This window comes from Capra hircus, chromosome 16 (genome assembly GCF_001704415.2).
Source record: "Capra hircus breed San Clemente chromosome 16, ASM170441v1, whole genome shotgun sequence".
Classification (NCBI taxonomy): domain Eukaryota; kingdom Metazoa; phylum Chordata; class Mammalia; order Artiodactyla; family Bovidae; genus Capra; species Capra hircus.
This window is the reverse complement of record NC_030823.1, coordinates 11,474,320-11,546,408: the sequence shown is the minus strand read 5'-3', so window position 1 is coordinate 11,546,408 and position 72,089 is coordinate 11,474,320. Positions and strand designations below refer to the sequence as shown.

General features: G+C 37.3%; 1 protein-coding gene across 1 annotated transcript; it reads left to right on the top strand.

Annotated features, from left to right (window-relative positions):
* RGS21 (regulator of G-protein signaling 21) lies at positions 22,618-48,369 on the top strand. The gene is made up of 4 exons (XM_005690463.2): positions 22,618-22,628; positions 27,139-27,215; positions 30,787-30,953; positions 48,166-48,369. Exons 1-4 carry the CDS (start codon positions 22,618-22,620, stop codon positions 48,367-48,369), a joined length of 459 nt encoding a protein of 152 aa, XP_005690520.2.

Here is a 72,089-nt window from a genome sequence, read left to right as displayed (position 1 = left end):
GGACACGACTGAATGACTGAACTGAAGTAAAAGATGACATTCTGCAAAAGACTAAACTATGGAGATAGTGAAAAGATCAGTGGCTACTACCATTTGGGTGGGTGAGCAATGAATAGGCAGAGCACAGAAAGAAAAATCAAGGCATTGAAAATACTGTATGATACCATAATAATGGATAGATGTCATTATACATTTGTCCAAACCTATACAATATGCAGTACTAGTAATGAACCCTAAGGTAAACTCTGTACTTTGGATGCTTATGCTTCACTGATGCAGACTTTTCCATTTTCATTCTGGTGGGGGATGTTGATAACTGGAGATGGTATGTATGTGTAGGGCACAGGGTATATGGGAAATCCCTGTAACTTCCTCCCAGTTTTGCTGTGAACCTAAAACTCCTCTTAAAACAAACAAACAAAAAAATTCTTAAGGGCTTCCCTGGTGGCTCAGTGGTGGAGAATCTGCCTGCCAATGCAGGAGACACGGCGTCAATCCCCGGGCCAGGAAGACCCCACTTGCTGTGGAGCAAACATGCCACAGCCATTCAGCCTGTGCCTTAGAGCCCATGCATCACAACTACTGAGCCCATGTGTCATATCCACAGAAGCCTGCATGCCCAGAGCCTGTTGCTGCTGCTAAGTCGCTTCAGTCGTGGCCGACTGTGTGTGACCCCATAGACGGCAGCCCACCAGGCTCCCCCGTCCCTGGGATTCTCCAGGCAAGAACACTGGAGTGGGTTGCCATTTCCTTCTCCAATACAGGAAAGTTAAAAGTGAAAGTGAAGTCACTCAGTCGTATCCGACTCTTAGCAACCCCATGGACTGCAACCTACCAGGCTCCTCTGTCCATAGGATTTTCCAGGCAAGAGTACTGGAGTGGGGTGCAATTGTTTTCTTGTGCCTGTACTCCACAACAAAAGAGGCCGCCACTAGAGAGTAGCCTCAACCCGCCACAACCAGAGAAAGCCAGTTCAGGAACGAAAACCCAGCACGGCCTAAATACATAAAACTACAATAAATAAAATACAATATTTAAAAAAATTGTGATAATAGGGATGAAATTTGCCCCGTCTGTATTTAAGTTGCACTCTATGTGTGAATGAAGGTGTTCTACCTTGTATATCTTACTATTTTAGTTTTACATTGCCTTGTAATAACAAGAATTTTGCTTTGATTAACTAAAGACAGACCACTGTTGATCCACACCTCCAACAGAGTCTCCCAAACATTCACAGGCAAGTCTGACTCAGTCTCTTATACGGAGTCACTGCTCCTTTTTCCTGGGTCCTGGTGCTCAAAAGGTTTTGTTTGTACCCTGCAAGAGTCTATGTTTCCCCAGTTCTGTGGAAGTTCTGAAATCAAATCCCCCTGACATTCAAAGTCAGATTCCCTGGGGATTCTCAGTCCCTTTGCCAGAGCCCCAGGTTGGAAAGTCTGTTGTGGGGCTTAGAACTTTTGCAACAGTGCAAGAACTTCCAAAAAGATCATGGCATCTGATCCCATCACTTAATGGCAAAAAGATGGGGAAAAAACGGAAATAGTGACAGGTTTATTTTCTTGGGCTCCAAAATCACTGTTGACAGTGACTGTAGCCATGAAATTAAAAGATGCTTGCACCTTGGAAGAAAAGCTATGACAAACTTAAACAGCGTATTAAAAAGCAGAGACATGACTTTGCCAGCAAAGTTCCGTCTAGTCAAAGCTATGGTTCTTCCAGTAGTCATATATGGATATAAGAGTTGTACCATAAAGAATGCTGAGTGCCAAATAATTGATGCTTCAGAACTGTGGTATTGGAGAAGACTCTGGAGAGTTCCTTAAACTGCAAGGAGATCAAACCAGTCAATCCTAAAGGAAATCAACCCTAAATGTTCACTAGAAGGACTGATGTTGAAGCTGAGGCTCCAATACTTGGGCCACCTGATGTGAAGAGCTGACTCATTTGAAAAGACCCTGATGTTGGGAAAGGTTGAAGGCAGGAGGAGAAGGGGATGACAGAAGATGACATGGTTGGATGGCATCCTTGATTCAATGGACATGAGCTTGAGCAAACTCTGGGAGATAGTGAAGGACAGAAAAGCCTGTCGTGCTGCAGTTCGTGGGGTTGCAAAGAGTTGGAAGTCACTGAGTGAGTGAACAAGACAAACAAATAAGGGCAGAGGCTGTAGGGAGAATATGGATCTTTTTAGGTTTTCTTATGAAAAAGTAATATTCTATAAGGAAGATTATAACATAATTATTATAGAAATAAAACATGACTAGTGTATGGTGAATAATTAATACTAAAATGTATATGGGACTCCCCTCGTGGCTCAGTCGGTAAAGAATCTACCTGTAATACAGGAGACTATCTAAAATGCAGGAAACCCAGGTTCAATTCCTGGGTCAAGAATATTCCTCATTAGAGGAAATGGCAACCCACTGCAGTATTCTCGCCTCGGAAATCCCACAGACAGAGGAGCCTGGAAGCTACAGTTCATGGGGTCACAAAGAGTCAGACACACCTTCTGACTAAACTATCAGCAAATGGTATGTATCCCATTACTATTACAACTCTATAGTACAAAGAATAAAGAATCTTTTGTACAGGGACAGACAAACCTGGATAGACTTTGTGAGACCGGTTTAGAAAAATGCTAGGAATTACTTTAAAATGATATTCCTTTTTATCTTGCATCACTTGATGAAACAAAAGTTATTTCAAAATACATAGCAAGAGCTAAACAGTGGTGTTATCGTCAGGATTACTGGCCTGGAGGGAGAAAGGAAGAGGCCAAATTAGACTCCTGTAAAATTTTTGGACAAACTTGGGTTCCAATTTTAATATTCCAGGTAGTCAGCTTTATGAACTAAGTGAATCAATTTTCGCACCTTAAAAATACAGCTTTTATCTCAAATGTTAAGTTTGAGATAACTATTAGAAGTAATTTCATAAGTAAAAATATATATATATATGTATGTGATTATTTTTGTTGTTCAAACAAAATTAACCAAGAAGGTTGTCTTCACTTGTATGAGTAAAATCCAAGTAATTGGCAATGTGACCATATCCTATATGCAAAATAAAATATAATATCCTCAATTTTAAAAAATTAATGATACACAATGATTCATGTCTGTTGAAATTAATACTGTGAAACATATACACAATAATGCAAATCAATTGAAATTAACACTAATTTCACATTGTACACTAAATACATATTATATTATTTCATATTATGAACTCCATTTATAAACCTGGAGGTAAAAGAATTGGAAACAAATTTAAACACAGATGCTTATCAATTACCTGAAAAAAAGTTGGTTTTATTACTTCTAAGGGCTTTGTAAGTTCCATTAGTAATTTGTCTCCATATTTTTTTTCTGAATCAAATGTATTTACAAATTGCACATAAGAGTTTTAACAAAAGAGGCCATTATATGTACTATGGCATTTCATTGCTTTTTTAAATCAGAATGGCAAAGCTTTTGTTAAAAATAATAAAAAGTCATAGATAAATTTTGGGGAAATGCTCTTTGTATAAATACAAATTGGTAAAATGTTTCTAATGGGAAGTTTGACATTAAGTATCAAAATATAAATTGTGCATAGAATTTGATGTAGAAATCTCATTTCTAGGAACTTACACTGATACAATGACATATGTGTAAAACATGTCCACACGAGAAGGTTCATCACAGCATCATCTTAAATAGTGAAAAAGGAGAAAAAACCCAAACTTTAACAGAGGATTAATTAAATAAATCATGAAATAATTTGCAGACACTGGATACTATGCTCAAGAAATCTATTGATATGGGAATATTAAAGTTTGATATTAATAGGATCTCATATTTCACATTATAAATATGATTAAATTTATTTTAAAGCATTATGCAATTTTATATAATTTCAAATAGACCAATTATTGCAATAATCCCATGAGCTATTTTTGTCTCCTTCTAAACAAAAAGATTCAGAGGAGTTCATCCCAATCAGAATTACACAAGTAAAAGTTATATGATACAATAAATCACAAATTTAATATTAACAAATTTTCCATTTTTTAGTGGCTTCATATCTTTAGGTCAAATTGGAAATAAATGATAGCACTTCACTAAATTCAGTGAAAAAAGTAATGGGCAAGTAAAATATACAGGACTGATCCCATTAGTGTGAGCACAAAATCCAATTACCAAGTCTCTTTTTCCCTTTGGATATATGTCAGCTTCATGAAGAAAATAAGCTATATATTACTCCATTGTTAATTTTGCCTCTCAAGGCTATTACCCTGAAATTAACCAGGTCTCCTGCTTATCAAAGCAGCATTTTGACTGTTTTTGACTCTGAGGTGTCTATTTCTGAAAAGAGTGGAAATCACAATATCTTGTAATTTATCTGCTGGCTATTGTTAAGGGGAAAAAAGGTACCTATGCAAACTGCAGCTTTTATATAAGAAAATTTAAACTGTGTTGCCACCTGTTACTCTGCTGTGAAGAAAACATTTCTGAGGAATTAAAATTTTTAGGCAATTCACAGACTCTATAAAGCAGAGGGATGTTTATCAAATGAGGTGTGTCATACAATTAATGTAAAACTGTAGCCAAATCTTTGTGCTATAATCTTGTTGCCTGAGGCTATAATACAAATGAGGAAAGGTGGTCAGTAGAGACAGGAAACAGTTCAAACATTGAATCTTGCCCCAAACTCCAAAAATCTACATATTCAGGATAGATGTTCTTTGCCTTTTCACATTATGAGCAGGGATAGATATAGGAGCTTATTTATTTAAACGGCACTATTCTACTTAATGATGAATTCCATCTTGCAGATACATACATGGCAAATTAAAGCCATGTTACTATGGAAGTCTCCCTAGCTGTTGAGAGAGGAATAAAAATGCTCGTTATTTATTCTATTGAATTATACTTTTATATTTAATTCTATTAATATTACATGGTAAACAATTGTATTGTTATGTATCAAGTAGTATGCTAAGTTCTGGGAAGAAATTTAAAGATGAATAAAAAACAAATTTCACAGGTTAAAAAAAAAGATCTAGAAGGAGAGACATTAAAAGTTCCCAAGTTAGAAGTGATTAGACGTTTTGCAGAGGCTATGAAAGTTCAGAGGAACACCATAGCTTCTAGTTCTGTGGATCAGAAAAAACAATTCAGAAAACAACATGTCATGTTATACAGCAAGAACCATAAGGATGTTTATAATCGCAATCATTTCCAGGAATTTAATTATGAGAAAAAAATTGAACACTAATAAAATAAATACCTACAAACAAGAAGATGCTCAATGCAATGTTATCTATAACACACATCTAATTGCCAAAATAAAACTATCTAAAGGTTGAACAATAGAAGTTAGCAAATTAAGATAGACAATATGAGATATTATTATGCAATCATTTAAAATAGTAACTGTTAATATGATTTTAAAAACTGGAGATTTTAATAGTGAGAGAGAATATTATATTTTAAAAGCATAATATAAAATAGTGTGGTTGAAAATATAAAACACATAGGCCTATGAAAAGAACTATAGAAACTATTATGTAAAAATATATCTTATTAAATAGGGAAATGTGATTATGAATTGTCTTTAAATGTGTGTTTATATTGTTGACGACCTTTATTAAAAATCACAGGGATTTATGAAAAAAAAAAGAAGAATGTGTGCATGCCAAACTTTGACTTATGATCAAAATTTAGAATTTAAAAATTTAAAGATGATGCAGTCTAAGCAATTCCAGAGGGGTGTCAAAATATGAACAAAGGTACACAATGAGTAAATTAAAGTGGGAAAAAGACAGTTTTCCTAATGCCCAATCTACTTGAAATAACACACTCTGGAAGAAAATCTAGCAAATCAGACTGAAACCAGATGTAGAAGATGCTGAAAGTCATCCAAAGAAGTTTACATAAATTTTAGGAGGAAACAGAGACATATAAGGTCCTAGGACAGAAACTAATGAGATTATATCCATTCTCAGTAAGACTCTTCTAAGACATATGAGATGAGTTGGAGAGAAAAAAGAATCTGGAGACAGCATAGTTAGTGAAGACAAATGTGTTAGCTTAGTTGGATACTTGAGTAATGCTGGTTAACTTGTATCATTCTTGTCATTCAGTCACTCAGTCGTGTCTGACTCTTTGTAACCCCATGGACTGCAGCACATCAGGCTTCCTTGTCCTCCACCATCTCCTTGAGCTTGCCCAAAATCATGTCCAGCAGTGATTCCATCCAACCATCTCTTCTTCTGTCATCCCCTTCTCTTCCTGCCTTCTATTTTTCCCAGCATCAGGGTCTTTTCCAATGAGCTGGCTCCTCACATCAGGTGGCCAAAGTATTGAAGTTTCAGCTTCAGCATCAGTTCTTCCAATGAATATTCAGTAAATACTGATTTCCTATAGGATTAACTGGTTTGATCTCCTTGCAGTTCAAGGGACTCTCAAGAGTCTTCTCCAGCACCACAGTTCAAAAGTGTCAGTTCTTCAGGGTTCAGCCTTCTTTATGGTCCAACTCTCACACCCATACATGACTACTGGAAAATGCATAACTTTGACTAGATAGACCTTTGTCAGCAGAGTAATGTCTCTGCTTTTTAATATGCTGTCTAGGTTGGTCATAGATTTTCTTCCAAGGAGCAAATGTCTCTCAGTTTCGTGGCTTCAGTCACCATTTGCAGTGATTTTGGAGCCCAAGGAAATAAAGTATTTCACTGTTTCCATAGTTTCCCATCCATAGGCCAAGAAGTGATGGGACCAGATGCCGTGATGTTTCTTTTCTGAATGTTGAGTTTTAAGCCAGCCTTTTCACTCTCCTCTTTCACTTTCATCAAGAGGCTTTTTAGCTCCTCTTCACTTTCTGCCATAAGGGTGGTGTCATCTGCATATCTGAGGTTATTGATATTTCTCCCAGCAATCTTGATTCCAGCCTGTGATTCATCCAGCTCGTGATTCATCCAGCCCAGCATTTCACATGATATACTCTGTATATAAGTTAAATAAACAGGGTGATAATATACAGCCTTGATGTACTTGTTTCCCAATTTTAAACCAGTCTGTTGTTCCATGCCTGGTTGTAACTGCTGCTTCTTGACCTACATACACATTTCTCAGGAGGCAGGAAGGTGGTCTGGTATTCCAATCTCTTTAAGAATTTTCCACAGTTCACTGTGATACATATACATGACTTGTGAGCTATATACATATGTGAGGGATATCTAAATCTGATAATACATTATCTTCATGCATGTATGCATGCTAATTTGGTTCAGTTGTGTCTGACTCTTTGAACCCAACGGATTGTAAGCCTGCCAGGCTTCTCTGTCCATGGGATACTCCAGGCAAGAATACTGGAGTGGGCTGCCATTCCCTTCTCCACGGAATCTTCCCAACCCAGGGACTGAAACTGCGTCTCTTGAGTCTCCTGCATAGGCAAGTGGGTTCTTTACCACTAGTGCCACCTGAGAAGCCTATATTAATTTACATAAAGAACATTAATAATACCAACTATAATGTTTACATATGAGAGACTGAGGGCATAGTAATGGTCATAAGCAAAAACTGAAGAATCAATGATAGAAGAGCAAATGTGAGAAATTCATTTTTGACACATTGGATCTGATGAGTTTGAGGGATAATCAGCAAGGAGGTATGCAACAATTGGCAATGTGGCAATGAGACTGATTTTGGTAATTAGATGGTTATAACATAGCAGATTGTATTGATTTATATATATATATGAATATATGTATATATATTTACACACACATACATATATATATAGGCTTCCCAGGTGGCCTAGTGGTAAAGAATATACCTGCCAATGCAGGAGATACAGGATCAATCCCAGGGTCAGGAAGCTCCCTTGGAGAAGGACATGTAAACCCAATCCAGTATCCTTGCTTAGGAATTCCCATGGACAGAGAAGTATGGTGGGCTACAGTCCACGAGGTCACAAAGAGTCAGACATGACTGAACATGCAGGCATGGAATATATGAATGGTGGTGGTTTACTCCCTAAATCATGCCCAAATTTTGTGACCCAGTGGACTGTAGCTTATGAGATTTCCCAGGCAAGAATACTGGAGTGGGTTGCCATTTCCTTCTCCAGTGGATCTTCCCAACCCAGGGATCAAACCTGGGTCTCCTGCATTGCAGGCAGATTCTTTACTGACTGAGCTACCAAGGAAGTCCAGGAGATTGTACTGATTCCTATATCGATATACAGTAATAACAAATACAGTTAGCTATAACTGGATATACGCAGTTTAGCCATGCCACCAAGGCCACTTAAAGCAGAGAATATGGAACCCTGGGTAAATAGGAGTTCTGCATTCTTGTTTAATCTGACTGCATGTAGCAGTGTAAACTCTTCACCATTTACTTTCCCCCTTGCTCCTGGATCAAAGAACTATAGGCAATCTGATAAAAATTGTATTATTTTAAGTAAATATAGATGTGTTTAAACTGTTTTCAGCCTTATAGAGTTATAAACAAATGACAACTTTATACAGTTAAAACATATAACTTTGTGTTTTGATATAGGTAGACAATGTGAAATAATCACTTCCTTCACATCCCCATCAACACTTGTTATCTTTTGGGTTTTATAATCGCTATCCTAACAGATGTGAGGTGATAGCTCACTGCGGTTTTGATTTTCATTTCTCTGTTGATTAGTGATGTTGAGCACCCATTACCTGTTGACCATTTATATGTCTTCCTTTAAGAAATGTCAATTCATGTCCTTTGCTCATGTTTTAGATCAGGTTACTTTATCTGTTATTGAGTGGTATGAGTTTTATTTACTTATTTATGTTGACCATGTCACGTGATATGTGGGGCCTTAGTTCTTGGACCAGGGATCAAACCTAAGCCCCCTTCAATGGCAGGTCGGAGTCTTGACCACTGGACTGCCAGGGAAGTCTCCGTATGAGTTTGTAATATATTTTGTATATTAACTTCATTAACCCCTTATTAGATATATGAATTGTAACTACTTTCTCCCATCCTGTAGTTTGCCTTTTAATTCTATTAATTGTTTTCTCTGCTCTCCAGAAGCTTTTTCATTTCATACAGTTCCATTTGTCTATTTTTTCTTTTACTGCCTGTGCTTTCGGTGTCATATCCAAGAAAACATTGCCAATACCAATGTCAAAAAGCTTTTCTTTTTGTTTTCCTGTTAGTTTTATAATTTTAGGATGTGTGTAAGTCTTTAATCCATTGAGTTGATACTTGTACAACTGGTGTAGATAATGGTCCACTTTTTTTTGTATGCTAATACATACTTTTCAGAAAATCAGGCATACCTAAATACCTAATAAGTGGCATAGTGAGAGTAATGGTTAAAAATTAAGCCACAAGTACTTAATTCCTGAAATCATTAAACTGATAGGTTAATCATTGATGCTTAGTTGCTAAATTTTGTCTGACTTTTTTGTGACCCCATAGACTATAGCCCTCCTGGATCCTCCATCCATGGAGTTTCCCAGGCAAGAATATTGGAGGGGGTTGCCATTTTCTTCTCCAGGGGATCTTCCCAACCCAGGGATCAAACCTGTATAGCCTGCATTGGCAGGCGGATTCTTTATCACTGAGCCACCATGGAAGCCCCAGTGTAATCATTAAATTCCATGAAATCATTAGACTCATAGGTTAGAAAATTATAATGCTATAGGAAATAATGAAAATTATGAAATAATGAAAAATAATTTTCATTATGAGATAATGAAAAGTATTTACTAGGGACTTTAAAAATGGATATAAAATTATTTCTACTTTTTGTTAAAAAAGTAACATTGAAAATATATTTACTGCTTCTCTTTCAAGAGAAGGAATACCATTGTGAAGTAATATTAAAAGAATAAATTCTATATATATCCAAAATAAAAAAGATATTTGGAGAAGAATCTTGAGTAAAAAAGATATTTTTAATTTGAAAAAGTTAAATGCTGTAAAAAAGAAAAAAAGATCATGCATCAGGGCAAATGAAGCAGAATCCTAGACTAAAGGTCACAATGGCTGAAAAAGACCAAAAATATAAATATAAACTTCAAGATGTTCACAATCTACTTGGTAAATTGAAGATTCAGAAAAAGAAAACAAACCTTAAGAGAAGAAATTATTGGAAAATAATGAAGGAAAAACTTTCAGATCTAAAGAACATAAAGCTCTATATTGAAATGATCATGTGTCCAGTTTATTAGGTGAATGAAATAGAACCACACTAAGTAATACTATTAAACTATTTTATGAATCCAGCAACAAAAAAATATAAAGAGATGAGAATCATATGGTATCAGTCATCAGCAGTGTTGGATGGGGGAGGATTGGGCAGCAATACTATCAAAATTACAAGGGAAAATGGTTTTAAACCTAAATTCTATCCCACTCAAATTATCAGTAGTATATCCATAGGCAAAAAAAAAAAAAAAAACCCATACAAAAGAAATCTAACATCTAAATTTCCACTTTATATAAACATGAACTCTAAATGGATCATAGAATTAAACATAAAGCATAAAACTCTGAATTGTTTAGAATAGGAGAAAACGTTTAAAACCTAGGACTTGAGGGGGAAAGTCTCAGAAACAGCCTCAAAAGCACATCCATAAAAGAAAAAAACATTAATAAGTTGGACTCCTAAAATCAAAAATGCTGCTCTGTGAAAGACCCTGGTAAGTGGATGACATACATTAGGAAAGACTATCTGGAAGCTACATATCTGATACGTATATATATATTTATCAAACTCTGATATATATAGTTATCAAAATTCAATAGTTTTAAAAAATAAATAGAGGCCCCATTAGGAAATGGACAAAACATATGAAGAGGTACTCTACTGAAAAGGATATACAGACTGTAGATAAGCACATGAAAACATGCACAATATGATTAGCTATTAGAGAATTAAAATTAAGACCACTAATGAGTTATCATTACATGCCTATTAGAAGAGATAAAATTAAAAATAGTGACAAAACTAAAGCAAACAAGGAAAATAAAAGCTATCTTAAAATACTTTGGTTATTTTTAACATATATTTATGTATATACATATATGTAAATGAATACATATGTATATATACATGTATATACACAGCTATCTGAAAATATTTTGGCTATTTTTTTTTTACACACATATATATTTAGATGTATACATATATATGGGCTTCCCAGGTGGCGCTCGTGGTAAAGAACCCTCCTGCCAATGCAGGGGATGTTAGAGATGCATGTTTGATCCCTGGCTTGGGAAGATCCCCTGGAGGAGGAAACAGCATCCCACTCCAGTATTCTTGCCTGGAAAATCCCATGGACAGAGGATCCTGGCGGACTACAGTCCATAGGGTCGCAAAGATTTGGACATGACTGAAGCAACTTAACACATATGCATATATACACACATATATACACATATGCACTTATCCTATGACCCAGCAATTGCAATCCTCAGCATCTATTCCAAATAAATGAAAACTTTGTTGCTGTTGTTTACTGGCTAAGTGGGTTGCCATTTCCTCCTCTAGAGGACTTACATCCACACGAATGTTCATAATAGTTTTATTTATCATAAACCAACCACTCTAAACAATTAATATGTTCCTCAGTAGGTGAATGGTCAAGCAAACAGTGCTACATCCATACTATGGAACGCTATTCATCAATAAAATGGAACAACTTGGGTTACAAAACAACTTGGGTGACAAAACAACTTGCGTGGATCTCAAGGACGTTTTCTAAGTAAAAACAACCAGTCTACAAAGGTCACATGATATTCAGTTTCATACGTGTATGATACTGTAACAAGATCAAAAGACAAAAAGAGAGATGAAAACAGTCTATTAATTCCCAGGGGTTAGAGATGAGGCAGAGGGATGACTGTAAACGAGAAGAATGGGGAGGTCACTGAGGTTCTGTATCTCTATTGCAATGAATCTAGATGTAGCAAATGACAGAAATAAACACACATGTACAAATGTCAGTTTGCTGGTTCTGACAGGGGGCTGTGATTTTGTATTACACAAGCACTGGGGAAGACTGAGTGGAGGGTACACATATGGTTCCCCTCTGTCCTATCTTTATAATTTCCTGAGAATCTATAATTATGTCAAAATAAAAAGCCTGTAAAAAAGTAAAATAAAACATATTGTATGGCTTAAATATAACTCAAAATTATACCATTAGTCTTATGGAAAGAGTGAACTACTTTAACATATGGCTCCTTAAACGTATGCTGGATATAAAAAGACGGACTTCCTGTACACATCTTTGAGTCTGCATGCCCTTTGCTAATCTAGGCTCCATGTTAAAAGAGAACTTCTCATCAGAAGTGTGGTGGAAAACAGATTAAGATGTGGAGAGATGTGAGCTTCAATCTAAGATCCAGCAGTTATTAATTTAAGAAGTTTGCTACTTATGTGTATGTGTTGTGTGTCAGTCACTCGGCTGTGTCTGACTCTGTAACTCCAAGGACTAGAGACCAGCAGGCTCCTCTGTCCATGGGATTCTCCAGGCAAGAATACTGGAGTTCATTGCCTTTTCCTTCTCCAGGGGATCTTCCTGACCCAGAGATCGAATCCGGGTCTCCCACACTGAAGGCAAATTCTTTACTATCTGAGCCAGCAGGGAAACCCCACTACTTACGCAGTCATACATAAAAACCTTACTGTATTTTCTAAGGTTCAGCTTATCATATTTAAAGCACAGATAATAAATAGTGAATATATAGTTTTGTGGTCCAGAAAAAAACACAATTTATGAAGTGATCTCTACCAACTTCCTTCCATTTTAAGAATAGAATTATTGGTCTATGCTGGGAAGAGCTTACATTTCTTCACATAAAAACGAGTATAACCTACTTTTATGATTGCATCATGAAAGGTCACCTAACGTTGGCTTTTCTGTAGTTGAGAAACTTTACAAAATAAAGAGAACAAGTGATGTCTAAGTGATGAAGTGATGTCTAATTTATGCTAGGCTATATGTAGGGACCTTAGGATGGCCACCACCCAAAAAATATCAAAGAAATGCTGAAAAGGGGAGAGATGGTGGAATAAAGAATGAGTTGCAAAATTAGGAAGAGACATGAGGAGATAATACATAGTGCTTATGAGTGTGTGTGTTTAGTTTTAAAAAGCCCATGTAACAAAGGCATTAAGTATGTTAAATCGTATTGCTAAAACTGCAAAAGCAAACATGCCCTATATCTACCCATCTCCTTCTCCTTGTCTCACCAAATTTAGGCTGATACTAGTATAGTGCTTCTTTTAAAATAAATCATAATCCATACACCACTTACGTTACCAAACTTGAAAGCCTACCCAATGAGTTTGCATAAATTCTATTTTCATGTTTTATTTCATATACTCTTCAATTAAATATTTATTAGTATATCTGCATCTACAAATAAGAGTATTCAGATTTGATCCTGAATAAATACATTCATTATGTTATTCCCCCAGACATATCTTCCATAAAATAAAAATTTCATAGGTTGTTAGAAAAATGCTTGATACCTTTGTTCCTTTAAAGCTATTACAAATACATTTACAGCAAAGGATTAATCTAATTAGAGATTTTAAATTATATGCAAGGAAAGAACATAGGTTCTGGGATCTGGGAAGCCCATATTTAATTCCTTACAAAATCACTTAAACCAAATAACTTTTGGAAGGAAAAAACTGACTTTTCTACTTTGTTTTCTCACACATGGAATGAGAACCTTAGAGCTTTTACAAGAATGAACTTGAACACACTGTATAAAGCTATATACACATCTGGCATACAGTAGAGGCTTACTAATGGAAATCACTATCATTAATTATTTTATTTACCCTCCTCATTGTTACTTGTGGGTTCTTTAATATTTCCAATATGTCTCCTAGATTTCTATATGGTTTCCTACCATAGCTGGCTCACTTTATTCTTTTTAAATATTCAGAGGGCATTCTTAGAGGGCAAGGTACTATGCCATGTGCTGTGAGATGAACAAAACTTTATCTCGGCCTCAGAAAAGAAAAGAAAATTGAGACACAGACTGCGACAAGAAGCACACAGAAACTAAGAGCCTTGCAGTATTACCAGCTGAAGGTGAACGACACAGTGGTTCTCCAAAGAACACCGAAGGCTTCTAAGTAAAGGCAACTTGAAGAAAAACTATTGATTTACAACTGACCATGAAGGGTCTTTGTTGCTGTGGGAGGGCTTTCTCTTCTTTCGAGGAGCAGGGGTTACTCTCTAGTTGTGGCGAGCAGGCTTCAGCAGCTGTGGCTTACGGGCTGCGCTGCTCGGTGGCGTGTGTTCTCCTCCTGGACCAGGGATCAAACCTGTGTCCCCTGCAGTGGCAGGTGGATTCTTAACCAGTGGACCAGCCAGGAACTCCCCATAAAGGCAACTTTTAGGCTATGCTTTTAGAGATATTTCTAAAGACAAAAAAAAGAAAATGGATAGAATAGTAAAAAGTCCAAGAATGGAATGGTTAGATTGCAGAGGCACCCTCAGGGAATGCAGGCACTCAGTTTGTCTAAAGGAAAAAAAAAAAAATCTGTGTCTTAGAGAAACAATTTATATGCTGTCATGCTAAGGACTGTGGGCTTACTGGATAAGCAATGGGAAACTAGTGCTCAGGAAAGCACACTCACTGTAATAGTATAGGCTAACAACTCATAACATCCTTCTGTGTAAAGTACACTGTCTAAAAATCAATTGATTGAAAATTAATGTACGTATGACATTTCTGAATTTCCTGTAGCCAGTCCATAAGTCAAGCCTAAGCACCAATGATCAGAAGATTAAAAGGCTCAAGTAGTCAAAGTGATAAATTCAATGGAAGACGTTGCTACTGTCTGATTCCCAGCAGTGCACATATTTGATGACTTCCTGCCTACTTCATAATATTGCAAAGAGAGTTCTTCCAGCAGTAATTTGCAAATTAAGGGAAACCCATTCAGCCTTTCAAAAATTAAATGGTTTAAAATCTTGATGTATCTAGTCAGATATTTTACTAATCCCTGCTACAAAGAGTGAAAAGCTGTTCATTGCCTTTACCCCTTCTCCATTCTAGGAAAAGATATTTCACATTTAAAAGCGGAAATATATATGGATATATATACATACACAGACAGATATACATATATATATATTATACATGACAGCCAATTATTTTCTAAGGGGAAATACATGGCTAAGAAGAAAAGAAGTAATCTTGTCATGTGTTTGAGGAAAAAGTTGGTCGCCTTAGTGAGATTTTTCTTTGCCTTTTTCCTTTTTGATTCTGGGCAATTTATAAGAGGGTGTGTCAAGTTATCCCTAGTGGGAATCTGAATCTAGACGTAACAGCAGAATTAAATAAACTTTAATTTGTATCATGGCTTAAGTATCTGATTTAGTCATATATTGTAAAAGGAATGGAATCACTGGTCTTTAAAATAGTGCAGGGCACTGCTTGCTTTGTCTGCAACGGATTTGGATGTAACAGAGTTTTGATTCAGGCATATATAGCCTGAATTTGTATTTTATTCTTTCTTTTTAGGAATCAGTGCTCTCAAATACAAGGAGCGTGAAAGCATCTTCTTTCTTTTGTGTATTTTAAGATTATATTGTAATCTTAAAAGAAGACTCATTCTTCTCATTCTATCAAAATTCCGCTACTCAGACCGTGCGAGTTCCTACTAACGTATTTTGAATATTCTGTTGGTGCACATAAAGTGAACAAAATATTTTTAGCCAAAGATGTACATTGATTCCAGTGGAAACACTGTTTGAAAAACTATAGAACTGACTTGTATTGCTATCTCCCACGACTGCTACCCTGCCCTACATGCTTTTGTACAGGATTGAATACTGAACTCTATCAGATGGTGAGGAAAGGGAAGGCTAGCTCAGGAGAAAAGTCAGATACGTTCATACAAGATGGCAGCACAGAAATTTGAAACATGAGGGGGAAGAAAGTCAATTCAATGGTCATTTTCCTCTATGTTAAAATGTTCAGCTAAAGTAAAGAAAAATCACAAATAGTCAATTAATAACAGATATTATATAGACTATGAGATTATACTGTGGTGTTAAACAGTCTTTACCAAAGGAAAAAGAGAAGTTGTTCTTTTGATTTGGTTGATACATTTAGCTTTACTCATTTCTATTATACAAACAAGCTTAATATTAATTAATTAAGGTATATAAATACATTAAAATTTAAAATATTTTTTAACTTTTAAAACGTAAAAAACCATTTTACTTGCTTCTGAAGCTTGGTAAACTTTGAAAATTTCACTTTATCAAGGCAAATCAGTGTCCTGGTATCCTACAATAACAAAAAAGTACATTTAAGACGTACAATCGTGAGATGTGACTAGTAAGTAATGTGACTGATTTGTCAACCAGAATACTAAACTAAACATTCAAACGAGCATTATATTTCTAAGCAGCCACTATGGGAGATCAGACACATTTCAATGGTGCTGCCACTGCTCAACGCATTTCCAACTTTTCCTTTAGAAGGCTCTCAGAAATAATTTATGAGCCACACAATACTCAGGCTCACTGCTTTATAAATTACACTTCATGCAGCAGCAACTTGAGGCAAAGCAGAAATGAAATATGCAATTTTCTTTTTTCTTGTTTACAAAAAGAAACAAATGTTAAATTATTAAGCCCCCCAATAAACTGCTTTTATAAGCTAATTATTTAAATCTAAAAAGACAATTGCAAAAATAATAAACATAATCATCATCATTGTTCTTTTCCCCTTTGAATCCGCCTGGGGACATAATATGAACCCATAATCAGTGCAGCTGTGTTGTAAGCTGCCTCACTCTCCTAACTTCATGCTTGATGGTCCTGTTTGTTCTCCCAATGACCACCTTGGCAAATTCCAGTATTTTATTTCTCCTCATTTTTTACAACCTCTTAGTCATCTGACATTCTTGATCATCCTTTTTCCCGTCAAAAATGCTATGAATAGCATTCTTAAAAGGAAATTCCACACCACCACGCTACATCCTTAAGTCTTTCTCTGACTTACTGTGCCATGTCTTCGTCCCCTGTTCATGTAAGTGTTGCTGATCATACAGAGTTACAAAAGCATTTAAATATTTCTTGAATAAATAGTTAAGAACTCTGTTCTTGGCTTTGCTTTTCTGTGCTGTGATGCCAGGAGCCAGCACGAGGAGTCCCGCCCGTGGCAAAGGTCATGAGGTTAAGGGGCCAGACAGGCAAAGGCGAGTCGGGCCTTAAGGGAGCCTCGCTGGATCTGCTCGTGCATCTGCCCCCAAAACCAGAGTCTGCCTGCCTTACTGCACTGCGCTTTTCGCCTACTCTTCTGACATTATACAGGGGGCTGTCCCCCACCACCTTTCTCTGAAAAGGAGTTAACTTAGGACTCCAGTTAATAAATCTCCTGGGCGTGACAAGGGTGTTTCAGTCCAAAAACCTCTCTGCTGGCAGACTAGCTTGTGTGACAGGATTATCCACACTCTTGCTACTACATACATGATTGTTTACAACCTTTCAACCAACTTCCCTGGTGGCTCAGACAGTAAAGCGTCTGTCTACAATGCAGGAGACCCGGGTTCAATCCCTGGGTCGAGAAGATCCCATGGAGAAGGAAATGGCAGTCCACTCCAGTACTCTTGCCTGGAAAATCCCATGGACAGAGGAACCTGGTAGGCTACAGTCCATGGGGTCACAAAGAGTCGGACACGACTGAGCAACTTCACTTCACTTAGTTATCATAGGGTTTTTCTAAAGATAAAAATCATGTTGGTGAAGGGTTTCATTGCTGAGTTAATGATTGCCACCAGGCCTCCATATCTTTAGGCACCTGGGAGTATGTTAATTGATGTAATTGGAATGTAGAAAAAGAAATATAGTAGTTTTGATGTTAGCAATACTAGACTTTTGAGTTAATTTTCTCTTTTGTTATAGATCATTGTACTCCTCTTTCTTTGTTATAAATCATTGTGTCCTTGCTATGTAAACATATAACTTTATCACTATCTTAAGACTAAATAGATCTTAAGGGGAAACAAGTTTTCTGATTGATTAACTTTTATCAACAGAAAGAAAGGTGGGGCCATAAAATGTTAATCGGTCTCCAGACCAGAAGATATTGTAAAACAAATGTAAGACCCTTGTAAGAACAAAGATATGCCAAGAACACTGTCTTTAGATAAGGGTCAGAGCAGCTGACCCTGTGTGAGTCTGTTTCTTACATTTATCTCTATGTATAACTAAAAGTATAAAAGTGGACCTGGAAAATAAAGAAATGGACCAGTTCCTGGAAAGACTGGTTTCCCCCATGTGGTCTTTTCTCGTTCTCTTCTTTCCTGGCTGAATTCCCATCTGGAGCACAGAGTCTCACCAAGCCTTCTAATTTTGTCGGGACTTCTAAGATCTGACCGGGGAGGTCTTTGTGTCTCCTCTCCTTTGGGAGAATGGGAAGACGCCTGTGGTCTACGTAGGTGGTGCAAACTCCTTGTCTTGGAGTTTTATTGGTTTTTCATGTAAACCAAGTTATTCAGCATCTTTTTCTCCACTTATTTTCCTACTACACTATTTCTTTCTAATCTCCCTCCATATCTTTAATTAAACAATTAATTCCTCAGACGTCAACACCGTCCCCACTTCGAACTACCCTGGATCCACCGGGGCTGGACCCTGGCAAGTGGCACCATTGTTAAACTAAATATTACACATTTAACTATCACTGCTACTCAAATATCAGGTGCCACTACTCAGATTCAGTCCATTCATGCCACTTTCTGGTTATGCAACCTTGATCAAGTTCTCTGACCTTCTGAGTCTCACTTTCCTCATGTGTAAAATGAGGGTATAATAACAGTCTATCTCATAGAGTAACGATCAAGGAAATCATGCTTAGGAATTCTTTGTTATATTTTAAGTGTTCAATTATTTCAACTATTGTGATCCACCCCCGCACCAATACTTCATGACATCTTCACTTGGATATCACACAATCCATTCAGCATATTTCTTTATAGATATAAACTTTGTCTAGAAGTTGCACCAAAATAAAATGTTATGCTTTCACAAAACATGGATCTAAGTTTAATAGATTAAATTTTTGTAAGAGAATTAAATTCTTTTAAAATGACTTTTCTCCTACTTAAAGGTACTGAAGGACAGACAGAAATAGCCTTTTTAAATTAACAGAGAGGCTTCGTATAGATGTAAAAGCTCTGTGTTGTCTTGGGGTATGCTGTCAAAAATGCTGTGACCTCAGACTGACAGGAAATTTAATCAAAACTCTGCCAACGTACTGTGTATCCCTAAACTTTCTTTTACCTATTGATTTCCCTAAACTGGCTTTTCTTTTGCCATTCCCATGGTCACTCGGGAACACCATTCTTTTAGGCTATCAGGTTTGAAATCTGGTCCTCTGACCTTCTCTCTTCCGTCCCTTCTACACAGCCACCAGAATACTGATGGCTACTCTTCCATTCTTCTACAATTGTCCTTATCCAAACCCTTGGCATCTCATATGTGGACCACTTTATTATCACATTCTTTCAATTCATTCCACATACAAGTTCATCATGCTAGTTTTCCAGAATCATCAATCTCAGATTGCCTGATTACAGTTTTATATTCCTATCATGCACGTCATTTTGTACACCAATCATAACTCATTATACAAAGTAAACATTCAAAACTTCATAGACTAAACCTCAACTCCTTACACAGAAACCCCCATTGATTGCATGATGATAGTATTGCCCATACAAGCCCCATACTACATCTTAACCACCTTTATTTGACATTTACCACTCTGTGAATGCCAAATAAGGGACAAGAATAAGAAACAAACATACAAATACTATATATAAGGTGTCTTGGCTTAGCATATTTTCATTTGGTTTCACACAATAACCCGTGAAAGAGGCCCTATCTCCATTTCAGTAGCAAAGAGGCTCAGAAATGTCAAGATTACTGTTCGGTAGGAAGGATCCACATTTTATGTGAACTCTGGTCTCAAAATTCATGCCCATTTTATTTCATTCCTGTCTTCTTTTAAGCAGCATTTTTTAAAGATTAGAGTTCCATGGGCGCAATAGTTTCCTACTGCTTCTGTAACAAAGGGTCACAAATTGAGAAGCTCAGAACAATACAAATTTGTTATTTGTTATCTTCGAGACCAGGAGGTCAGAAACCCCAAATCAGCTTTATTGGACAGTGCTGGTTGCTTTTGCAGGCTTTGAGAGGAAAACTCGTTTTTCTGCCTTTTTCAGCTTCTAGAGGCCACCTGCATTCCCTGGCCCATCCATACACCACACCAGCCTCTGGCTTGTGTCCTCATGTATTTTATGATTGGTCTGAACCCTCCTGGCCCTCTCTTGTAAGGACCCTTATATTACACTGGGCCCATCTCGCTAACCTAGAATCATCAACCTCCATTTGCTATGTAGGGTAACACACCCACAGGTTTCAGGCTATAGGGACATGAACCTCTTTGGGGGCCATCATTCAGCCTGCCACACTGGGCATGAGCTCTGACGACAGAGTCTGAGTCCCCTGAAACTAAGAGCTGTTGATAATTAGATGTCCTAGCAACACCAACACGACAGTCTTCTCTCAACGCGAACTGAACACAGTTAAGAATCATTTAGCTTAAGATGACAAGTTTATTTACTCACCTGCTCATTTTGTTATGAACTTTCAGGTTGGTAAATAAAATTCAATTCTGTTCTTCCTGAGCAATTAAAAGAAGCTTGAAAAGCATAGGAAGTACACATTAAACAACAATTTACGTGTGTGGGAGGAGTTATGAGAAGGAATATACTTGCAGTTGCATTGAACTCAAAACAGAAATTTCATTTTTTTAAGTTTTACTGTAAAATTAGTCTACTCCTGGCTCTTATTTCTTGTAGACTTAGCATGGTTTTTACCATGAGGATCTTTAAATTTGGACAGATTATTTTTCTAAAATGTACTACATTCAAGACATATGTTTATATACTTTATAAGTTAGTACTTCATTATCCCCCTTCAGCAAAACAACAAGCCTAAATATGTTTAATGATTCTGTTTTTTGCATCTCATAAGAGCATTACTTAATGGTGCTTGAATTAACCAAATGAATGGAGCTAACTGATGGCTTCCTTTCTTAATGATACTGACTTTTTAGGTCATTGCTTCTGCTTTTCTTGGTCTCATTAGCCCAGGGCCACTTGCCTAGGGAACGTCCTCTGGCATTTATGTAGATCAATGAAACGGGGATGCTTCCATGCTAACTCAGGGACAAGCAGTTTTTCTGCCATCTTCTGACTCCTATTTTTCCACCCTGAAAACTGTCAATCTTTCAGGAGTGTTTAATTTACATTAAGGGTCATAAGTATACACTGGTAGAATTTTACTACCAAAGAACTTTATCATATTGGCATAAAAGGTTGATGAAACATGGGGTTATAGGTACAAAATTTCAACTACAAATAAAAATACCAATATAAGTCCTTTACCTTGAAAAATATATTCAGCTATTATTATCTCATACATTACCACTGCATAAAGAAATATTGGCACAGAATGCCTTGAGTTTCATGGTAAAATAATTGACAAATGTATGTTATTAAACTATAACAAATGCACAATTTTTTCAAAAGCATGATGCCTTGTGCTAGAATATTTTAGTTCATGAATAAGATTGGAAAAATCTTAAACACATATACTTAAGAGTATTAAAACACATATATACTTAAAACATATACTTAAAAATATATACACATATATACTTTTAAAATGTACACATTTTATACACATATATACACATATATACTTATGTACATATATAACATGTATACACATATACACATATGTATATATGTATATACATGTCTGTATATACACTGTGTGCATACATGTATGTATATCTACATGTGTATACACATATGTGCGTATACGTGTGTATATATGTATACACGCAGTGCATGTGTATATGCATATGTGTGTGCATGTGTACATATGTGCATGTGCACATGTGTGTGCACATATGCATGTGTATATATGCGCACATGTAACATGTGTGCATATATACTTTAAATATATATATACTTAAAACATATATATACTTAAAGTATATATACACATATATACTTAAAAATCTTAAACACATATACTTAAAATAAGAGTATTAAAAAAAAGTCTTTCTCAGACTTTGAGAACCGGAGAAACAAAATGACTTTTTAGTCAGATTAAAGACCTAAAAGTATACAGAACTATATCTGTATGTTTTTTCTTGAGTTGATTTAACCTCATGTGAACAATAGTTGTCTTGGAAATGGACGTATATGAACTTTAGAAACCAAACTTCCAAATGGAATTTGTTCCAGTTATGCTACAGACTGGAGGAAATGCCACACTTATTCGAAGAGTTATTTGTTACTTAGAAGTTTAAGTGCTCTGACCAGTGAAAAGTTAACAACAAAGTGAAAAAAAGCTGAGGACAGCTTGATTTAAAGAATGCCAGTTTGTGACCCAGGGGATAGCTATTTGCATACTAATTGTACTGTTCCTGCTGTCGCATTCCCTTCAGCTGGAAGATCAGTCAGAAAGAGAAATTTGGCATCATCTGTGACAGTCAGACAGTGGAACGAAAAATGCCGGTGAAGTGAGTTGTTGTTTAAAGTTCTTTTTATCTCAGAAGATGTACAAATGAAAACACTTGAGTCTCCATGAGTCTCGATGTTGCGTTTCTTTCATTTATTATAAATATGTTAATTGTTGTCTTCCCTCCTCATTTATACTGTTTCTCCTTTCTCAACTGATTTTTCCTTCTTTTCTAAAATCTGTCCACAGTGCATGTGTTTACAGTTAATTCTTTATATTTACTAAGATAAGGCAAGGTTACAAAGTGGAGAAAACCCACTCTATGTGAGGCTCTCCCAAATTATTCCATGTTCAGGTTAAAGACCTAAGATATACACGATCCTAGCAAAAATTATTCGCTGTTGCAACATGGACTGAGAAACTTGAACACAGATATATCTGTTGATAAGGCAGCAGCTGTCACTTCCTGAAGCACCGGGCTCCTTGTGTGAATCTCCCGCTTGCTAATTGAGTGTGGAGAGCTCAGTTGCTGGAGCCCACATTTTTTTTAATGGAATACAACAGGTTCTAGCGGGCACCATTAGCAAGATAACTGGTAGCTTTCACACAGTTCCTATCCGGCCTGACTCTACTCTGGACAGGTAATATGAGGACTGCTGGCCTTGATGGCACTCACATAAGGAAGGAAATCAGCCCAAACCCCATGAAATGCTAAGTGTGATTCTGGTTCCAGATACACAAGTGAAATCTTCATGGCAAGTCATACACACACACGTTACCCTGACCACGCATCACAATTTTACAGGAAATATATGCACACACACAAAGGAGACGAGCTGGACAAAAGCTGTGTAAAGTTGCAACTAAAACACAAATAAAAGAGAAAAAAAAGACAAGAGAGACAGAAAGGAAAGAGGGAGGGAGGGAAATGTACAATGTCCATTTATTTACGGTACCACATGTCAAGTAAGTTCAACCCAGTCAGTATGTTCTGAAGCCAGCCACCCTCTTTATCCCCCAATTTTAATTCAATAGATTTTTCTTAACATTGGTATAGTTACATTTCCAAAAATTTAAAACCTATATGTCAGTCACATCTAAAATAAGAAAGGTCCTATTTTGGTTTGACAGCATACAAACTGAAGAATCACTGTCTTCTGAAAAACTTTCTATTGAGTAGAAATTAAAATTTAACTATGTAGAGGAAATATTTGCTGTGACAGGTAATAAATCCTATTATAGGATTTATTTGACACATTATATATGTTCCAAAATGTGAACAAAGTATACAAGTATATGTCTATTGACTCATCTATGCCAAGAAGAATTGTGAAAAGAGTTTGTGTATTTGAAGCACAAAAATACACCTGTGTTTGAACTCTAACTGCCTATTAATATATATGTGATATTACACCAGTTATTAACATCCCTTCTTCTTACTCATCGGGAAGTGAAGTGAAGTGAAGTCGCTCAGTCGTGCCCGACTCTTTGTGACCCCATGGACAGTAGCCTGCACCAAGCTCCTCCATTCATGGGATTTTCTAGGCAAGAGTACTGGAGTCAGTTGCCATTTCCTTCTCCAGGGACTCTTCCCGATCCAGGGATCGAACCCAGGTCTCCCACATTGTAGACAGACGCTTTACATTGTAGACAGACGCTTTACCATCTGAGCCACCAGGGAAGTCCCTCATTGGTAACATGGGATTAAAACAGACTGTCATTTTCAAGATTAAATAAGGTAAAGTATGTGACATGTTTAGCACAATATGATATAGACTGTAAACATTTGGTACATTGTTATGCATTTTTGTGCTATTATAAAAATTGTCTTTCAGTTTATTCACATATAACAATAAATTACTCTTCTGCAGAATTACATATAATCAATCCCCAATTTTTTATTTGGACAGCAAATTAATATTGTTTCTTAAAATAATGAATCTGAAAAGCATTGCCTTACAATGCATTCTATCAGGTTTGAAACTGATCCTTTAAGTCAAATTTGAACTCTTAGAAAAGAGTGAGCTGAGGGCATTCCAGGCACACACAGCAGTGGGTATTTATTCAGAGGGCTGAAGGACAACTTTTTTTCCTTTATAACATCCTAGTATCTCTAATTTTATTATCACTAATATTCTATACCTATAGAATACCTACAATATTTTAGTATAATCTAATTCAAAGCATAAGGAATTTTCTTTTGTTCTTGGTTCTACACCAGCTCAAAGACTTTGCTCTGCTCGCTTTTTCCTGTTTTTACTGTTTCCCTACCTTTATGATGATAATAAGAATAGCTACCACTCATTTGAATAATTCCATTCTAAAAAGACTCTTTTACATTCCAGCACGTCACTGAATATTCCTTTTGCTTTTGGCTTAAGCATATTCTGGCTCTCCCTAAAGGACATGGTTTGCTTTGATGCCTTCAAAATGGATGTTGTCCATTCCCTATAGTTTCACTCACTTGGGGTGACCGAGAGGTCCCTGGTTTGTTGCTCCTCTTTCCCCACCCAAAACACACTTTGAAGCTAATAAAATTCAGCTACACCTTTACTAACCTTCTCATCACTGTCATCTACTAGCATCTTAAAAGTCATTGCACTTCTTCCACTGAAGGCTTTAATGCCTGCCACTGTTTGGGGCTTGGCCATTCAGTCATTATTTGTTTATACGTCCAAGAAACATTTCTCAAACCAGACACACTGCTCTCTGTGCTGGACAATAATTTTTTTTTTTTTTTCCTGTCATTGTAAAACTTACAAACAAATGGGGGAGTACATATTCATCCCTGAATGATTCTGCCTAGAGTCTACTTCTCAGGGTTTTCTTTGATGGCTGTTCCTTATTTAAAATGAATGTACTTTGCAGCCAGACTGGAGATCAAATCTCCTCTCTGCCCTCTTCATTAACACACATTCCACAGGCACTAAGGAGAAATTTGAGTGCCACGCTAAGCACCAAATTTCAATCTACAAATACAGACAACATTTTAAACACATGCATTTTAAGTGATCATATGATAATTTTAACACCAGGGAAGCCTGGCGTGCTGCAGTCCATGGGGTCGCAAAAAGTCGGACACAACTGAGAGAATGAACTGAACTGATAGGATTCCTAAAATTTGATAAAAGAACTAATGTTGGACTCATATGAGATATAACATGATCATTCTAGAGTAACAGTTTTTATAGTGCACACAAGCTCTTCTACGTAAAATTAGATCTTATATAGGGTCCCATTCTCCATTTACGAAAGATGAGAACTGAAAATGCCCATTTGAATGAAAGAACACCATTTCAAAATGGCTTCACGGGAAACCTTGCATCCCCAAGATTTAGTAGATCAAGGGAGAAAGGAAAATCAGTTGCCTGTCATTGAGGAAAAAGTAAAAGAAATGGCAGATAGGAAATCCAAGTACTGGGAGATATCAGCATGTGTTCCCTGTCACCCAGCCTCCCTTTGTGGCCTCTGAGTACAGACATTACCATCTGAAAATATAAGTACAGCAGCAGAGAGAAGAGCAATGCAAACTGGGGCGAACCACACAAAGTAATAGAATGTAAAAGCATAGGGACTGCATGACCCTAGCAGATTTAAGATTAGTCACCTTGATATGCAAATATAAATTTTATAAGAATGACTGGATGTGAGACTATCAATCTTTTTAATAGAAACCTTCAATTAGATCATTCCTTTCCATAGCTAATAAGTAATTTGCACATCACAGCTACATCATCCAAGATTTTTCTTCTGGGTAGCAGCTGCTTTCTATGGATGGGGGCTTATTTCATTAGGATCTTTGCTTATTAAGGGGAATAATGCATGATATATTTACATCTCAGAAAGTTTATGTTGGAAATTTGATTTATTATTTCTACATCACATCCCCCAAAGTATACCTTCTTCAGAAGACTTAAGTCAATAAATTTTTTGACTGCTTTGGAAAAGATATTACTCTGTCCTGATAGATACCTAGATTTAAATAAATCAACCCAGATGGAAGCATACCTTTAAAGAGAAATGAAAGCTGTCTCAAAATGGGGTAAAGACTCCTTAAAATACTATAAATAAACATTTTCAAGATCATTCCACATTAAAAATCTTTAAAACTGTAAAGAAACTTAAGATGCATAATTATGAAATGGACAATTTTGTATTCTGTGAAAACTTAGAAAATAGTTCTTTCATCACTATTGCTATCATGATAACTCTTCAGGAACAGGCTAGTGTAACCCACATAAATTAACAATTAATATAGTTGAGATTAAATTCACTAGGTTCCACAGAGCAATGAGCAATCTCTCTTGTACCTTCATTAGAAATCAAGAATTTGCAAGTATGATCAATACTGTTGGTTAGAATAGTAAATAATTTGCTGGTGTCAAATCACATTCCCCTTTCTTTGCTATTGCTGTCCACTGTAGAAGATATTATATAATCCTTGTTGACCTTTTGTAGCTTAATTAGTGATGCAAAGCTCATTTAAATTATATAATTCAACGAATACACATAACTCAAATATTATTATAGATTACAGAAGAAAAAGATCACAATGCTATTGTCAAGGGTAGATGTTGTTTCCACAGGTCACCAACTACAGAAACAATGGCGTGGTCTGAAAATATGGACACACTTTTAACCAATCAAGGTAAGATCCAGACGATAACAGGCCTAAAAATGCAAGGATTAAAATTAAATCAGTAAATTCTGAAAAACTGTAGACATGTTATAAACAATGAGTTTGATCAATATGTGAAGTATAAAATTCTCCAAAGTCTTACAAAACTTATACAGGCCCAAAGTTTAAATGGAATTAGGTTGAGTCTAAATGAAGACAAGATTATAGAAATTACAGACATTAAAAGAACAAGAAAATTCCAAATAGAAAGGAAGTGATAAAGTTGTCTTAGTCTCATTATCATTTGATGTATATCAAATACTGGATTGCATAGCTATCCCTTCTCCAGGGAATCTTCCCAACCCAGCAATCGAACCTAGGTCTGCCACATTGCAGGTAGATTCTTTACCATCTGAGCCACCACAGAGCTCGGGAATACTGGAATGGGTAGCCTATCCCTTCTCCAGGGGATCTTCCCAAAGCAGTAGAATCAGGGTCTCCTGCATCGTAGGCAGATTCTTTACCAGCTGAGCTACCAGGGAAGCCAGTCTCATTATCATTTGATATATATCATAACTATTATTGTTGCAAATTAAAGCATACAAACTATTGAAAAGTTGCAAATTTAAATAAATCATTTGCTTCTTCAGGCTAAAATAAAGTATGTATTCCAACTGAGTTATTCTTACTTTAGAGAATACAAAAACATATTTGAATATATATAAATATGTACATTGTGGATATATACTTGTAATTAAAATCATGGCTTAATAAAGTAAGTTTGGTCAATTATAAATAAAACATCCCAGAATTTAATACAAAACAGTCATATACAAAGATATCTAGAATTCTGCTTTTGCTGTACATAAACCTGCTTTACAGCATTTCTGTCCCATACAGGATAGAAATGATGCTACAAGAGACATACACAGAAAATATTTAAATGTAGTGCTTGTTCTAATCAAATGGCATTTCCACTTGAAATTTATAAAGTAAATATCAGAATATTAGAAATGCTTGAAACATGATAAATCTGAATATGTTCTTCATGGCTGGTTTTTTTTTTTTTTTCCATAAAAAACAATTTGATTTAGATGAAATTGCACTATCATTTTATGAGTCTTAAATAACTAATTCCTAAAGTATAGACAGAAGATCCTGGTGGGCTACAGTCCATGGGGCTGCAGAGTCTGACATGACCAAGCACACACGCGCACATACTTTGGGCTTCCCAGGTGACACAGTGGTAAGCAATCTGTCTGCCAATGAAGGAGACACAAGAGTCTCAGGTTCGATCCCTGGGTAGGGAAGAACCCCTGGAGGAAGAAATGACAAATTCTGCGGACAGAGGAGCCTAGCAGGCTACAGTCCATGGGGTTGCAAAGAGTCGGACACCACACACACAAAGCACAGACATAAAATAACCCGACAAAACCCTAGAGTCCAACTAAGAACACGTATTAGAGCTATACGGAATTTCACTTCGGTAAGTTTCAAACGCATGTTTCTTTTTTCCTTAAATACATGACAAGCGGGACAGGTCAGGTTTGCTAACACCGTGGGGAAGGTGTCTCTGCAGTGGGGGATTGGCTGCGGCAGTAGTGCAGACAGAGGCATGAAGGTTATAGATGAAGGCAGACGCACCCCCCTGCAGATCTCCCGGGATTTTGTACCTCATGCCCACAGAAAGTACAAAAGTCATAGATTCATCTGCAAAGCTGCTTGGATTTTGCTTTTCTAAAACCAGAAAAATATCTCCCATGCTTTTCAATGCTTTAAACAGATGACCCACCATATTACCTACTTGTTTTGTGACTTGATGATACGCCTTGCACATACTGAGCAGAGATATTAGTGTGGTTTCTGCCACCTGCTCCTGACACATTCCACTCCTCAGCCCCCATCACACCTACCCATAACTATTCCCCCACACAGAGGGACCCTCAGATAATATATGGTTGCCACTGTGGTTATTCTAAAGTCACTTGACGACCTGTGAACTTTCAAATTGTATGTATATAATAGATGAGTGATTCAATGACGGTCTCTGCAAGGAAGAGATAACTAGCCCCAGTGTACCTGTTTATTCTATTTCTGTGTGTCCAAACAGCAACGGGAGGAGAAAAGGAGGGGTGACTGTTAGCTCAATGTCGCTCTTCATGAATATGGCAGGAAGGGAGAGAATAATAATATTTTTAGATCTCTAACTTCCCATCTCACTGGGATGTATTTAGATAACCCATATTGCAAAATACTTTCATATCCCTTAATGACACATATATAAAATAGTGCCAGACATGCTTCTACAATATTCTTTCAGTATTATCAAAGTATATACTTTATTATGTAAAATAGAGTTTTTGAGTATAAGTTCTATTTAGATCTCTCGAATTCATCGTTTGGATCAAACTCACGGAAAAATTTAATTGTGTTACTAAGAGGATTTTTATAACCCAAATTTGTGTCACAGAAGCTTCTCTAATGTATTTTCTAAACACAAGACATGTGCAATTGAATTTTATAGTGCTCACATATTAACAACATTCACACTCTACAATATTTATACTGAGAATTTTAATTGGTATCTGATCATCTTTTGCAATGACCTATTATTTCAACTCTACTTCGAATCATTTAAAAAAATTGTTATATTTAGTTTTAATCCAGGGCTTCTAGATAACTACCCTGTTCCATGAAGACCTCTTCTACTGTCTATACGAACCTTCACTTTCCTTCTAACCTGCAGCAACCAACAAACAACTAACTTAGGCCCCTTTCCACACATGTTTCTCTGATACTTACTTTTTTGCTAGTCAATTTCTCCCTACTTCGCAACCTGAAGGGTCAGCCCTCTAGCACATAGTTAGGGAGGAGTGGTTTTGAGCCAGGCTGAGGGGCCCCCTCGGCAGGTGTAGGAGAAAACCACCAACGTATTGGAAGGCAAATCCTCTGAAGGACAAACGTGCCAATGAGTGTTTCTTCCTCCAAGACACACAGTCTCACTACGAGCAGACCATGTCATAGGAAGGTGCCGACTGAAACTGACACAAACTGAAAGGACTGCTTAGTTCAGGCAACTGCAGGAATTTGATAATAATCTTTCTAACCTGGTACCTCAGTAGAGGCCCACTCTTAACCATCCTTGGCTGCAAAAGATTTAGAAACGTTGCCTTCTCAAAGGAGTTCTAGGTATGCCAAAGAAGATTCTGAGGCACATTTTATATGAGGAAACTAGAGAAAAGAGTCTAAACAGATGATCAGAAACTTAAACATTTATGAACAGGAATAATAAATGTTTAAATGTGGCTGAAAATAAGACAGTGAGAAGAGCTGGAATGTATGGGAATCCTAGAATTTTTGGCTGTTATTCAATTTTTTTAACTGCTAATATTAGAAAAATAGATTGAATATTTTACATCAATGACTACTGATCCAAAATCAAGCTTTCTAAAGTTAAAGACTAAAATGTATAAATGCTATATTTAGAAGGATGATAAATATTTGCCACTGAATCCTCAAATGCTTTCACTAAGCAATGTATACAGTTGGTCACATGATTGCACTGTGTGATGCACAAACATTTTCCTCATGTATTTTATAGCTGGTCTGGATGCTTTTCGAACATTCCTAAAATCAGAGTTTAGTGAAGAAAATGTTGAGTTCTGGCTTGCCTGTGAAGACTTTAAGAAAACAGAAAGTGCAGAAAAAATTGCTTCCAAAGCCAGGATGATTTATTCTGAATTCATTGAAGCCAATGCCCCCAAAGAGGTGAGTGAAATATTCCACAACAGTGAATATTTATCCACTTATCCACTAACACATCTGCTCCCAATTGAAAGACACTAAGTCCACCTCAAGGGAAATTAAATTGTCACCATGTCTTCAAACAGAAGATGTCCGTAAATTTGAACAGAAGTTCCTTATGGTGATCCTCTGGCACTGATTCACTAAATAGTTTCTAGCACTCTCTATGTGTTTCAGTGTTTCTATTTTCTGAGCACAACAAGCAGGCTCTTAAAAAACAGTCTAATGTCCCAAATTAAACAGCTCTACAGAAATCCTACTTAAGCATGCTTCTGGATTTCAAATTCATTTTCCTTTTTCCTTTTGTAAGCACAGGGGTCAATTAGGAATAGAACTCTTGAATACAATTTTTAAAATAAAAAAAGATACATACGTGAAGATAAAACCTACTAACCAACAGTACAAATTCGTAATATTTAATGTTCTGGAGACCCACATCACTGCAAATAATAATGCCTTACCTTCTCAAAGAGGGGGCTGCCTGACTTTATTTCCTTGATGGCTGTTGGGCTGCACCCCGCAGGCTTGCAGAGACATCCATGGTTCAGTGAACGGGGCGGGGGAGGGGGCTTACACGTCTGAAGTAGGGTCCCGGAGCCACACCCCATGGTTTGGGGTGGACGGTGGAAGGGACATGGAGGCAGACTTTGCTGCAGGGGATGGGGAGGAATGGGAAGGCTACTAGTTAACGGGGAAATGACTGGCATCAGGTTGGCTCTTGGGTTACCAGGGAAACCAGCAGAGGGTCAGGGCCCTCTGAGCACCTTCTTGGGGCAGAGGTCTTCCCGTATTAAACTATCAAAGGGAGTCATTCTGTCCTAAAGATTAAAGCAGTCATTAACTGGGCCTGAGGGGCAAACATACAGATGTTTACTGACTAAGGTCCATCCTGTGAGTGGGCTGTGGGGAACCAGGAACTGCTCCAGGGGCAGGAAGTGGACAGGGAGTGAGCAAACAGCCATCCTGCATGGTCAGATCACCATGGTGAAAATGAGCCACGGCTATGCAGGCAGCCTGGTCCTACAACAGTAAAAATGAGCCACAGGTATGTCTCAAGTGGTCAGATTCCACCTGTGCTGCATTAAGATCAGGAAAATAGAAAAGGCCTTACAGGAAAACGTGGAAGGACTTTGAGAAGAGCCCCTCAAAAATGCTTTATGTGTATACCATCTCATTTATAATTGATTTAATTTCCAGAACCAAATGATGATCATCTCTGCTGCATCCCCTTAATGTTTAACTTCAAACTATTTACAATTTTAAACTGCTGCAATCCCGCACTGATTATAACATCTAAGCAGAGAGCTTTAACGCCTAAGCAGAAAACGGGAATCTATCTTAAGCCACTAGCACCGAACGTAAAGCACCCAGGTCATCTCTCCCTACAGAGTTGAAATACTGATACCCTCCCAAGTGACAGCTACTATATGTTCTAATCCATGAGAAGTTATTGTACTAATGAGGACAGAGGACAGCAAAGATGAAATGCAAACATTTTTTAAAATCTGTGGCATAAAGTTGCTGTATCAATAGTTCAAGTTTTAGATGGACATTAATTACGGAAGCATATGTTGGTATAGTAAAATTTTGCTAACATATGAACCACTGAAGCTTAGAGTGGAATTCAAAGGGGGAAAGAAAAAGTAACTTAACTCCTGTGGAGCTATTTCAACATTCATTTCCCAGTCACTATCTAAGAATCAATAAATGAGTCCAGAAAAATTTAAATGTAGCGTATAAGATTTGTCAAGTTGATTAATGTGTCATTCCCTAAAAGTCTTTGAAATCAACTCTAAAGGTAATCTATTTATTGTGATATTGGTTTGAAAGCCAGATTTATTTTTCTTCATGAATCTGTCTGCTTAATGATTATTTTAAGTTTGTCAAATATTATATATGAAAAATATTACATTAATACCAAAGAAATGTAATCTCTTAATTACAGCTGAACTCAAAGTTATATAATAAATTATCAATTTGGATTAAATAGTTTTATTTTCCTAATCTTTCCTGCCAAAATAAATTAATATGGTAATAATTTAAAAGAATAGTACAGTTACTGTTTTAGGATACAAAGCTTTCAAACATTTTATAATTTGTCCATCTAGTTAATTTTATAGCTGTTTTACAAATCATGAATTATATTGTCTCAAACTGTCTAAAAATATTATTATTGGATATGACAAAATTCTCATTGAAGATGAAGTGTATATATACAATTGAAACTGCCATCATCTTTCCTATTATATGCCATTAATTATTTCCAATTCAAATTAACTAAAGGGCATTTGTCTCTTACATACCAATTTCAGTCTTTAGCATCAACTGTATATTATATAAGTATTAGTATGAGTCATTAAATGGAAATTTTTTAAGAGTCTGTTCCCACAATGAAGAATCTGTTCCCACAATGAAGTCACACAGTAGAAGGGGAGATTGACATGTGATAAAACCAGTCAAATACACAATAGGCAACTAGTAAGTTGAATCATTTAAAGCTTGGTATTAGCAGTGTGCGGAAGAGCAATGAAGTCTATCCAGAGATTTACAGGATGGATTTGTAGGGTGGTTCATGTATGAAAACTACATCATATTTATCAAGAGAGCAAATGAAAAAAGTATTTCAGACTGAGGGCACAGTGTACAGCGTAGATGTACACAACTCCCTAGAGTTTTCCAGAAATCACAAGCATTTTGATATCACTAATGAGAAGCAGTGGGATAAGGCTGGACAGGCAGTGATAAAGATAAAGAGAGGGTGGGAAGTAACCTAGATTTATCTAGTAGGCAGACTTCACAGGACAATGTGATATATCTGATATGGAGGTTAGAAAATACCATTTTCATAAGTAGAAAATTAATGAGAGAATGAGATTCATATGAAAGCATTCTTCATTTTTCAATATTCAATTACAGTTGTAAAAGTGTCTTGCATAAAGAAATCAAAATTATAACCAATTTCCTTGGTAGAAAACCCTAAAATAGAGAACAATGACAAGGTCACATCATCCAAATGTCTATTAAGTCCCATTTACTTTCTTTTCAACTTTTCATGTCTTTATTTCTTCATCTGTAAAATTTCTAGCATGACAATAATTTTTAATTGATGCAATTAGACAATTTACCATCAGACTATTTACTAACAATCCCTCTCTATAAATGGATGTTACTAATGGTTCTTCGTTTCCTATTCTAATAGGCAAAACTGCACAGAAAAACTGAACTTTCAGGTCTCTATGAGAGATGATAATTGCAGGAAACTTTATGCCTTCTCCCTTAGAGTTTTGCCATCTTTCTGGTTTTCTACAATAATTGTGTGATGTAGTAGAAAATCTAAAGGTTAGAGATACAGACTCAAGTCTTGTAATCTTGTGTTGACCTATTTCATCCCTCTAAGCCTCAGTTTCCTCATCTAAAAATGTAGCTGTGAAAATGGACACAGCAATCATATAGGACAGATGAAAATGGTGAATGAGACTGCATATCTAGGGTTTGCAACAGGCAGAACAGTCTTTAAGAAATTTTAATTCCTTTTTTTCTTTACACAAGTCACTATAAGTGCTACTGACTCTACCCCAAAACATTAACTAACTTCTAAGACCATCTGAGAACAAGCCACTTTGAATGACTTGATAAATGTATACATAAAAGTGAAAGTGTTAGTCACTCAGTTGTATCCGACTCTTTGCAACCCCAGGAACTATAGCCTGCCAGGCTTCTCTGTCCACGGTATTCTCCGGGCAAGAATACTGGAGTGGGTAGCCATTCCCTTCTCCAGGGGATCTTCCTGACCCAGGGATTGAACCTGGGTCTCCTACACCAAAGGCAGATTCTTTACCTCTCAGGTATGAGCCACCAAGTAAGCCCCTAAATGTGTATGTATGATAAAAAAAAAAAAAAAAAAAATGTAAGTGAAGTCACTGTAGTCCCTTCACCCAGGCTACCTCCTCCCTCCATGGGATTCTCCAGGCAAGAGTACTGGAGTGGGTTGCCATTTCCTTCTCCAGGATATATATATATATTATATATTATACATATATATATTACATTTGTGTATATATATATATATATATATATGAACACAAATTAGAAAAGCATGTTAGCAAATCATGAGTTTCAGGTAGAAATATCTACTAATTGAATAGATTATACCTAGATACTTTCAGAAGATATTGCAAGGGGAAATAAAAGTGTGAGTCAGATATTTCTGACTAAGTAGTCTGAAAATGAGAAAATTACTAGATAAGCAATATATATTTTAAAGTGTCCTTACTCCGCACACTGTAAGAACTCGAATGTGGCAAAGAAAAAAAATTCTTAACCTTGTATTTATTCTTCCTTCAATTTGGACCATTAATTTCATAATATTTAAAAAATTTCAAACAATGTTATTTGGTTTCAGAAGAATGTAAATCTTAAAAGAAATTAACATAGTATGAGCCATCCGGGAAACCCAAGATACTGACATATTTTAAAATTTTATGTTTTATTTCTGTCATTTATGAATTATGTTTGTTTCATCTCTTATATTAATAAGAAAATTAGTCAAGATGGAAAATATGTGATTAAAGAGAAAATTGTTTATGTTGATTGTCATTCTGTGAGAATGGAAAGTTTTCTAAATCATACCACACTGTAATGTTTAAAACTTATATAAATTCAAATTCAAATTATGACCAATCTGGGAGCAAATACATTGGCAATGTTTTAAGTAAAAAAAAAAAAAAAATTTCATTCTTAAATGTATTTATTAACTGTGAAGACATCATAACCCATAAAAGAGGAGAAACTATCATCATAAAGGAAAAGAATCTTAATGCGTTATGCAGGACAATTTTAAAATATCTGTCTGGATGTTTTGCTTTTAATTTTTATTGTAGCACAGTGTTATTTGGTGACTCTTATTTCATATCAATAAATGCTTATTCTGTGCCTACAATTAACCACCATAAGATGAATTCCTTCCATGGAAGGGAAGTTGGGTCTAAGTAAGAGAACACGTAATAAACACAGAAGTACAATGCAATGTGTTGTGTAAATGAGGTAGCTTGATAAGGAAATGCAAGGAAATAGCATAGATTGAAACTATGGTTTGGCTCAAAAGAAACAATCAGTCTAGCTGGGTTAAAAAATTAGATTTCTAGAACCAGGAAAAAATAGCAAAGCAACAAATGATTAAGTGGAAAATTTTTAAAAACAGATGAAATTGTTTGCATTATATCTTTTTTTAGGATTTTTATTTTTCTTTCCTGTTTCTTTTGGTGGGGGCCACATAATGCGGCATGCAGGATCTTAGTTCCCTGACCAGGTATCAAATCTGTGCCCTGCGCACTGGGCGTGTAGAGCCTTAACCACTGGACCACCAGGGAATTCTTTGTTGTTCAGTTGCTCAGTCATGTCCCAATTTTTGCAACCCAATGGACTGCAGCATGTCAGGCTTCCCTGTCCTTCATTATCTCCTGGAGTTTGCTAAAACTCATGTCCATTGAGTCAGTGATGCCATCCAACCATCTCATTCTCTGTCATTCCCTTCTCCTTCTGCCTTCAATCTTTCACACCATCAGGGACTTTTCCAATGAGTCAGCTCTTTGCAACTGGTGGCCCAAGGACTGGAACTTCAGCTTCAGTCCTTCCAATGAATATTCAGGGTTGACTAGTCTAATCTCCTTGCTGTCTAAGGGACTCAAGAGTTTTCTCTAACACCACAGCTCGAAAGCATCAATTCTTTGGTGCTCAGCCTTCTTTATGGTCCAACTTTCACATCCGTACTTGACTACTGGAAAAACCATAGCTTTGACTAGATGGACCTTTGTCAGCAAAGTGATGTCTCTGCTCTTTAATATGCTGTCTAGGTTTATTATAGCTTTTCTTCCAAGGAGCAAGCATCTTAATTTTATGGCTACAGTCACCATCTGCAGTGATTTTGGTGCCCAAGAAAATAAAGTCTGTCATTGTTTCCAGTTTCTCCCCATCTATTTGCCATGAAGTGTTGGGATCGGATGCCATGATCATCGTTTTTGGAATGTTGAGTTTAAGCCAGCTTTTCCACTCTCCTCTTTCACTCTCATCAAGAGGCTCTTCAGTTCCTCTTCGCTTTCTGCCCTAAGGGTGGTATCATCTGCATATCCGAGGTTATTGATAGTTCTCCCAGCAATCTTTCTTCCAGCCTGTGCTTCATCCAGCCTGGCATTTCGCATGATGTACTCTGCACATAAGTTCAATCAGCAGGGTGACAGTATAAAGCCTTGATGTACTCCTTTCCCAATTTTGAACCAGTGCATTGTTCCATGTCTGGTTCTAAAGGGACATTGTTATAATGATTCTTGATGGTCAGGGAAGTCCTTGTATTATATCTAAAAGATGACAATGATTGAATAGTACTGAGGCAGGATATGAGATAAGGCCTTTATTTTATGATTTGATTTCTTCATTTATTTTTGGCTGTGCTGGATCTTCCTTCACTTCTGTACAGGCTTTTCTCTCGTTTTGCCGTGATGGGGCCTACTCTCTAGCTGTGGTGTGTGGGCTGCTCACTGTGGCGGCTTCTCTTGCTGCGGAGCACAGGCTGGATGTCATGTGGGTTTCAGCACTTGCTGTGCAGGAGCTTAGTTTCTCTGAGGCACGAAGAATCTCCCCAGATCATGGATCAAACCTGTCTCCTGCATTGGCAGGAGGATTATTTACCTCCGAGCCACCAGGGAAACCATGCCTTTATTTTAAATAAGGTTAATTTTGAGAATTCCTTGGCGGTCCAGTGGTTAGGACTCTGCACTCTCACTGCTGAGGCCTTGGGGTTGGAGCTCTGATCAGGGAACTAAAATCCCACAAGCCACACGGTACACCTCCCACAAAAATAAGATTAGTTTTATAATCCTGAGGGAAAAGATAGACCTCTGAATTCTTGACAGAGAGAACCCCATGGCACTATAGGCATTTCTTGATATTCTCAAAATGCCAGTTCTGTATCCTCCATTTTATATTCTTATTTTCTCAAAATGGTAAAGAATCTGCCTGGATTCAATCCCTGGGTTGGGAAGATCTCCTAGAGAAGGGAAAGGCAACCCACTCTAGTATTCTTGCCTGGAGAATCCCATGGACAGAGGAGCTTGGTGAGTTACAGTCCATGGGGTCGCAAAGGGCTGGGCACAACTGAGCAACTCACACTTTTCTCTTTGCATTTGTAAGTGTTACTTCCCAATGAGCTGATGCTATTTTGAGTCTTGATCCTGACCCACAAGTTGCTGCTTGTCAACAGTGCCCCCAAACTGTAGAATCATCACCACATATAATGTTTGCTTATTTATTAATTTCCTAAGTTTTTGTACACTAATCAATAGTTAGTGGTCTGTTACGTACCAAGCACCATGCTGATGCAGCTACGAAAAAAGACAGAGTCTCTGAATAAATAAAGCTAACCATCTTGGTGGGAAGACTCTAGTTTTTAAAAAAAAAAAAATAGAATAAACTTTAATGGATGTTGTGATACGGAAATACAGGTGATGTGGTCACTGCGACTGGAAAAATCCAAGTCTAAGGGATCAGGAAATGTGTCTCAAAGGAAGCAATTAGTGAGCTTTGATCAGAGATGTGAAGGAAATAAGACAAAATGGAAGGATGGAAGGATGATAGGAGAGGAAACGGAAGAAGGGCACCAGCCGGTGCCTAGAAGGCTGGCCAGTAGAGGAAGAAGCCTGGTTCTGGGTGCCTCCAAGCATAAGTGGAGCCAAGAGCATCTTCTGAATCCTAGTGATTTCTGCACTCTGTCTTAGGCACTACAATCACCCACCTTGTACAGGTGAAAAATGAACTGAGGCTTAGAGAGAAAAATGATGAGTGCTGCAGTCATTAAGATACACAGATCATGAGGAGGGAGGTCTTCTGCCCCTGCTTTTACATTTTAATTTCCTTCCTCTAGATCTACTACTGATTTTAAATGTTCATGACACAGCCTGGGAGCCTCGACGTTTACGCTAAAGGTGAAAGCAGAAAACGATCTCATCACATAGAGTCTATCTTCCTTTCTGTCAGAAGCTGGATTTCTCTTCTCATATTCTCTCTATTTTGTATAACTTCTTAAACTGTAAAGCAAAAAAAAAGTGGCAGAAATCTCATTTAATAGCCTGCAGTATCATTCTGGCCCTCTGAAAAAATGACTGCTGCGTTTCAACTCTAAAACAAAATGCTCTTTGAATTTGCACACATCCCTGTGCCGCTTAATCTTGAATTAGTGTGTTGGGGTTCATCCAGGAAACCTGTCCATCTTATTCTCTGTCACCTGCTCCAGATAGCACTTGCTGCTTACATCTATTTTTAGCAATCCGTATCCGTCAAGCTTTCATACATTGATTGCATACGTTTGATTTTTTTTTTCATTTCTCTTGTCCAATTTAAGGTGTCAGTGCTGCCTCCCAACTCATGTCATTTATTTCTGTCTTTAAAACCAACTGTGACAAAGGATACACTCCTGTGCAGAATGGATTCCCTCTCAACGTTATAAACTTGGCTATTCTCAACTTTCATAGTAACCCTTGAGAATACACCTCAGGATATTCATGTGCTTTTAATGATGCCAAAAACGAAGTAATACTAGAGGTGTTAGTGGTGATTAAACAGAATTATGTAGCCAAAAACATGATTATAGGCAACTTTAATTTGAATAGTAATTTTTAAGCGCTGCTGTGAATGAGGTTAAGGAGGCTGCCTGCCCCATTTGAGTAAGGCGCTTTCCATATGCATGCGCACACTCTTTGCATAATGACCATCTCCTGCTACACTATACATTCTAAATGAGGGAAAGGCAATCTCATTTGAATGTGAGAGCTTGACTGAAAACTTTTCATTCAAATTATGTAAAAATATATAAAGCACAGTCTAGGGTCACGGGAAAGCCAAAAGGTAGTTTCAAATGCATTCTTCCTGCTAAAATAATTTGTTGGAAGCCAAAAGAAGTTAAAACTGCTGTCATCGAAAAGAGGAATTGGCTTGCATAACTTGCAGTTATCAAAATCACCTGAGCATTAAAATATCCCCAGCTCATTATAATAAAATCGCTTTTTAAACAACAATGCAAACCAGAGGCACTCATTTTAATGCAATGGATTGTTGTCAATGTCAGCTGTGTCAAGGCCTTTTCAAAAATGACAGGATTTAAAAGTCGCTAAACAGTTGCAATGACATCTCAGCTGTCATTCTGTGAGAATCACAAGCCTATGTCTTGTTTTCTGAGATTGGCAGTGCGGCAGTCTCAGAGAGCTAAGATAATTCGTGACCTTTGGAAAAATAAGCAAATTAAATGTCTTTCTCAGCGTCCTTGAAACTTGAGTGTATCCATAGAAACAAAATGCAAGTGACTATTCCCATGAGTAAATAATATAGATATAACCCTCTTCATTTCATCAATCGATATGCCATTCAGCCCCTGCTCTGGACCTACTAATCTGAGCAGCTCAGCTGAGTCTAAGCTTCCCCCAAGGCCCAAGCAGCTCAGGACGGCCTCAGGTCCACACAGTTGAGAGGCCTGCATCTCTCGAGGGTTACCTCCATCAGGGTACCTGCCTTCAATCTACTCCAATCTCAATATCTCCTCTGTGCTTACTTTTTGAGATAGAAATTGATACAACAACTTCACCAAAAATCAAACCTGAGATGAGTGCACAACTGGAGGTGCATTTGGCAGACATGAACCTCAAAGTGATCACATTAAAGGAATGTATGTTTCAAAATATATGCTAGGCTGAATATTTTCACTTTTGTCTTGATACTAAAATTTCAGGGGACTCAAGAAGAAAAGACAGGGCGCTGTGGGCAGACTACACTCAAACTTTATTCAGACCGACTCCTTGGGACCATTTAATGACACGTATCACCCTCTTTTTACTGAAATATTAACTTCAGTTGGCTTCCTGTACTTAATTTCTTCCTCTCTTGCTGACAATTCTTTGCCAATTTCTTTTACTGTTCCTACCTATAGCCCAGCACATACTATCTTGAGAGGAGGTGGCTGTCATCTATTTTTTGCCTGCATTTACTCCCCGGGGGATTTCTTCCAGTCTCGGGCTCTAAAAGGGCATCTCAAACTTCGCTACAAATCTGAGTCCTTATTTCCTCCTCAAACTTTTTTTCTGAGTCTCTCTGTCTCAGTGAAGGGCAACTCCATTCTTTTTGCTCTGGCTGAATAATTGATACTCATCCTTGGTTCTTCTCTTCAGCGCCATATCCAATCCTTTGACACTTTGTCATCTCATTCTTCAGACTATTTCTAAAATCCAGCCATTCCAAAAAATGTTGTTGCTTATCCCAGTTCATAAATATTCAGTTGCAGGCTTCATCTATTCTACAATCTAAGTTCCTCTGAAATCTATACATTGCCCTCCATTCTCTGTGAAATGATGCAGCCTAATCCTCCATGACTAACCACAAGAATTTCTGGTATGACTTACTAATTTTTCTGCCCTTTATCTACAACTAGTCATTATATCACATAGCAGCCAGTAATATGTTTTTTCAAGCACATGTGTTTACATTAGTACCTTACTTAAAATTATTCTTGCTGCTTTCAAGTTAATTAAAAATTATTTAAGAAGACCTACAAAAGTCTATGTGATATGGACCTGCATGCCTCTTCAGGCTGTTGCCCCTTTCTCTCTGAAAACCTACTGGGCTTTTTCCAGTTTTCCCTCCATGGCCAGGTGCCTTCCATAATCTTCTAAACTCATAACAATATCTTGATGATCAGTTTACAACCTTATTTCTTTCAGAAAGACTTTTTTTTTTTAAAGAAGGTAGCTTCTTCCCTTTGGATTATTTTCTCAAAATCTGTCTTCTTGTTTGACTCTCAACTTAAATATTTTTATATGATCAGATCTTAGCACAATTCCTAAGTACCCATTCAATGAAATAATTTAAATGAATAAATTACAGAAATTTACTATAAAACAACCACTTTTTCCGATGAGGTCTTTTTTTATTAAAGAAAAATAGGGACAATAATACTATCCATCTTATTGGTATGTGTATGTGACATACCGTAGCCATATAAAGACTTAGCACAACAGTATTAATATTTGATGAATATTAACTATTATTATTTACAGTTAAAGTACTCTTCTTTAAATATCCTTAGGATTCTTTTAGAGATATGTCATTGCTTAAATATTTTGAAACAGGAGGTGATAAAGTCACCAAGGAAAATAATCCAGGGAGAGAAGACTGGGCACGGAACTGAGATGATGCATGACTCCTCTGCTCGTATGTTGAGGGACAGGTAGAGAAAAAAGAATCAGGGAAACAAATAGGGAAAGATAGAAGACAGGTTAATTCCATGCCACAAACTACTGAATTCCCTTTGTAGTGACTAACTTTCTCCTCTGATTATCAGACTGAATACTTAACATTCACAGAAGCCACTGTGTCCAAACCTGTTTAAGCAAGAAATCAAATTTCTTAGGATTTTTAAGTCAAAATAATGTATGGTGATAACGAAAGTATAGTGACACTCTTTCTGTAATCAAGGAAGGGTTCTTGGAGGAAATTCAACTTCAGCTAAATCATAAAGGGTTGAGGATAATCTGTACAGAATAAAGTTGTGCAGGAGAGAGGGATTTTAGATGGTAACGCAGAATAAACAAGAGCTTTAGAAAGAAAATTAACTCAGAACAGAAAGTAGATGAACTTCTGTTCATCTCTGGATGTCACCAAAGATAAGTAGGAGGTAATTTCATAACAACATTTGAAGTCCAGGTATGAGGAAGCTCAAATGCAAGGGTAAGGTATTTAAATTTTATATTATAGATACTAATGGTTGTCAACTGAACATTCATACAATGAAAGTGATATTTTGGTGAAATTGGCATAGTAATGCTGTCCACTGTGTGTACAAGGGGAGGGAACAACTAAGAGAAAAATTCCATGGTTCAAGATATTATGTTATACAAGATTAAACTGGAGAGATAGGAGTGGATTTAGAAAAGGGAGAGGAACCAGAGATCAAATTGCTAACATCCATTGGGACATAGGAAAAAACAAGAGAGTTCCAGAAAAACATCTACTTCTGCTTTATTGAAAATGCCAAAGCCTTGGACTGTGTGGCTCACAACAAACTGTGGAAAATTCGTAAAGAGATGAGAATACCAGACCACCTTACTTGCCTCTTGAGAAATTTGTACACAGATCAAGAAGCAACAGTTAGAAACAGACATGGAACAATAGACTGGTTCCAAATCAGGAAAGGAGTACATCAAGGCTATATATTGTCACCCTGCTTATTTAACTTAGATGCAGAGTACATCATGTGAAATGCTGGGCTCGATGAAGCACAAGCTGGAATTAAAATTGCTGGGAGAAATATCAATAACTCCAGATATGCAGATGACACCAACCTTATGGCAAAAAGCAAAGAACTAAAGAGCCCCTTGATGAAACTGAAAGAGGAGAGTGAAAAAGTTGGCTTAAAACTCAGCATTCAAAAAACTAATATCATGGCATCCAGTCCCATCACTTCACGGCAAATAGATGGGGAAACAATGGAAACAGTGACAGACTTTATTTCCTTGGGCTCCAAAATCACTGCAGATGGTGACTGCAACCATGAAATTAAAAGATGCTTGCTCCTTGGAAGAAAAGCTATGACCAACCTAGACAGCATATTAAAAAGCAGAGACATTACTTTGCCAGCAAAGGTCCGTCCAGTCAAAGCTGTTTTTTCCAGTAGTCATGTATGGATGTGAGAATTGGAATATAAAGAAAGCTGAGCACCATTGATGCTTTTAAACTGTGGTGTTGGAGAAGACTCTTGAGAGTCCCTTGGACTGCAAGGAGATCCAACCAGTCAATCCTAAAGGAAATCAACCCTAAATATTGATTGGAAGGACTGATGCTGAAGCTGAAGCTCCAATACTTTGGCCACATGATGTGAAGAACTGACTCATTTGAAAAGACCCTGATGCTGGGAAAGATTGAAGGCAGGAGGAGAAGGGGATGACAGAGGATGAGATGGTTAGATGGCATCACCGACTCGATGGACATGAGTTTGAGTGAGCTCTGGGAGTTGGTGAAGGACAGGGAAGCCTGGGGTGCTGCAGTCTATGGGGTCACAAAGAGTCAGACACGACTGAGGACTGAACTGAAGGAGTGAGAAATAAAAAAGGCATTGTGAAATTACAAAAGAAAAGGTGAATAAGGAAAGTTCTATATACAGATAGATAGAGAAAGAGAGAGATCACAGGGAAAAAAGATTTGTCAGAGATGATTCTTAAGTTTCCAGCTGGAACAACTTGGAGAAAAATAATGACATTTATAAAAACAGGTGGGTGTGATATTTTGTCACTGACATTAAAATGAATTGCCAAGACACATCTTCCTAAGTCTACTTATTATCTCCTGGGAACAGTGTCTCTGCTCATCACTTAGATATCTATAGCTGATGTTGGCAGCTTATTGGTAGGAAAACAGGCAAATCAGAAAAGTGAGAGGGGCAAGTCAGAAGTACAAACTTAGTATATTTGAACAAATAATATTAATTATCAGTAATATACTGAAATGAATAGTTCTGTTTAAAATGCTACCATGATTTTTAACAAATGTAGAAGCTTTTTTCACTTTATTTACATGACACACATGTATTGAATCCTTACACTGTGCAAGGCATAGTGAGAGATAGGCAAAATGTAAATATAATGTAAGTAACACAAAGTCCCTTCACAGGTCAGAAAAGGTAAACCTTACAAGGTAGATGTTATTTGAATGTAACTTTAAGGACATAAGAGCTTCCCTGGTAGCTCAGATGATAGAGTCTTCTTCCAAAGCAGGAAACACAGGTTCCATCCCTCAGTTGGGAAGATCCCCTGGAGAAGAGAATGGCTACCCACTCCAGTATTCTTGCCTGGAGAATTCCATGGACAGAGGTGACAGTTCACAGGGGTCACAAAGAGTCGGACGCAACAGAGCGACTCACTTTAAAGACATAAAAGACTGTGAAAGACTTAGATGAGGAGTGGGTTTCAGCTAGCCTGGGGTGGTCAGGGAAAATATTCATTGGTAACAATGTACATGAATTTGAACAAATTCTGGGAGAAGACAGAGAAGCCTGGCATACTGCAGTCCAGGGAGTTGCAAAGATTCAGAAGCTACTTAGCGACTGAACAACAGCAACAAAATATAAGAAATTTGAGGGTAAGAGTCTACCTTGGTGGTGACACAGGGCACACAGAGAGGAGAAAGAGTATATAGGTTTGGACCATATTGTATCGGGCATGAATGCCAAGCTCAGGGCTTTGGGCATTTTAAATAGGGAATAAAGAGCTATTACAGATGTTCTGTTCTGAATAAAATAATAAGGCAGCACTCTGCACATACTGTCCCTGCTATCAGTGAAAATTCACCCAATGAATGAATGCCTAAAGGAGTTATCTTGGTATGTTTACCATTATGGCAGATATAAAGTTAAATTGCAGATGACACCATTGAAGAATTAACAGCACATTTAAAGAGGAAATGGGCAATCCATATTCTCATACCCTAGCAACACAAAATAGGATATGAAAAAGATTCCACTATATGTTGAGAAACCCCTACAGAATCTTGATAATACCCACTATTCTTTATTCCCACTATGGGAATCAGGAACTATACCAGATTCATGGCGTGATACCATGTCATCTCCTTGTTCAAAAACCCTTCTGTATCTTCCCACTGCTTTTAGCAGAAAGTCCTTTACCACAGAAGATAAATCCTACAAGACTTGACCTGTACCTCCTCTCCCAGTCTCCGCACAGGAACTTTATCCCCCACCACACAAACACAGAGGCTCTTCAGAACATCACCAATTCGTTCTTGCCTTTGGGACTCTGAATTTTATTTATTTATTTTTTTTTGGCCAGAAACCTTCTTCCTCAGATTCTTAGAGAACTGGTTCCTTCTCATTCTTCAAGTGTAAATCTAAAATAACACTGTAGAGAAAATATATAGTACTTTCTCCAAATATAGAAAGCATCCGGCACATAACAGACTCATCAATATTTGTGTAATCAATGATTATATGGATTATCTCACTTTAATTCTTATAACAACTCAATCAAGAATGACTGGGCTTAAAGATGAAAAATAGCTTGGTCACCCACGTCACCAAGGTCATAAACATCAGAGTACAGATTGGAAAACTATCCTATAATATTATCACTACTCCACACCATCTTTCTGGGTAAAGAAGCAGAAACTGATTACAGATTTTGAAGCCTTGGAGGATTTTGCAGAATTTCATCTGGAACTTTGATGCAGGACCTAAGAGGATGATCAAAGAAATAAAAACAAGATGTAATCTGAATCCCCAAGTAGCTGAAATGCTTAAGAAAGAAAATATCAGTGAGCAAATAGTGGCCTTTGATGATTCTTTTCAAAATATTTTTTTTTTCTTTTTACTAGAATAATAATACTGAAATAATTTGATATTACTTATCTCATTTAGCCCATAAAAGACTTCTAGATGTTATTATTATCCTTTTTTAACATTATAGAAATAGAAAGTTGAAGGAAACTGTAAAACTTGCTTTACTCATGTGAACAGCAAGTAAGTAGCTAAAAAATTTGATTGAAGGTCTGTCTGCCTATCTTTTAACTTCAATTCAATGAACATAAATTATCATTTATAGTTTTTCACCAGATCCCCAATTTTTAGCATTTTGAAGTCCCCCTCATTTTGCCAAGAGACATAATTCTATGCAACAAATAATTTTGACTGCCTATTATAGCAGCAGCAGCACCTGCCTTTGGTGAGCTTTGAGTTTTAAGATTCACATCTCTTTGATAATTCACGAATATTTTCAGTTTAAGTGAAAAAACTTGGATGTGAAATTTTCTGCTTCTCAGAAAGTATCCTGGAAATGGGTAGAACTGGACAAGAATTTCCATGAGGTTTGGGGCATTTGTGTATTTGCAGGTGTGTTGTGTTGCAATGTGGGGAGATTGGAACTCTCCTGCACTGCTGTGAAAGGGTAAAATGGTGTAGTCAGTTTTGGAAAACAATTTTTCCTCTAACAGTTAAATAAGAGTTACCAGATGACCCAGGATTTCCATTTCTAGGTATATATCTAAGAAAAACATGTCTGCACAAAAACTTGTACACAAATGCTTATAGCAGAGTTATTTATAATAGCTAAAAAGTAGAAAGAACGCAAGTGTCCATCAATGAATTAATGAATGGATATACAAAATCTGGATATCCATACAATAGACTATTAATTGACTATAAAAGGAATGACGGACTGATCCATGCTAAAGCTAGGATGAGCCTTGGAAACATTAGTGAAGCCAGTCTCAAGAGCCTGCATAATAAGTGTTTCAGTTCATGTGAAAGTCTGGAATAGGGAAAGCTATAGAAACAAAAGTATTAATATAGATTAGTATAGAACCGGTGGAGAAGGAAATGGCAACCCACTCCAGTATTCTTGCCTGGAGAATCCCAGGGACAGAGGAGCCTAGTGGGCTGCTGTCTATGGGGTCGCACAGAGTCGGACACGACTGAAGCAACTTAGCATAACTTAGCATGTGTTGCAATATAATAGATCTCTATTGAACCTTGCTGAGAATGCTTACTTGTGGTAGTCCTAAGGGGCAAGAATGTACATACACACATCTGCACGTGTGTATGTACGTTCCATAGGAGGCGTAGTATTCTGTGAACAGGGGTAGAGTGTTAGTTGGTTCATTTTGGCAAACAAAAAGAAACACAATGGATGAAAAGCAACATTATGAGAATCAATACCGGGAGCTATGGAGAACGGGAATGTGCTGGTGAAGACCAGTTTAGTAAATTCTCATTACTGCTCTGCCTATAGAAGAACATTTCAGGTATTAAGGCCCAAGTACTAGAAAGAAAGAAAAGATGGTAAGCAGGAAGAATGTGAAGTCATAAAAAAATCTTATCTGCATCTCCTTTGTAATTTTTTATAATCTCAAAATAAGGTTTGACCTCTGTTTGCTGTCAGTGCCAACCCTCTCAACCTACGTACAGTAATTAAACCAAGCATGTGTTCTGCATTTCAGAAAATGAAAGTGTAACCTTTCTGTTGTTTTGCATAAGATTAACTTTAAAAACAATTCAAATCATATGTGGCTCTCCCATCTGTATAGACCATGCAGTCTTTATTAAACTAGTCTAATGAGTTGCAATTTATTTCCACAGATTAACATTGACTTCAGTACCAGGGACCTCATCTCAAAGAATATTGCAGAACCAACTCTCAAATGTTTTGATGAAGCTCAGAAGTTAATCTATAGTCTGATGGCCAAGGATTCTTTTCCTCGATTTCTAAAGTCAGAAATTTATAAGAAACTGGTAAATAGCAAAGAGATTGGAAATCATAAAAAATGGCTCCCTTTCTTGTAAAGAAGGTAAATAACAAGCTAACAATCAGATTATAATTTGGGGGGAAAGAAGTGATAGGATAGATCAGCTCAATCGATAAACTTCAAGGCTAAAATATTTTAAATATACAAACACAAGTTTTTTTTTAGGATTTAGAAAACATGCTTTACTTCAGTAGAAAAATATGTTATATCTGAAGCCTGAATGTTTAAGTCACTTGTTTAGAATGTGTTTCTTTTATCAGGTACTTTAAAATCTCTTACTGGGAGAGTACAAAGCAAGTTTATGGAGCTGTAATACACTCTTAAACCATAAGTGGGTAATCTCATGACATTATAAATTCAGGAAACTATATATCTTCATGCTGCTGCATGGGAGACTGTTTAGCATCATACAGATGATTTTAAATACCATTTGCATTGTTCAAAACTTCACTTTTGTAAAAAGAGAAATTCTGAATCAAAACACAACCCTTCATTTAGTATATCAACTATTTCTTTGCAACCAGGATCTGGTACATAATGATGCAGTGGTTATCTAAACTGCTATGGCCGTCAGATTAATGACGAAGAAAAAATGGCATATATATATATGCCATTGATTAAACCGTCAAAATAGATCACTTGGTTTAATTCTGTGGCATCACACAGGCATGTATGAAATAGGCCTTGTAGGTGGGAAGGATTGATTTTTTTAGCTCAATAAAAATACAAAGGAAAGAGGAGGAATAACGAGGATGGATAAGTGTATATATGATGAGCTGCACAGCAGTACCTACCACATAAAACAAAAAATTACTGCGACATTATCTACTCAAATAAGTATGGAGTTAAGCATTCACTCCTTCAGCACTGTAATTTGTTTATAGAACTCAAAGAGATTTTCAAAATGCATTTCTTTTGAGATGTTCCTACGTCATACTCTTTCTACATGTAAATGTCCTCCGTTTTGACCAACTCTGCAACCCATGGACTGTCGTCCACCAGGCTCCTCTGTCCATGGGATTTTCCAGGCAAGAATACTGGAGTGGATTGCTGTTTCCTACCCCACTACGTGTAAACAATCCATGATAATTTTGAATAATTTAATGTCAATATGAGAAGCTATGAAGATTCAATAGATCTTCCATGTTTCCATTTTGCTTTCTCAGATTTACTTAATTTTGTTGATATGTCTATTTTACAGATTATTTGAACATTAGAAAATGGAGGGGAAAATAGCAGGATTTATGTTTCCACAGGCTATTCATTTGATAAACAAAATTCTGTCTACTCTTTGTCTTTAAAAATAAACATTTAAACACATGCAAATGGAGTGTTCCCTGGATACTTGCAAATTCTTTAAAGGAAAACATAATGAACACTGATTGTGAATATTCAGTGTTCCTTAATCAGCACTTAATGGAAAAGAGCTATACTCTGCAACATTTATTTGGAAGGACTCAGCCTTAATTTAGCCTGTATTTAAAGAGGAAATTTAAAAATTATTCCTAGAGACAGAAAAAGAAAACTTTATTTATTTATTTTTATTGTTGCCTCTATTTATTTATTTTTTAATATAAATTTATTTATTTTAATTGGAGGTTAATTACTTTACAATATTGTATTGGTTTTGCCATACTTTAAAATAGAAATTAAAATCACATTCGTCCTTTTAGACAAAAAAAAAAACCATGATCTTGGTTATTTCCTAGGTCACATGCTGGTAAGAGGCAGAGCTGGTAGGAAGAGTGCTTCCCACATGGGCCACAACCATCACATTGTTCCACAAGAGCAGAGCAACGCCCTTCCCATTAGGACCTTGCTGAGGCCAGAAATCTACTATCCTACTCAACCTCAAATACTTAGGGGCCCTTTCCTTTCGTTCAACATGCAAACTGCTCTTTTACAGTCAGTTTGCAAAGTCCTTCTGCTTACCTTAGAGCAAGACTTCCTCAGGTTTTCTCTAAGAATGCACAGGCAGTCACAAGTCAGACTTTCACCACCCAGAAGCAGATGGTGGGTAGTGGGTAAAAGTACAGTAGGTGTCAATGACATCTGTTAAAAAATGGATGTTGAATCACCTCTCACAGATTCCAGTCAAAGGCCCTCAATAGCAATTCTTTCCCCTTATCTCCTCAACTATAATCATAGGTTTTCTGACTTAGAAAAGAAAACTGCCAGTTTGGGGAATAAAATCAGTTTTCAGGTATTTGGAACACTTAGGAGTGATGAATTTTGGTAAAATATCAGATCTTTATCTTTGATATGTTGTTCTCTGTAGGTCCCTTTTACTCCATATACTACTTTATTCATCAGTTATCACTGATGAGTGATTTTACAGATGAGATTTTTAAATAATTTGCCAAAAAATGAATAACATCATTAACATTCCCGGTAACATTCTTAAATATTCAACAATTGCTAAATTCCATTTTCTAAAAATATTTACATCAGCTTTAAGAGATGAATTACTTATATTAAAAACTAAGCTGAGCAGTAAAGCAGTAATAAAATAGTGACATAGATATAATCTTCAAATTATAAGAAGAGTTTTCCCAAGCCTAGTGTTTTCCATTTTCTGATAGTTTTTACTATGTGTGTGAAAGTTGCTCAGTTATGTCCAACTCTTTGTGATTGTGGCCCACCAGCTCCTCTGTCCATGAATTCTCTAGGCAAGAACACTGCAGTGAGTAGCCATTCCTTTCTCTAGGGGCTGTTTCCAACATAGAGATCAAACCCACACCTCTTGAGTTTCCTGCATTGGCAGGCAGATTCTTTGCCACTGCAACACCTGGGAAGACTATAAGTTTATGCAGATACTTGCTTCAGTTCAATTCAGTTCAGTCGCTCAGTCATGTCCGACTCTTTGCGACTCCATGAATCGTAGCACGCCAGGCCTCCCTGTCCATCACCATCTCCCGGAGTTCACTCAGACTCACATCCATCGAGTCTGTGATGCCATCCAGCCATCTCATCCTCTGTCATCCCCTTCTTCTCCTGCCCCCAATCCCTCCCAGCATCAGAGTCTTTTCCAGTGAATCAACTCTTTGCATGAGGTAGCCAAAGTACTGGAGTTTCAGCTTTAGCATCATTCCTTCCAAAGAAATCCCAGGGCTGATCTCCTTCAGAATGGACTGGTTGGATCTCCTTGCAGTCCAATGGACTCTCAGGTGCCTTCTCCAACACCACAGTTCAAAAGCATCAATTCTTCGGCACTCAGCCTTCTTCACAGTCCAACTCTCACATCCATACATGACCACTGGAAAAACCATAGCCTTGACTAGGCAGACCTTTGTTGGCAAAGTAATGTCTCTGCTTTTCAATATGCTAATTAGGTTGGTCATAACTTTTCTTCCAAGGAGTAAGCGTCTTTTAATTTCATGGCTGCAGTCACCATCTGCAATGACTTTGGAGCCCAAAAAAATGAAGTCTGACACTGTTTCCACTGTTTCCCTATTTCCCAAGAAGTGACGGGACCAGATGCCATGATCTTCGTTTTCTGAATGTTGAGCTTTAAGCCAACTTTTTCACTCTCTACTTTTACTTTCATCAAGAGGCTTTTTAGGTCCTCTTCACTTTCTGCCGAAGTATCTATTTCAACCTCAAAATATAATCAACTTTTTTTATACTAATACTATATTATAAACAACTAAAATCTTTTGGGCATTACAAACATGAGCTAGTGTCAAATTTCTTTCCCCAAACTTTTTTTTCATTCTGTGTTTATACAGAACTCATTCTATTTACTTTCATTGTTTTACTTTTTTATATAGTGTTTCAGATTTTGTGTGGTGTAGTTATTATGTATGTATCCATAATATTCCCAATGAGCATATATGTTGATATAATAAAAGCAAAGAAAAATGTTTTTTTTTGTTTCCTTTCCAATATCTTTTCTAACGAGTTTAATAGCATCTTGGCTTTTAAACAAACAGTAGCATCCTGGCCCATAACTTTGGAAAATAGTCTAGATTAATTTTCCAATATTTCAAGGAATGTTGAAATCTATTATCTAGGACTTGAAGTTTAAATTAAATGGACCTTCCCTTTCATTTAAATGGAAGCTGATCAGCTAATCTTCTGAATTATACAAGCCATGTCCTAAAATAAGTAATCAATAATAATCATTGTTAGATAACTAAGTGAAAGTCGCTCAGTCGTGTCTGACTCTTTGTGACCCTGTGGAGTATACAGTTCAAAGAGATTCATTTTTTTAAAGAGAGGAAATTCCCCTTAAAAACAAAAACAGTCTGGTCTCAGTATCATAGCCTTCATACATTTATTTCTTATGCAAAAACTTCATTTCTAACATTCTCCCACACAATCCTTGTATCAGTTTCACCCAATTATAGCTTATGTGAGCCTGATTTTCTTTCCAGCTACACAGTTTTGTAATTTATTTCATGGTGATGCCAATTAATTTAAAATGAACTCTTTTCACAACTATGTGGAAAAGGTGGGATGTTGTCACAGCAGTAATCAATTATTATATGAATAAAGGGCACTCGCTCTGTGTTCCTCTTAGTGTTTTGTCAGATATGTCTTTGCATTTTAATTGGGAAGCATGGGGAATGAATTTTTAAAAAAACTACTTACTTTAGCTATGCCACTTCAGAGGAATTTTATATGTTTTATTAAAATTACTATTTATAGTGTACATTTGAATGTAAAATATATATTCATAATTAATTATAATAATACTTGGATAGATATTAGTGTGTTTCCAAGTATAACAAACAGAAGGTGGGAAAATAACATTTCTGACAATAACCTCATTTCTCTAAGAAACATAATTTTTCTCTCCTTATTTCATTTAAGATACAAAAATGGGATAGGATGTCTAGTAGAGAACAAAAAATTTAATTGGGTTATTGTTTAGCCATTGAATATTTATGTCTTGTGTTATATCCAGATTGAAGTCAGCAATGAATATTTCTGGAAAAAGAAACCTGTCTTCATGAGTTTACATTTTTCCCTGAGGTGATGATTGTTTAGTTATTCCTGGATATCTCACATAAAACATTTATTTCATCAACTTATATTTTTACAATAAGAATTTTGAAGTAGTAAATTTTTAACAAATATGGTATGGTTTCCTTATTCTGATACTTTTACTCATTTTGTGCATTAGGGAAAATAAGTTGTAAATTAATTTTATAAATGATGATGTGCTGTGCTGTGCTTAGCCGATCCCGACTCTGCGACCCCATGGGCTGCAGCCCACCGGGCTCCTCTGTCCATGGGGGTTCTCCAGGCGAGAATACTGGAGAGGGTTGCCATGTCCCCCTCAAGAGTTGGCTTGGATATAAAATATTATAAATATCTGGGGCTTTTTAAAAACTGATAAAAAATTAAGTGTTTCATAATGTAGGTTATATTAAATATTCTTATAATTGTTTCATCTATTTTAATTAAACTATCTTATTTTTAAAATATCAGTTTAGGTTTTTAAAAGTCAATATTTTTTTAAAAGTCAATATTTTTGTGAGTGATGCCTTTGAATTATTATTTTTGTTCTACTTTCCAAATACATCGTGTTTACCACAAAGACATAATCAGGAATCAAAACCACAAAGCTGGTTTTCATTACTGCTTATAAACAGAAAAGACAGAGGAAATTCCTATTATGTACTAGGGAAAATATATTTTGAAATTCATATTTCAAAGCAGTATTTCTTTAATACCTGAACATGAATCTTTTTTGAGATCATACCAAAATCCATTATTAAAAACCAAGAGCACATTGATGGAGATTTAAATGTGGAGTTTATGATTGAATTATTAAAAATTTGCTTTAAAAGCATGTTTATTGCCAAACAATTCTATAAACTCTTTTATAGGATTTTATTTTTTGCTAGAAGTGGTCTTTTATAAAGAGTAAATAAGCCCCAACAATAGAAGGTTAAAGATTGATTGAAAACTCAATATGTTTTAAGCCAGATAAAAGCCATTCTCCCAAATGTAGTTTTTATATTAAGTGGTAGAAGTCAATGAAGAGTAAAAAGTATCAAGCCATTGCACAATGGCTTAAAGTAAATTTAGAACTTCATTGAAAACTCTAATGTTGTATGTATCTACAAACACATACATATACCCAATTATGAAACTCTGTTTCTACCTTTTGAAAGAATTCATTACTTGTTTCAATTGATTATTTTTAAGCTCAAATAAACTGTATTTCATAATTCCTCCATTTCAAATAGGAGTAAAGCCTCAGAAAAAAATAAAATGCAAGTAAATATTATATATTTTTTCTAAATTAATAACTGAAAAAAGAGGCTAACTATAAGCAAAATATATTTATTTTCTCATTCTGTAATTAGAATGGAATCATTTGCCCTGAAACATAAATGAACATTTCTTGAGTCAATGCTGAAAGTGTATTTATGAGTCTAAAATTAAGAAGTCATTTTGACGTTTTTCTTTTGATCTCAGATCCAATTAATTGATAAGTGCTACCTATTTAATTTATTTTCATCAGCACTGTCATTGCTATAAATCAGAGCCACATCACTTTTTCTGCCTTTCCAACAGGCACCTAACTGGCACCCACTTTGCCAGTCTTACTTCACTGGGACTCACTTTTGTGTTCTACAGAGAGTTTTCTGAATGAAAAATCCTATCAAGTCACCCTCTTGTCTAAACATTTAATAGACACTCACACATAGGACAGTCTCCAAACTTCTTGGTCTGGCATTTAAATGTCTTCAGCCTTCATAGTTCCTGATTTTTGAGCCTAATCTCTCTTGTACTATCTACCCCTCTTCTCTATACTAGCCTATATTCTGGTAATACTAAATCATTACAATCGATTACACCATGTTCAAGTATTTATATCCATTGCTCCGTCTGTCAGAAATATCACCCCCTGGACAACCTGGTTAAAATGCTCTGGTCTTTTGACTCTGTTCCAAGAGGGCTTTTGTGACACTTGATGCCACTCTATCCTTTTAACCTGAATCCAGACTCACTAGATGAACCTAATCTGTACCTTTATTAGGATATGAGTCATGTATTATAATTTATATCCATATTCATATTAAAAAATCCACTAGTATATGCAGCTTTTGTGAGCAAGACACTGATACCTGGAGGGCACATGATGGTTTTAGGTTTATCGTATAACAACATATTGATATCTTGTTAAATATTCCATGAGAGTTGATAATAGTCCAAAATCTCTCATGAAGGCAGAAGCTATGTAATTTTCATAAACTCAGATCTTTTTTTTGTTTTGTTTAAAACCTCAGAGATTATCAAAATACCTGCTCAGATACCTTTATGCTTTTTAAGTTCCTTATTTGACTGCAAGTCATCTTGTTCAACAAGATCAGAACCAGTTAAAGTGGGGAAACATAAAAATAAACAAGTAAATAAGTATTATTAAAACATTTTTCTCTGAGTATGAATCTATGATTTTTAACTTCAGCTTATCACCTCTGTCTTTTGAATTCATATCCACCATAAAAGGTCTTCAAATTACAGCTCTAGTTTCTTGAAAGTGAATGAGAACCTCAAGAAATTGTCCGAGTATAGGAACTCTTCCTGATTTTTAATTTTCTAAGTATGGGAGCCCAATCTAGTGCACTCATCACTCAGAATCTTTACAGTGATTCCCTGCATTTTCTGACCCAGGGTACAGACGAGGCCAGCTATTTAGAGCAACAGGCACACCAGCTTCCCGGTGCTGCCCCCCTTGCAAGTGCCTCCCTGGTGACTCTGCATCTGCGGGCTGTGGGTTAAGAGAGAATAGTTTCCTTGTGCCTGAGCTATATAACCCCAATTAGCCCTCCTGTTAGCCCAAACCTACACCTCAGAAGAAAATGTCACTGTGCAAAAGTAATAAGCTTTCTAGTCATTATGAGCCAGAAAGCATAAAGTTGTCCACATTAAACAGAGGTGATTGACAAGCAGCATAGGTGCTTTCAGAACTGGGCAATTCGAAGCAGAGGCCTGGGACAGCCAGGCATGCCAGCCTCTGGCTACTGCCTCAACCAGACTTAACTGCACAGCAATTAACTAGCAATTCATTTTTGTTGAGTCTTCTCAAAGTTTTCAGTGTCAACGTCAGTTGAGTCACTCATTGCAACCTCATGGCGTGCAGCATGCCAGTCTTGCTTGTCCATCACCAACTCACAGAGCTTATTCAAATTCAGGTCCATCAAGTCGGTGATGCCATCCAAACATCTCATCTTCAGTCATCCACTTCTTCTCCTGCCTTCAGTCTTTCCCAACATCAGGGCATTTTCCAATGAGACAGTTTTTCGCATCAGGTGGAAAAAGTATTGGAGCTTCAGCTTCAGCATCAGTCTTTCCAATGAATATTCAGGACCGATTTCCTTAAGGATTGACTGGTTTGATCTCTTTGCAGTCCAAGGGACTCTCAAGAGTCTTCTCCAACATCACAGTTCAAAAGCATCAGTTCTTCAGAGCTCAGCCTTGTTTATGATTCAACTCTCGCATCCAAACATGACTCCTGGGAAAACCATAGTTTGCCACACAGGCCTTTGCAGCAAAGTAATGTCTCAGCTTTTTAATACGTTCTCCAGGTTGGTCATAGTTTTTCTTCCAAGGAGCAAGTGTCTTTTAATTTCATGGCTGCACTCACCATCTGCTGACAGACAGAAATTAAAGTCTGTCACTGTTTCCATTGTTTCCCCATCTATTTGCAATGAAGTGACGGGACCAGATGCCATGATCTTAGTTTTTTGAATGTTGAGTTTTAAGACTTTTTTACTCTTCTCTTTCACTTTCTGCACTCAATATGCCAGCAAGTTTGGAAAACTCAGCAGTGGCCACAGCACTGGAAAAGGTCAGTTTTCATTCCAATTCCAAAGAAAGGCAATGCCAAAGAATGCTCAAACTACCACACAATTGCACTCATCTCACATGCTAGTAAAGTAGTGCTCAAAATTCTCCGAGCCAGACTTCAGCAATACATGAACAGTGAACTCCCTGATGTTCAAGCTGGTTTTAGAAAAGGCAGAGGAAGAGAGATCAAATTGCCAACATTCACGGGATCATGGAAAATCAAGAGAGTTCCAAGAAAACATCTATTTCTGCTTTATTGACTATGCCAAAGCCTTCAACTGTGTGGAGCACAATAAACTGTGGAAAATTCTGAAAGAGATGGGAAAACCAGACCACCTGACCTGCCTCTTGAGAAATCTGTATGCAGGTCAGGAAGCAACAGTTAGAACTGGACATGGAACAACAGACTGGTTCCAAATAGGAAAAGGAGTCCGTCAAGGCTGTATATTGTCACCCTGCTTATTTAACTTCTATGCAGAGTACATCATGAGAAACGCTGGGCTGGAAGAAACACAAGCTGGAATCAAGATTGCCAGGAGAAATATCAATAACCTCAGATATGCAGATGACACCACCCTTATGGCAGAAAGTGAAGAGGAGCTAAAAAGCCTCTTGATGAAAGTGAAAGAGAAGAGTGAAAAAGTTGGCTTAAAGCTCAACATTCAGAAAACGAAGATCATGGCATCTGGTCCCATCACTTCATGGGAAATAGATGGGGAAACAGTGGAAATAGTGTCAGACTTTATTTGGGGGGGCTCCAAAATCACTGCAGATGGTGACTGCAGCCATGAAATTAAAAGATGCTTACTCCTTGGAAGAAAAGTTATGACCAACCTAGACAGTATATTCAAGAGCGGAGACATTACTTTGCCGACTAAGGTCCGGCTAGTCAAGGCTATGGTTTTTCCTGTGGTCATGTATGGATGTGAGAGTTGGACTGTGAAGAAAGCTGAGCGCTAAAGAATTGATGCGTTTGAACTGTGGTGTTGGAGAAGACTCTTGAGGGTCCCTTGGACTGCAAGGAGATCCAACCAGTCCATTCTGAAGGAGATCAGCCCTGGGATTTCTTTGGAAGGAATGGTACTAAAGCTGAAGCTCCAGTGCTTTGGCCACCTCATGCGAAGAGTTGACTCATTGGAAAAGACTCTGATGCTGGGAGAGATTGGGGGCAGGAGGAGAAGGGGACGACCGAGGATGAGATGGCTGGATGGCATCACGGACTCAATGGACGTGAGTCTGAGTGAACTCCAGGAGATGGTGATGGACAGGGAGGCCTGGCATGCATGCTGTGATTCATGGGGTCGCAAAGAGTCGGACACGACTTAGCGACTGAACTGAACTGAACTGAACTTTCATCCAGAGGCTCGTTAGTTCCTCTTTGCTCTCTGCCATAAGAGTGGTATCATAGGCATATCCGAGTTTATTATTGATATTTCTCCCAGCAATCTTGATTCCAGCTTATGCTATATTCATACTGGCGTTTCACATAATGTACTCTACATATAAGTTAAATAAACAGAGTGACAATATACAGCCTTGATTTACTCCTTTCCCAATTTGGAACCAGTCTTGTTGCTCTATGTCCGGTTCTAACTGTTGCTTCTTGACCTGCATACAGATTTCTCAGGAGGCAGGTAAGGTGGTCTGGTATTCCCATCTCTTTAAGAACTTTCCACAGATTGTTGTGATCCACAAAGGCCTTGGCGTAGTCAAAAACACAGTAGATATTTTTCTGGAATTTTCTTGCCTTTTTAATGATCCAGCAGATGTTGGCAATTTCATCTCTGGTTCCTCTGCCTTTTCTAAATTCAGCTTGAACATCTGGAATTTCTTGGTAAATGAACTGTTGAAGCCTGGCTTGGAGAATTTTGAGCATTACTTTGCTAGCATATGAAATGAGTGCAATTGTGCAGTAGTTTGAGCATTCTTTGGCATTGCCTTTCTTTGGGATTGGAATGAAAACTGACCTTTTCCAGTCCTGTGGCCACTGCTGAGTTTTCCAAATTTGCTGGTATATTAAGTGCAGCACTTTCTCAGCAAAATCTTTTAGAATTTGAAATAGCTCCACTGGAATTCCATCACCTCCACTAGCTTTGTTCTTAGTGATTCTTCCTGAGGCACACTTGATTTCGCATTCCAGGATGTCTAGCTCTAGGTGAGTGATTACACCATCATGGTTTTCGGGGTCATGAAGATCTTTTTTGTATAGTACTTCTGTATATTCTTGCTACCTCTTCTTAATATCTTCTGTTTTTGTTAGGTCCATACCATTTCTGCCCTTTATTGTGTCCATCTTTGCATGAAATGTTCCCTTGGTATCTCTAATTTTCTTGAAGAGATCTCTAGTCTTTCTCATTCTATTGTTTTCCTCTATTTGTTTGCATTGATCACTGAGGAAGGCTTTCTTATCTCTCCTTGCTATTCTTTGGAACTCTGCATTCAGATGAATATATTTTTCCTTTTCTCCTTTGCCTTTCACTTCTCTTTTTTTCTCAGCTATTTATAAGGCCTTCTCAGACAACCATTTTGCCTTTTTACATTTGTTTTTCTTGGGGATGGTCCTGATCACTGCCTCCTGTACAATGTCACAAACCTTTCAGTGTGGTCTCGATCAAGTTAACTCTGTCTTCCTGCACCAACTTTGTTTGTGTATTATTTAATCAAATAATGCATTAACAATAATAAGTAAAACTTACATGTTAAAAAATGAAAAAAAAATCACTGTCTCTTGATAAGAGCTACCCTAGTGGCTCAGATGGTAACGAATCTGCCTGCACTTGGGGAGAACTGGGTTTGATACCCTAGAGAAGAGAATGGCTACTCACTCCAGTATTCTTGCCTGGAGAATCCCAAAGAGTTGAACATATCTGAGCAAGGAGATGAGCACTAGCAACTGTGATTCAATGCTGTGGAAATCAGATGGTGCATTAAAAAAAAGTAGAGAAAGTGGAACAATTCAGAGAGGACTTTCATAGGATTTTTGTTAAGAGAACACTCAGACTGAGTTTTAAGATGGACAAAACCCACACGTAGTTGTCCAACATCAAGCTGTATTATGCCAAATACTTTGTGTGGATCACAACAAACTGGGAGAAATTCTTAAAGAGATGAAAACACTAGATCATCTTATCTGCCTCCTGAGAAATCTGTAGGCAGATCAAGAAGCAATATTTAGAACCAGACATGGAACAACCTTCTGGTTATAAATTGGGAAAGAAGTATGTCAAGGCTGTGTCACTCTGCTATTTAATTTAAATGCAGAGTACATCATACGGAATGCTGGGCTGGATGAAGCACAAGCTGGAATCAAGATTGCTGGGAGAAATATCAGTAACCTCAGATATGCAGATGACACCATCCTTATGGTAGAAAGTGAAGAGGAACTAAGGAGCCTCTTGATAAAAGTAAAAGAGGAGAGTGAAAAAGCTGGCTTAATAGTCAACTTTCAAAAAGCAGAGACCATGGCATCTGGTCCCATCATTTCATGGCAAATAGATGGGGAAACAGTGAGAACAGTTACAGACTATATTTTCCTAGGCTCCAAAATCATGGCAGATGGTGAGTGCAGCCATGAAATTAAAAGACACTTGCTCCTTGGAAGAAAAGCTATGACGAACCTAGACAGCATATTAAAAAGCAGAGACATAACTTTACCGGCAAAGGTCCGTCTGGTCAAAGCTATGGTTTTTCCAGGAGCCATGTATGGATGCGAGAGTTGGACCATAAAGAAAGCTGAGCGCCAAAGAATTGATGCTTTTGAACTGTGGTGTTGGAGAAGACTGGACAGCCCCTTGGACTTCAAGAAGATCAAACCAGTCAATCCTAAAGGAAGTCAGTCCTGAATATTCAGTGGAAGAATTGATGTTAAAGCTGAGACTCCCGTGCTTTGGCCACAAATGCAAAGAATGGACTCATTGGAAAAGACCCTGATGCTGGGAAAGATTGAAGGTAGGAGGAGAAGGGGACAACAGAGGATGAGATGGTTGGATGGCATCAGTGACTTGATGACATGAGTTTGAGCAGGCTCTGGGAGTTGGTGATGGACAGGGAAACCTGGTGTGCTGCGATTCATGGGGTCGCAAAGAGTCGATATGACTGAAACACTAAACTGACAGCTGACTGAAGTTGTATTAAAATTCTGAAAGAACTGAGAGCCAAATAGGAAAGATGGAGGTGGCCCACTTATCATCAAAGCATAACTTTGATGATAAGAGTTGAAAATATCATTTAAATGCAAATATAAAATAAATACATACTGACAAGATCATTTGACATCTTAATAAGGGAACATGGAGGATAGTTAAGTCTTTTCAAATGAGAGATCTTAAACTATGCACAATCAATTGAAGATGCTAAAAGGTAATTACAAAGCTATATGTGAATCTAATTAACATCCTGTAGCCATATTCTTTTCTACCAGACACAAATCCATTGCTTCTCCAACAGACAAAATTCATTGACAACTTATCCATGTTATCATAAACCCACATTGAGTCTAAATTCTGATTAATAGTAAGTAGTAAATCAAAAATAGCTCATTCTCCCAGAGCAGGGACTGGCATACGTTTTCTGTAAAGTGCCTGATATTTACGTATACAGAAAGATATAAATATCTATATACATAGAGATATAAATACCTTTTTAGGCCTGATAGGAAATATTTTAGTATTTGCATGCCATATAAAATCTGTCTCATATTGGTTTCTTTTTTTTTTTTTTTACTTTATATAAATGTAAAAAATCCATACTTAGTTCAGGGGCTGAAAAAACAGGCCTTGGTCTGGACCTTACTTGTGGGCTGAACAAACAGGTCTTAGTCTGGATCTTACTTGTGGGCTGTAATTCACTAAATCCCTGCCTTAGACAATCAAATAATCCTTGAATAAGCCTGTTGCACAAGCTCTAGTGTGACACTGAAAAAAAACCTTGCATCTTCCCTTGCCTTTCTTCCAAGATCTGGGTAATCCGCTCATCACAGAGAGGAGGTCCCAGAGGCATAAAGACTTGATTAGCACGAAGCTCTAAAGCAGAATCCACAACTGGGACTGGAATGTGACCTCGGTGTCCTGCTCTCTCGTCTCTCTTAATCACATATATGCAGACAATACACGCACACACACAAACACACATGCAAAGAGTTTTGATAAACTTTTTAAAGACTATTTCACTTACTCATTCAATAATATATACATAAGATGTTTAATAAGAAATTCAGTTGGCATTGCTTTCCATATTTCTATATTAGGTAGTTGTAATCGTCATCTTTTACATGCAAAAAACGTCAAAGCCAGTTGAAGAGTCAAGAGCTAAAAGAGAAGAGAGAAGAATCTAGAAGGAAGAATTAAAGAAGAAGCGCTGACTAGGATGAGAAATAAATATATTTTATCCCTTCAAGAGAGTTGTCAGAGTCCAAGAAGGCAAACAGAAACCATTCTGGGTATGTTAAATAGAGGAAATTTAATACACAAACTAGTTATAAAAGTAAAGGTGGGCTGAAAAGCTAAGCAAAGGACAGTGATGAAACACAGACATTAACCTCATCAGGAAGCAGTATTGCCTTAGGGCTAGAGGCATACGAGAGGAGGAGGTGTGAACAGACCTCAAGAGTCAGAGGGCTCTGCTGGGGCCAGAACACCATGTGGGCTTGCCTGGCAGAAGTCGGAACCACAGAAGAAAGGCTAAGTTGGAGACATGGAGAAGACACAGTTCCTGCTGGAGGTACCACTCAAGGCACAGAGACAGGGAAACACTCTGGAGTCTCCCCCCTTTTCTCCAATCCACCCCTGTCTGCAGCTCCCATTTGCCAACCCTCAAAGTGTATTTAAAAAAAAAAAAAAAAAAAGGAGGAAGGAAGGTATAGAACTAGGGAAAATACAAGAAATTAAGAGAAATTAAGAGAAAAAAGCAGGGTGCACAATGAAACATGCTTCTCAAAGGTAAGCTTTCATTTCTGCACAGCAGAAGTTGCCAGCCTCTAATGTACAATTGCACACATTTCACTTGCTAGCAAGATAATGTTCAAAATCCTTCAAGCTAGGCTTCAACAGTATGTAAATCGACAACTTTCAGATATACAAGCTGGATTTAGAAAAGGCAGAGGAACCAGAGATTAAATCACTAACATCCGTTGGATCATTGAAAAACCAAGGAAATTTCAAAAACATCTAATCTGTTTCATTGACTATGCTAACACCTTTGACTGTGTGGATCACAACAAACTGGAAAATTCTTAAAGAGATGGGAATACCTGATGATCTTACCTGTCTCCTGAGAAACCTGTATGCAGGTCAAGAAGCAACAGTTAAAAACTGAACATTGAACAATGGACTGGTTCAAAATCAGGAAAGGAGTATGTCAAGACTGTATATTGTCACCCTGCTTATTTTACTCATATGCAGAGTTCACCATGTGAAATGCTGGGCTGGATGAATCACAAGCTGGAATTAAGAATGACGGGAGAAATATCAACAACCTCAGATATGTAGATGATACCACCCTAATGGCAGAAAGCGAAGAGGAACTAAAGAGCCTCTTGATGAGGGTTAAAGAGGAAAGTGAAAAAACTGACTTAAAAAAAATCAACGTTCAAAAACTTAGATCATGGCATCTGGTCCCATCACTTCATGGCAAATAGATGGGGAAAATGTGGAAACAGTGACAGATTTTATTTTCTTGGGTCTCAAAATCACTATGGACGGTGACTACAGCCATGGAATTAAAAGACTCTTGCTCCTTGGAAAAAATGTTATGATAAACCTAGAGAATGTATTGAAAAGCAGAGACATGACTTTGCCAACAAAGGTCCATATAGTCAAAGCTATGGTTTTTCTAATAGTTACATACTGATGTGAGAGTTGGACGTAAAGAAGGCTGAGCACCAAAGAATTGATGCTTTCAAATTGTGGTGTTGGAGAAGACTATTGAGAGACCCTTGGACAGCAAGGAGATCAAACCAGTCAACCCTAAAGGAAATCAACCCTGACTATTCATTGGAAGAACTGATGCTGAAGCTGAGCTCCAATATTTGGCCACCTGATGTGAAGAGCCAACTCATCAGAAAAGGCCTTGATGCTGGGAAAGATTGAGGGCAAGAGGGAAAGAGGATAACAGAGGATGAGATGGTTGGATGGCATCACTGGCTCAATGGACACGAGTTTGAGTAAACTTCAGTAGATAGTGAAGGACAGAAAAGCCTGGCATGCTGCACTTTATGGGGTCACAAAGAGTCAAACACAACTTAGTGACTGAACGACAAATAAACCACCCAAATTAACCTATGAAAGACAGTGTGTTAAGAAGAAAGGTAAAAAACTATAAAATATACATAACCAACTAATGTCAAACATATCTATCACCATTAACATAATTATCAGACACTATTAAAAATCTAGATTTGCATAATGAAAAAGAATACCATTATATATCCCTGAATTTATATTTTCAAGTAATTCTAAATCAGAAATATGATAGCAAATTATTAGGCTGAATTACTTTTATTAAGCCTACAATATGAAATTAAAAGTTATTTAAATTCAAGTAAAGTACTTAATGAAAATTCTTATTTTATGAAATGCAACTATTATGAAACTATATTTGAGTTTTTAAAACTTTGTTTAAATTAGGCTTCTTAAATATTTTAAGAGAATGCTCCCAAACCTATAAACATATAATCATAATGTTTCATAAATTCAAAATAATATTTAGCAGTAATTAAACTCTACCAGTGTTAAAGTATAACCATATTTGAATGTGAACAAACATAGTGAGTTTTATTAACCAGGCACATTTCAAAACATGCCTTAGAAAAAATAGAAATGGGGGGGCATGAAATATAAGAAAATAATTGAGGAACTTTATGGTAGAAAGTACCTGAAATTTTTTAAATTGTACAACTCTTTTAATTTAAGGTTACTTTTCTCTCAAGTTTAAAATGTTAAGCTTAGGAAAGTAGCAACATTTCAACAAAACATGCAAAGTTCTGGCTGTGAAGAGCTATGCTATACATATGCAAATTTAATTTTACCCTTGCTGTAACACTGAATTAATGCACATACTGTGTCATAATGAAGCATTTCTTCCTAGCACTATTTTAAACTTACCATACAGCTCAGCCATCAGTAAAACATTATTTAATATACTAGAAGTACAAGTACTTGTTAAAACCAAAGCTTTCATTAATTAATTCTACATCAGAATGCTGAAAATAACATCTTACCTCCCTGTTCTCCCTTACTGGACGGATATAAGACGTTATCCTATTTTCAGGCTAACAAGCTGGCCTGCTGTAATCCCACAGATGCTAGCAGAAGACACAAGACTCCTGAATCTGAAACTAATGATGTTATTACTCAGAGTGAAAGCAGCAGCCAAAGTTTCAGGATCTTTGAGTTCCCACTCCCACAACGTAATGAGCAGAGAGCTGGTTGACACCTGCATACCCAATGGTTTGTGTTATGAAAGGTTGCTGCTGAGCCGCGAACGACACCAGGCTTCTTGGCCTCTGGAGGAGAGGAACTCCATCTGGGGCCAGTGACTGGGCTCCATCCTTGGCTCTGGAAGAGACACACCATTTTTCAAGGCTGTTTGCAAAAATAGTGTCTCTGCTTGCAAGATGGGCAGAAAAGTGAGAAGTTCATGGAGAATAGTCTCCGAACAACTACCCAAAGCCTATAAAATAAGTAGTCTTATTAAAGGGAACACAAGGGAAATGCTCAGACATCTTTGCTCTGTGGACTGTGAATGCAGGCCTGCAATGAACTTGCAGGAAGCCATGCCCTGAGAGCAGGAGGCAGTAATCAACAGTGGAAAGGTAACAGTCATTTCTCATTAGAGAAGATATTCTCCACAAAAATGTCAAAGTATACTACTTTGCATGGGATGGGATTTTTCTCTTTGGATGCTCCTCAACAAGCTGCTTACAAATGGATATGAGAAGTGCCCTGAAAAAGAGGCCTATATTTTCTAAACATGGTAAAACTTGGAGTTAAACAGATTGCATTCAAAATAAGTGTCTCAAGTGAGATGACTCAACTGAAACTTCACTGCTCCTGGATCTGCTGTTTGCTGTCATCTAGAAAGAAGTCATCATTTCAGATCTTCAGTATACCAAATCTGGTTTCAGCTGTGTCACGTTCCTTGTGGCTCCGTATTTCAGTTATGCAATATTGCAGTGGAGCAAGTTTGCCCCCTTGAACGACAGCTTCATTTACTGTGTTGCTATAGTTCTGAGAACCCTCTGAGTAGACATCAAAGCAATTGCTCCATTTCTACTTAATCAATGTGTGTCTATCGGGAATAATACCAAATAGTGGTGCTATACAAATTTTTTAAATAAATATGTTTTCCACTATAAGAGGCATAGGACACATCCTTATGAATCCACTAATTCATTAAGTACACAGGTATAATTTATGCACACACTAAATAAATGGTATAGGAAGAAGTTTTAAGGAAAACCATAATCAAAACAATGAACTAAAATCAATGATTTTTTCCTCTGGTCTCATTTACAAAGATGTGTACTACCTCCACTCTAAACCTAACAAAAATCTCCACAAAATAGGAAACTATCTTAAGCAACTTGATATATGTTATATAATATAAATGTTTAAGACTGTGCATGAGACTATTTGCAAAAAGATTGTTTTACTTATTATTTCGCTATTAATTCCTTCCTACAGAGGTTTTGCTCTCATCTATTAACACCTAATCTATTGTTGGAGTATAAGAATTATCCCAGTTGACAAGATAATGTAAAAAAGAAGTTACTGCTCCATTTCATCCACCATCCATCCATTCCTTCACCATCCTTCCATCCATTCACCATCCATCCATCCATTCATTCATCCACCCACCCATTTTCCCAGTTATCTATACAATCCTTTCAACCATTAATTAATCCAGCAAATAATTAACTGTTGAGTTGCTTCATAAATGTGGTTCATAGAAAAGTGAGTAGGGACCTCTCTTGATGGGTTAAACAACATGTTACTTTCACTGATCATACAATAGAGAAATTGTTACAGGAATGCATGATAGAAGGCCTTGTATAAGTCAGCTGGGATGGAGCAGAGAGTTTAAGAAACGAGAAGATGTGTGTGTGTGAGTGTGTATGTGTGTGTGTTTGGAACACGAATAGAGTCAAAAGAAAAAAATTGAAGGAATAAGTTAGGTTTAAACCAATCCTAAAACCCTAGCAGATAGTTCAGTTCAGTTCAGTCACTCAGTCTTGTCCGACTCCTTGCAACCCCATGAAAAGTAGCACGCCAGGCCTCCCTGTTCATCACCATCTCCCGGAGTTCACTCAGACTCACATCCATCGAGTCCGTGATGCCATCCAGCCATCTCATCCTCAGTCATCCCCTTCTCCTCCTGCCCCCAATCCCTCCCAGCATCAGAGTTTTTTCCAATGAGTCAACTCTTCTCATGAGGTGGCCAAAGTACTGGAGCTTCAGCTTTAGCATCATTCCTTCCAAAGAAATCCCAGGGCTGATCTCCTTCAGAATGGACTGGTTGGATCTCCTTGCAGTCCAGGGGACTCTCAAGAGTCTTCTCCAACACTACAGTTCAAAAGCATCAATTCTTCGGCACTCAGCTTTCTTCACAGTCCAACTCTCACATCCATACATGACCACAGGAAAAACCATAGTCTTGACTAGACGGACCTTAGTCGGCAAAGTAATGTCTCTGCTTTTGAATTATGCTATCTAGATTGGTCATAACTTTTCTTCCAAGGAGTAAGCATCTTTTAATTTCATGGCTGCAGTCACCATCTGCAGTGATTCTGAAGCCCAAAAAAATAAAGTCTGACACTGTTTCCACTGTTTCCCCATCTATTTCCCATGAAGTGATGGGACCAGATGCCATGATCTTACTTTTCTGAATGTTGAGCTTTAGGCCAACTTTTTCACTCTCCTCTTTCACTTTCATCAAGAGGCTTTTTAGTTCCTCTTCACTTTCTGCCATGAGGGTGGTGTCATCTGCATATCTGAGGTTATTGATATTTCTCCCGGCAATCTTGATTCCAGCTTGTGTTTCTTCCAGTCCAGCGTTTCTCATGATGTACTCTGCATAGAAGTTAAATAAGCAGGGTGACAATATACAGCCTTGACGGACTCCTTTTCCTATTTGGAACCAGTCTGTTGTTCCATGTCCAGTTCTAACTGTTGCTTCCTGACCTGCATACAGATTTCTCAAGAGGCAGCTCAGGTGGTCTGGTGAATATTCCCATCTCTTTCAGAATTTTCCACAGTTGATTGTGATCCACACAGTCAAAGGCTTTGGCATAGTCAATAAAGCAGAAATAGATGTTTTTCTGGAACTCTCTTGCTTTTTCCATGATCCAGCAGATGTTGGCAATTTGATCTCTGGTTCCTCTGCCTTTTCTAAAACCAGCTTGAATATCAGGGAGTTCAAGGTTCACGTATTGCTGAAGCCTGGCTTGGAGAATTTTGAGCACTACTTTACTAGCATGTGAGATGAGTGCAATTGTGCGGTGTTTGAACATTCTTTGGCATCGCCTTTCTTTGGGATTGGAATGAAAACTGACCTTTTCCAGTCCTGTGGCCACTGCTGAGTTTTCCAAATTTGCTGGCATATTGAGTGCAGCACTTTCACAGCATCATCTTTCAGGATTTGAAATAGCTCAACTGGAATGCCATCATCTCCACTAGCTTTGTTCGTAGTGATGCTTTCTAAGGCCGACTTGACTTCGCATTCCAAGATGTCTGGTTCTAGATTAGTGATCACATCATCATGACTATCTGGGTCGTGAAGATCTTTTTTGTACAGTTCTTGCGTGTATTCTTGCCACCTCTTCTTAGTATGTTTTGCTTTTGTTAGGTCCATACCATTTCTGTCTTTTATCGAGCCCATCTTTGCATGAAATGTTCCCTTGATATCTCTAATTTTCTTGAAGAGATCTCTAGTCTTTCCCATTCTGTTGTTTTCCTCTATTTCTTTGCATTGATCGCTGAAGAAGGCTTTCTTATCTTTTCTTGCTATTCTTTGAAACTCTGCATTCAGATGCTTATATCTTTCCTTTTCTCCCTTGCTTTTGGCTTCTCTTCTTAACACAACTATTTGTAAGGCCTCCTCCCCAGAGAGCCATTTTGCTTTTTTGCATTTCTTTTCCATGGGGATGGTCTTGATCCCTGTCTCCTGCACAATGTCACGAACCTCATTCCATAGTTCATCAGGCACTCTATCTATCAGATCTAGGCCCTTAAATCTATTTCTCACTTCCACTGTATAATCATAAGGGATTTGATTTAGGTCATACCTGAATGGTCTAGCGGTTTTCCCTACTTTCTTCAATTTAAGTCTGAATTGGGTAATAAGGAGTCATGATCTGAGCCACAGTCAGCTCCTGGTCTTGTTTTTGTTGACTGTATAGAGCTTCTCCATCTTTGGCTGCAGAGAATATAATCAGTCTGATTTCGGTGTTGACCATCTGGTGATGTCCATGTGTAGAGTCTTCTCTTGTGTTGTTGGAAGAGGGTGTTTGCTATGACCAGTGCATTTTCTTGGCAAAACTCTATTAGTCTTTGCCCTGCTTCATTCTGCATTCCAATGCCAAATTTGCCTGTTACTCCAGGTGTTTCTTGACTTCCTACTTTTGCATTCCAGTCCCCTATAATGAGATAGGGTGATAGGATAGTAAAGGTGTTGGGGAAAGAGAGTGAAAGCACTATGAGGTTAGGAAACCTCAGTGCCCAGCCAGCTCCAAGCTTGAATGAGTGGTTTACAGTCTCATCCTATCTTTGTTCACATTCACTGGTCTCCTCATTTCTGAGTCTGAATCTGACAGTGGAGACATACGGCACCCTAGAAATTCTATCACTCCTCTCCCCAGCCAGTACCTATTAAGCCAAGGCTGCAGAGGTCCACACAGAACAGAACTTCTCCTTTCGGCTTTGCTTTGTTGCCTGCTGATGTACCACAAGTTAGAGATATTAATACTCACATGTTCCAGTCATTTCTGGAGTACTGAATACTTGCTATGAAGTATTCAAGGCACTAGTTTCTAGGGAGACAAAAATAAACAGGGAGGACAGAACACCTGCCTCTTTGGAAAATACAGCTTAGCAGTGGAGAGGCAACTAAACAAAGCCAATGATACCTTCTATTAAAGGGAAAGGATGGGGTTCATAGAAAGATATGATGGAGAACTCAAGTGGGCAGGAAGCTACTGGAAAGCCTAAGCAACAAAGTAACAAAATTAAAATTTTCCTCTAGAAAGATGTCTGAAGTGTTGAAATACCTTGGAAATCAACAAAACTTCCACTTTTAAAGGTTAAGTGTTTATGTATGATCTGATAAACGTAGGAATGTTCACTCAAATATTCTAGATTATCTATCTCCTTTCCGCATATAAGTTATAACCATCTTTAGGGCCGGAAGGTTTCCTTTCACAGAGTCGTAGGACATACGCAGTAAACATATTTTAAATGCTTGTGATGTCTGATCCAGACCCAGAAAATACAACACACTGAACCTGTGTCCGTGTGCCTTCTGTAAGCAATGAATAATTTCATCATGAACCCTAAAAGTGGCTGCAAATATGATTGACATGATTATAAGCACACTGATTTTGTAACTTTCATGTTTCATATGCCATGAAATACAGAAATTATGTCAAAGTTTGACTAAAATGGTATAATCAGTTCTTTAAAAATATCACCCAACTTCCCTCTCTGCCTATTTCCTTGGTCTGCACCAGAGGAGGGTGGGTTCGTGGATAGGAAATCAACTAACACTTTTCTCATAGATTAAATTTACAATAACCTCTCATCTTCAGGTGGAACTCCCTGTGGGACCCACATATGTATTTTAGAATGAGAGCAACTTCCTCCCTGGTTCTCCACATCAAAATTCATATCATTAGGGGGGAATTTTTACCTCTAAAATTTCACTTTAAATATCTAAATATGGGAAGAAGTGAAAGAGCACCTGGTGGAAAAATCAACGCTTTCTGCTAATTAGCATCTCCACAATCCCCCCGCCCCAGAGAAGGGGGGTGGCCAATTAAGTTTAATTGCTGAGCACCAGGCATGGAGTCTGGCTCCTCCAGAGTTCACCGCTGTAGCTGAAGGGATGTCTCCCAGAGCAGTGTTTCAGCCCCACACTGACCTCCATGACACTTTACCCTTACACACTCAAGCTGAAAAAGGGCAGACCCATCTTTAGAATGTGGCTGTATTATTTAGGATTGATTTTCAATTAAATTTCCTTCCTGAATGTTAAATATTCCCTGGTCTTTGCTACTTATTTGGTTTATGATAAGATTAATCCTGGAGAAAAACACGCCTGTGGGTAAAAGTGAGTGCAAAATTTTCATTAAAAAACTCAAAACACACAATTTCATAAAGTTCAGAATGCACTACATATATATATATATATATACATATTTTAATTTTATAAAAAAAGTTACTCCCTGCCTCTAATTCCGAAAATATCTCAAAAGTTGTCAATTATAGCAATCTCATATAACCTGAAGATGAGTATATTTTATATTCCTGTCTTTGTAGGGTTGGATTTTCTGCTACTATCCTTCTCTAATGCTTTTTTCTGAGATCCTGGTAACTAAGATTTTCAACGTATATTCTCCACCTCACATTGACAGGAGTGAAATAGAAAATTTGTGCCTGATACACTCTCTTTTCAGATTTATTTTTATAATTGAGTGAGTTGCTATGCCACCTAGTCACCTTGACAGTTTTCTGCAGTGCCTAGAACACACCCTTTCCCTCTGACACTCCTGTCCTAACTCAGATGCCATGATCTGCATAGAAAATGAATGAAGCCTAAATGACATTCCAGGCCTTCTGCAAGCATCTCTGCATCCAAGTTGCTGCTGGAGTGTGAGTAATTTCCACTCTGCATTCATTAGTCAGAGAAAAAGCAAAGAGAATTTATGGGAAATGATGGAATCTGGAGACTATTTTCTTT

Coding starts and splice junctions, on each gene's coding strand:
- RGS21 (XM_005690463.2), top strand. Junction 27,216..30,786: donor CACACTTTTAACCAATCAAG/GTAAGATCCAGA, acceptor TGTATTTTATAG/CTGGTCTGGATGCTTTTCGA. Junction 30,954..48,165: donor AAGCCAATGCCCCCAAAGAG/GTGAGTGAAATA, acceptor TTATTTCCACAG/ATTAACATTGACTTCAGTAC.